Genomic DNA, 72,089 nt, shown 5'->3' with positions numbered 1-72,089 from the left:
TCCCGAAGAACATCCTAGAATTATCAATCACCTCATAAGAATCATAATCGTATGGTAGCGAAACAAGATATTGGGGAATCACAAACGATGAGACGAATATGTTTGTGATTTCTTTTTATGTTGCCCTATCGGAGATATAATCTCATGTCAATTATTCAATTGAACTCGTACGATAGAAAATGGCAAGATCAGATCGCTCAACTACAAGAGAAGTAGTTTCGTCTGGCTTCACAATCCCAATGAAGTCTTTAAGTCGTTAACCTACAGGGTCTCGAGAAGAAACCTAAGGTTAAAGGAGAATCGACTCTTGCAAACCAACTAGTATCACACAGGAGGTGTGGGGATTAGTTTTTCCAGTTACTAGAGTTCTCCCTTATATAGTTTTCAAATTAGGGTTTACAATCTTGTTAGCTTAGATGAAAACCTGATTAGATACAAGCTAATATCTTTCAACCATTAGATCGAAACTTAGCTTGTCACACACAAATGAAATGTATTTCATTTAGGTCTGAGTAACCATAACTAAACGTGTACACTTAGTTGGTTCACAAATAGTTAACCAATGGTTAGCCATATGAGCACTTCCATATTAACCGTATTCATCTTTCTCATAACTAGTTCAAATGACTCATAAGAACTAGTTGAATAGTTGTTCAATTGCTTAGGTCTTTATTCATAGACACAATTGAAACAAAATCGGTTTGATTCATTTGAATCAATTCATGAACAATATACCCACGGTTTGCAAAGATTTCATTCCTTATAATTTATTATTTTTAAGTTCATGAACTACCGATTTGAGAAATAACCAGCTTGGGTACGCGTACGGGTATGCGTACCTTAGCTACCGGATTTGAGTTAGTTTTGGTTTCCAAACTCAGCAGAATTTTTCGGGTAGAAAAGTTCAGCCAGTACACGTACGGGTACGCGTAACTAAGGTGACTGGTTTATGAGTTCGTAAACTCCAATACTCAACAGAATTTTTCGGGAGGAAAAGTTCCGCCAGTACACGTACGGGTACGCGTACCCAACCTGTCTCATTCACCAATACCGTATGCACACACATGCACACACTTGGTTTCTGGTACATGGATTTATACACTAATATGCGAAAACACTATATATGCTTATATCCATAGATGGTAATCTCAACTCTACATTTCAATCATTGAAACATTCTTCTATAGTGTTATAATAGTCGTTATTCACAACTATCGTCATCAAAGCCATTTTAAAGATTGAAACGTCATCATGACTATCGTCACGGGTAAAGATGAAAAATGGTTAAAGCGAAAGCTTACCAACATATATTTCGGGAAAAAGATAGGCGAGTAAACTCGGCTCGAAATAGCAAATGTGTATGTATGAAAACTATCATACTTATACGACTTTTGTCTCAAGAGTAGGAGATACAGTAGATAGACTTTTGAGTGATAGATAAGTTCAAGTCTCCACATACCTTTTAGTCGGATGAAGTTGCACTGGTTCCTTGAGTAGTTCTTCGTCTTCGTAAGATGATCGCATGGATTATGGAGGTAAAATACACTTAACTATCCTAGTCCGAGACTTAGCTATAAGTAGACTAGAATTCAAGACACATAGTTTTGACAACTAAATTTGAGAAACAAGCTTGAGATAGCAACGCTTGCGAGTTCGACGGAGCAATGCTGTAACAGTGGGATTCTAGGGTTTCTGAAAGTGAGTTACGAGAGTTGAGCACGAACAGTCTTCGCCTAAACCACACAAAGTGGTCGTTCAAAAGGATGCTTCAGTCATAGGGAAGAGATTTAGGACTAGTCCTAGGGAGGGAAGCAGATGAAGAGAGGGATCATAGAATTCTAGGGTTTGAAGAAAAATTACTCTGAGAGGTTATGAGAAAGATGATCGTAGCTTGAAAAAATAAAGGACCTATTTATAGCTGAATTCTCTAATCTCAGGTGGGTGAAGATAAGGATTGCTTTCCGTTCCGTGCGGAGCAATTCTCCAATCTTTTCAGGAATATAGATAAACTAGGTTGAGTTTATCTCATTATTCCACCGCCTTTACTCTCTTCTACGGTGAGAAATAAGCTAGGTATTCCTCACACATGACGTAAACCGCCCGACCAAAACCCTAATTGATATCCCCCCATTTGTGTAAAGCTGAGTCCGCCTTTGTGATGATATGTTGAGAGGGAATATTCTCTTTAGAGGAGTTGGCCAAGATAGAAAGATATTCTCTGATTTGTGAGAATGACTAGGATGAGTCACGTGAAAAGGCATGAAATTCCTTAGAATCGTGTGCAGAGTGTGAGAGGAGCTGAGGATGATCTCCCTCTCTCCCTTCCCGGTCAAAAATGTCATGTAAAGACCGTATTATTGTTTGTGGGTCCCTTTGTTGAGCATGCAGAGCTCAAGAGAGCTTATCAACATTTTTGGATAGACATGTATAGTTCAGGCTCAATTTACTAGCCGTGAGTGTGTTTGAGAGGATGAGAAATATGCTTTATCACTAGGTGAGGCATGTGCCTATCATATGAATCTCTCTGAGATTTTGCGGAGAGATTTGAATCTCTCCGAGATTTTGCAGAGAGATTCGAATCTCTCCGACATTTTGCGAAGAGATTTGAATCTCTTCGAAATTTTGCCGACGGAACAAAATCTCCCCGTGATTTTGCAGAGAGATTTGAATCTCTTCGATATTTTGCAGACAGATCAAAATCTCTCTATGATTTTGCAGAGAGATTTAATCTCCCCGAGATTTTGCAGACAGATCAAAATCTCTCTGTGATTTTGCAGAGATATTTGAATCTCTCCGAGATTTTTCAGAGAGATTTTGCGAAAAGATTTGAATTCTCCGAGATTTTGCAGACGGATCAAAATCACTCCGAAGATTTTCTTAACGGATCTGAATCTCTCTATGGTCAGCTGCCTGAGACTCGTCCTGAGAGGAAAAGGCTTTGTACGCCCAATTAATGCCTCTGCGAGACTTTGGCTCACTTGTATTTGACCAGCATAACTTGCAGAGATGTTCTAGGAATCAACTGTGTGCCCATATGTTGGGATAAAAAGACCAGTGTATCCTGAAAGGATGTTTTAGGAGGCTGTTGAAAGGGCCCGAAGGCATAATAACTAGTGTATCTCGCGGGGATGTCCTAGGAGTTATTCAGAAACCTCAGTAAGTCGAGTCAGAGCCTAGAGCATACATGACCAGTGTATCTCGCGATGATGTATTAGGAATCAGTCCTTGATCTCTAATAGGGTGGGTTGTAGTTACAGGAGATATGCAAATCCCCGCTCTGGGTCATAAGTCCGTCGGGGACGTATTTACGCATCTATAAAGCCTACATGACCAGCAACATCTTGTCGAGGATGTATACTAGGAATCATGGCATCACAATCAGCTGCGTCTTGCAAAGACATGCTTGAATTGTGGCTGTTCTGGTTCATAAGTCTGTCGGGGACGTTTTACGCACTACAGAACCTACATGAACAGCAGTATCTCGTCGAGGATGTGCGCTAGGAATCACGACATCACGACCAACAGTGTCTCGCGCGGACGTATACTAGAAATCGTGGCTATGAGTGCCTTGAGGACCAAGGGCTTAATTTCTCCCATGAGAGTTGAATTATGTTTATAGGGTTGAAATGACACTTTTGCCCCTTATTCGAGTTTCACCATCTGCATTAAGTCCCCTACTCAGAGTAGAACCTTAATTGTTCTATGATGAGTATATAGATGGAAACAAATCATTCATACGAAATTACTATTCGTTCGTCCTTTTAGACTTGCAGAATTCTCGAATTGAAGTTTAGCATTTGATTGTTATGACTCTGATTTGGAACCAATTCTAGACTTCAGAACTTCCTCGGATTTTGTGTTGGAAATTTAATGATATGATACTGAAGTCTTGATGAGATAATCCGTCTTGAGCGAATAGAATTTGTTTAATTAGGGTTTACTTGGCCAAAACCCTAATTTGCTCTCTTTGTGCATCCTTGAGCTTCTGAGTTTGTATAGGAGAGTGTGTGGAAAAGAGAGAATTTTGAATGATTTCTGGTTGGCCTTGATGTTGGTGAAGGGCCTTGAGAAAATACATACATTTACTCTTGAAGTTACAGAGTCCCAATCTCATGTAAATTCTGAACTCAGGCTCGTATCATACCTAAACCCTAATTTCTCTTTTGTTAGTGTCGGACTCCTTCAGACACTCTGGAGAGGCTTGACGAGGCTTGGAAGGTGTGCATATATCTTGTGGGGTCAGAACCTTGTGATGAGAGCTTGTTCAATTCCTTGTGCCAATCAGACTCTTCTTTATTAAAGAAAGTACATACCTTTGAAACTAAGAGTATTTTCGTCAAAAACCACTATGAGCCTGATTTTTTCTTTGGCATGAGAGAAACATGGAATCTACCTAGGCATAGTCACGTCTTGAAAGCGGGATTGACGCGTTTCTGGTCTTGGTTTTGGAAACCATGAACCCGAATTTCCTATTTTGAGCCAGATTCCCTTTATTCTCTATGAAGTTCTGCTTTTCTGGATTCCGTTTCGACCTCGTAAGAGAACTCCACATTCACGTGTATGATGCCTTTGGAATGATTAAATGAGAGCTTGGCCGGTCTCTAGCTGTACAAAGGCTTTCTTCCTTGAAAATACTCAAAATTGCAATACAAAGGGTATTTTGGTCAAAATCCCTTATGAGCTCGTTTTTGTTGAAGATAAATAAGCTAAAAGGGAGAGAGGTTTAGAGAAATGTCCAAGAGAATGATAAAGGATCGGTCCCCTCTCTTTTAGAATAAATCCATTTTTTCGTCAAATTCTTGAGATTAGGGTTTTATCCTCAAAACCCTAATTTTCATCGGTTTTGATCCCTCTAAAAAAATTCCGAGGGAATAAATCAAGTCCCACTGGCCTAGGAGAGCATCCCCACGCATGAAAAGTTCTTGGACACGACTTAGAGGAGTTTTGGAAGGAGAAAAGAACTTGGTTTCCTTATTTGACCCAAAATCCTCTAATTTCCTCTTTTAGTTCTAACTCCTTTTCCTTTTGCTTCAAGGCTTACCCTTTTAGATAGGCTTGAAAATAAAACTATTTTCCACCTCTTTTGGGCGTGATATAGTTATGGAGGTCGTTCCATCCTTCTTTCACACGTTTTGTATTAGGACTCTTCGTTTAGGTGTCAGTTAGAAAACTTCAGTTTTGAGAGGCTTGCATAAAATGGCTGTAAAATCTTCATTTGGACTCCGATTTAAGTCCCGGGGCCCAAAATTTAAAGGTAAGAGGATAATATTTCTAATGATAAAATAATAACTTCATTTCGAGTTTGTTTGGTCAATCATGTCCGTGTATACTTTTGACTTCAGAAATCCTGTATAAAAATTTCAGGAGTTTTCAGTTTGCACTTACTTCGGTGTCGGGACCACATATCCTAGCTCGTATGTCCCTTTGAGGCCCACTTTTGGTATGTTTCTGGTAAGACATAGAGGAACATATTTTCTTCAGGAAGTACCCCAAAATTCCTTATGGTTTGGCATCAGTTTTCAAGTCTCTGCGCTGCAATGTACATCAATCCGAATTACCGAAGGAATCCTTGTTTCAGTTGGACTCTTAAAGCGTTCTCCTGCTTCAAGCACAACCCCTTGGAGTATTATAAATTCACTACCCTTCCTTATCTTGGTTTAGGTCGTGAATTTTGTATCCTTAGGTCAGATACATGCCCATCATTTGATTTTATGTTTATACCCTTTGTCGTCAAGAAAATGTATTTCCCTTGATCCTTTATTAAAGTGTGGACCCAAACAAATCCAAGAGTATCAATTGAGATGTGAGATGGATTTCTTGATAAGTACATGACTCTAGGCATGAGGGTATGCTTGAAGGGATTAGGATAAGAAAAGGCATGAAGAGATTATGAGAGGACAAGGCTATAGGGGAAAAGACCGGTCTTCATGTAAATCAAACCACAGTCCTGTATTGTTGCTCCCTTGATTTTAACTTATGCAGTTTGAATTTTTCAGACTTATCTGATCTTCTCTTTGTTTGTAGAGTACTCTTCATGGTGAGAACGAGTTCGACCTTGGTAGAATGCGAATGAGGCGGGCGACAGATTATATCGTGAGAATGATAAATCCGAACGGTATTGCTTCTGATGATCTTGTAAACCAGGGAAACTCGGTGACAACCCGTGAGAATCTTTTCTTTCAATATGAGGTGGTTGTGAGAGTGACTCGATTCTGTCAGGGTTTGCTTGGGTGAATTGAGTTCAGAGGGGTTCTTAATCTGAGTTGCGTATGGTAGATGAAGAGATGGAACATGCAAAGCAGGTGGCTCGAGATGCAGAGGACGAAGTGAAGCAGCTGAACATGAAGAAAAAGATTTTCTCTAGGGGCTTTTGCTGGATGATTTTCTTCAGGATTGATATTTTCTCCCTCTGAACCTTTCCCCGACGTATCTGTTAAAGGAATGAGACCTTCATGAGTTCGAACTTGATGTAAACCCTAGATTGGTTCGTCGGGTATGCGAGTAGCTGAAAACCCTAAGCTAAATTCGTAATAGGTGTTCCTCCTTTGCGCGGCCTTCACTCCAGAAGCTGTAGAAAGTTCGTTTGACATCCGATTTCAGTGGTTGACCCCAACTATCCAACATAAAAGACTTGACTTTCATTTATTAGAGTAAAATTAGGATTTGGAGATTGTTTTTATGGTGATAATCCAACGTGAAGTTAAACCCGGGAATTCAAATATTTAGCAGCAATTCCTTCAAGTGTTTTGATGACATCTCTTGGACCGTATTTTGAAACATCATTCCCTTTTAACACGTGGTAGGAGAGACATGGAAGGATATTTTTATCAATTGCGCGTTTTCGAATTCTCTACCCATTTTTCCCAGATCGTTGAGTTATGTTACTAAAGTACGAGCCGCGTCCGAGTAGACTGGAAACTGTATACTCCTATTCAAACCGATTGCGAACCCTAGTTTGTCTCCTGCATACGTTCATTGTTGAAGAGTGAGTTATTTTGCATTTGGGTCGTGAATTTTGGTATGGTTTAGAGTTTGGGTCCCAGATTTGTCCAATTTTGAGTTTGGGTCGTAGACCGGTTAGTCAACTAGTTTGTTAGGTCAAACTGTCAACAAAGTTAACGTCATCTAGATTCTACCGTCATCTATATTCTACCTTCACTCATTATCATCCTAGATTCACCGTCAGTTGGAGACTGGTTCAATATCTTCATGTCTCACCAAATTACAAACTTAATAATCAATTATTTCCATTTTCAATGAAGGTGCTGGTTGTCGCAAATAAACTTACCATTGTCTCCATTGTTTACAAACTTAACTATCATCATCAGTAAATCACCCAAAAAAAAAGGAGAATATTTTTTTACAATTGATCTTGATCCTGATTCAAAGAAAGAAAATTGGTTCTTTGCTTCATTCATTGTTTACAAAGAACCCCAATTTTCTAATTAATCAAACAGATTTGAACTGGATTAGTTTGGAGTTTTTATTGATATTATCGAATTGGGTAGTATGAGAGATCCGTTTGATTGTGAATTGAAGAACAAGACGATTGGATTAGAAAATGAAATTGAATTGTTGGGGTTTATAAGAGAGCTAGAAAGGACTTGGGGCTGTAGGATAATCTCCCTCAATCTTCCCTTTCTGACACTGTTGCTAATGGTAGAAATACAGTTGATATTTTTGTGTTTGGTTCTTTAAAACATATTATTGTGTTTATAATTCTGGGATTTGATTGAATTTGATGCAATTGGAGTATTGGGTTGAAGAATTTTCGATTGAACTCAAAGTGTTTGATTGTGTACTCAATACACTGGGAGGGAAATTCCAGCATCTGATCATGGAGAAGTTACAACCCATCTTCATCTTTGAAAAATAAGATTTTTGAGCTTAAAAGATCTTTCCCGGAGGGATATTGAAGAACAGTAACAGACGTGATTTTTTGTAACGGTTTCACCAAAAGACCTGGTTGACTAACGGGTCAACGACCCAAACTCAAAATTCGACAAACTTAGGACTCAAACACTAAGCTATACCAAAACTTACGACCCAAATGCAAAATAACTCTTGAAGAATTATTTGAATGCTTCTTTTACTTGATATACTCATGTTGCACACATATAAAACCCTAAAACATCTTATAGGGACGAAACTATCCAGATTTGACATCTTCAGTCAGGATCCGAGACATAGTTGTAATTGTTGAATACAAAGAAGATGCTGACGAAGGAGAATTCGACGATACTGAAGAGAGATGCGAGATTTATCGAGTCACGGATGATTCCCTTTCACGATTTTGAAGTCCGAACTCTAATCTCATAGTCCCCAAGTAATAACGTGTTTTGATGTGGGTTTGAGGAGTTGAATGGTCTCGATGTGTCCCAATCTTTACAGAATCTTGCGTTGATTGTTTCTAAATCTTTATCTGGAAACTGGATGCCATGGTCACCTCTTGTTGGTCATGCAAAGGTGTGTAGCACGTTTTTCTGTTAGTCCTCAGTTTGATATATGACTAGGGATTCTTATCGACCCAAGACGTTTGGAAAAACGAAATAAAACCCTTGTAGCGTAAGAGATTGAGTCTTAAAGTCGAGAAAGCGATATTCTACGGGTTGGAGACGTTTGTGGAGAGTCGTGTAGAGTGTCTGGCCACATGTGTCTTCCTAGACAAGATGAAGTTGTTGTTCCGCCTCTACTAGGTGTCTTGAAAGGGATCCATGTGAACTTGTTTATCCAAATCATCTATCGAGATCTATCTTTCTTCTAGGAGATGGTAAACCAAAATTAAGAGAAATAGACACGTCATAGGACCAGTACAACAATTAACACATTATAGAGCTGGTAATGCAAGAGACGTGCTTTAAGCATAATAAAAATCTGGTTCGCGTTAAGGTTGCTGATGATGGAGTTCTTCGAAAGTCCCTACGGTACATCCAAACTTGAGGAAATGGTTTTCTGATTTGAGGAGATATAAGCGGTCGTCGCATCTTGTTCTTTGGTCTTCACGTCCGAATCTGACACATGGGATATCTTATCGAGCTGTTCTTGTGAACAGAAGATGCTTTGACTGTGGGAATTGTTAGACGCGTCTCTTTCTGACGGGATGGGTCCTGAGATAGCATATCGACCAGCGACTTTACATCTTCAGATAAGTATGAGATTTGGCCGAGCGTCGTCCTGGAATCTAGTCTCGTCTTATACTTTATCGCGTTCTGGTCATGATCCTCTGAAGCAGGAAGAACGACAAGATTTATCTTGGTTGGTGATATATGACCCTATATGGCTCTGCAATGCTTTTTGCTAGGTCACGAATTTTTTGGATCCTTTCCAAGTTTTCCATAAGTTCATCCTGTAGACGACGAAAAGGAAAATCCGACGAAAAAAGAACTACGTCAATCGGATACAAAATGAAAGAGTTATAAGTAAAATAGTAAATTAAGGTAAACTTCCCGAGTCCCATGTGATCAGATTAAGGGTCCTTGACCTAAACGAATTTGGAGCAAATATTCGTCAGAATCTCTGATTTTAGAGCATCATCTGGTCTTTGAAGTACTTGAGACTGATAAGTTCGACTGGATGGTTTCTCCTTTGATCAATAACGTTCATAACGAGCTTCATCTTCTCCGGTGAGGTCGACTGCAGACAGACTAGATTCCGTCCGTGCTATTCTCATCAGTTTTAGTACTCCTTCTTTAGGAACGTGTACTCGATCTTATTTTGTTGGATCAATCCCTACTGGTAACTCTAAAGGCGTTTTCAGATAAGTCTGGATGCCGATCTGAAGTTTTGCAAGATTCTATAGAGTCCCCAAGATCTCTCCTTGGTCCTTACCCAACGTTTTCAAGGATTAGTAGTAGATTTTTGTGTAAATAGGTTACTAGGACGTTTTTCTTCACAGAGGGAAAGTTACGGGTAATCCGGGACGTCACTAAATTATTCACTAAGGCCAAACACTCGTTTGAGAGAGAAAACTACTGGTAGAGATAACTCTCTCGGCCAAATATATAATTGATTTACAGAGACTGGAGCAATGAAACGTTTTTTTTTGGATTGGTGGAATCGGCTTCCTTCCTAATAGTGACCATGATTGACATCTGTAACTGACTGAACAACCTCCCACTATGGTCGCCAAAATGTAGTTACCTAAAATCTGAGAGAGGTTAGAAGTGGGATTCTAGGGTTTCTTAAAGTGAGTTACGGGAGGTTGATCACGAATAGTCTTCGCCTAAACCACGCACAGTGGCCGTTCAAAGTCTGCTTCAATCACAGGTAAAAGATTTAGGGTTGGTCTTAGGGAGGGAAGCAGATGAAGAGAGGGATCGGAGAATTCTAGGGTTTGAAGAAGAATTACTCTGAGAGGTTATGAGAAAGATGATCGTAGATTGGAAAAATAGAGGACCTATTTATAGCTGAATTCTCTAATCTCAGGTCGGTGAAGATAAGGATTGCTTGTCGTGCCGTGCGGAGCAATTCTCCCGTCTCTTCAGGGATATGGATAAACTATCTATATGTTGAGTTTATCTCATTATTCCACCGCCTTTACTCTCTTCTCCGGTGAGAAATAAGCCGGGTATTCCTCACACGTGCCGTAGACCGCCAGACCAAAACCCTAATGGATATCCCCCCATTTGTGTGAAGATGAGTCAGCCTTTGTGATGATGTGTTGAGAGAGAAATATTTTCTTTAGACGAGTTGGCCAAGATAGAGAGATATTCTATGATTTGTGAGAATGACTAGGATGAGTCACGTGAAAAGGCATGGATGTTGTAGTATTTCGATTGCGGTAAATAAAGACTCTTTGCTCGGACTTGAAAAGATTTTTAAAACAAAAATATATACAAAATTTGTCACAGGATCAAGAGATACTAGGACTCAGGATTCCACCAATTCTTATACTCATGCGAATCAACTATTAATTCTAGACAATTATAGCTTATAATGATAACAAATATCGACTCTTTTCTTTGCGAAAAAATAAATTTTGTAAAGTATTAGATGTAAATCATAAGCATGATGCATCAAGAGTCTCATGGACTAAGCATACATCATCAGATAAAATCACAAATAATCAAGAAAAATCATAAATCAAACTCATAATAGTGCAAATAGTCATAAAAGAATTAAATAAAATTACTCATGCATAAAGAATGGTTTCCTCCATCATCCCAGTATTGGGGTTTAGCTACTCATAATAATCATGTTCTCAAAATACATACTTGATGCTCAAAATATGATTAAAAGAGTGAAAAATATAATACAGTGAAACTACGACCCTCTTTAAGCGTCCAGAAAAGAACGATACTTTAGCGCTGCTGTTGATTAACGACGCTGGTCTGCTGCTGTTGAATAACGACGCAAGTCTGCTGCTGATAGCACTGTTGAAGAACGACGGCCCTGGAGGGTCCGTTATTCGTCTTCTTCTTCCTCCTCGAGCAGCAGCAGGAAGCTTTCCTGCAGCTTCCTGTTCTTCGACTTCCAGCCTCTCTGCTGCGTCTCTGTGGTCTCTAAACTTCCCCAAACTTCTTGATCACCTTTCTAAGACTCGAACCAACCTTTTTATACCCAGCAAAACCCACAAATCTGAGTTTATCTATGAATATTCTTTTTATTCTCTTCGGTCAACAGTTGAGAGAAAATCTCACTTCAATCCTCTCTGTACGCGTCTTCTGGCCTATTCTAACTCTCCAAACTTCTCCTCTGACTTGAACAAGACTAGGTACATCTTTATCCAGCGTAAAACTCTCCCTAAATTCTTCACAAAATCTTTGAAAATAAACAGAAAGAATACGTATCCCTGTTGAACTTTGATTCACTTCTCCCGTCCATTCTAGCCCAAGTTGATCGGTCCAATTGCTTCTAATGAACTTGTTAAGTCATATCAAGTCCAGCCCAATCAATTTCCGGTGTTGAATCTCTTTAAAACTGCCCAAAGCTTCACACAAAAATTGATCCTCGTTGCTGCCAGTTTCCCGCCAAAACGAATGTTTGAAAACATGAAGAAATGTGACCTTCCCCTATCCAGTCCCGGTCTCCCTTTAGCAGATGCCTGGAAATGGGTCACCCCTTAGTAATTAGGTTGCCCCTTATCCAAAGTGAGAGTCCGTATAGTAATTTTCTCCCACGAGCGCAAAAACCACTTTTTTAGCCAATTTCGCCGCAAAAGCTTATTTCTCCAAAAACACCTACAAAGAGATAAAATACCGAAATAAGTACAAAAATGGGTACTAACAATATACACAATAGAGATGAAAATAGACACATAAATGCGTCTATCAAATACCCCCAAACTTATTATTTGCTAGTCCCGAGAAAATCAAAACTACAAAATAAAATCCTAACTCACTGTCGCAGGCATCGTCGATTGCATTTAGCGTATGCAATAAGCCTTTAAACCCCTAGGTGGCCCTAGTGGCCGAGTTATAGTCTCGGGAGGGCTTACAAGAGATATACCCACAAAACCTTAATACTCCAGACCCTAGCTATCTACAACGAACCTTGGAAGGCACTAAAGAATCTCCTTGGTTGGCATACTTATTGACTACAAGAGGAAGTACCCTGATGCGAAATTCCAATTGATGTACACGAGTTTGCACTCAAGCATACTAAAATTCATATATAAGTGACAGAGCTCTACTCAGATAGTTGCACTATGGACATCATATTCGGAGTCATAACTAATCACATGGATAGATCAAGAAGATGGATATAGAAAAACATAGATGGTTTTGATGTTTACTAAGTGAACGGCGTTTCCCATATCTGTCTGAAGGCCTCCGCCAAAATGAACCTATCCTAATGGATTGAGATACTAGTCTGACTAATATCAACACACTGGCATATACAAGGGTACCAGTGGTCGATAACCTAACTCTAGGTCAACACAACTGGCATATACAAGGGTACCAGTGGTCGACTTTATTGAATTTATTCCTTTTGGTCAAATGGTCTGGTCTCAATTTTTTTATTTTTTCTCAACTTTTTTTTTCTCAACTGTTTTTTTTCAACTGTTTTTTTTTCAACTGTTTTTTTTTTTCAACTTTTTTTTCAACTTTTTTTTTTTGTAACTCAATCACTCTAATTCATCCTAGCATTGGTAACAACTTGAATCGTGGGCCCCACCTATCACTTAGAGAAACATGGTTTAAAAACAAAATAAAATAAAAATAGAAGTGAAAAGGACTCAACGAGATATGGTGAAACTATCATATTATTTCTAACACCTGAGCTCTATGCTTTTATGAATAGACTCTTTAGATGTTTCCATTTATTCAGATTGGTTCCTCAACTCCTACAACCAAAATGCTTCCATCCACTTAGATTGGTTAGTGCCATCCTAAATACGCATAAATTTCTAGGCTCTGGAGTTTATTTATTCATATTGCAACTAAAAAGTTTCTCCCATACCCCCAAACTTAAATCTAACATTGTCCTCAATGTTCTAAAGATGAAATTAAAAGCATGAACAAGGAGAAACTGTTACCATTTGAAGCAAAATAGATAAGGAAAGATATTACCGTGTTGCATGAGATTGGGTTACCTCCCAAGAAGTGCTAAGTTTAAAGTCTTCAGCCATACATAGAAAAGGTTTAGTCAACTCGAACCGTATAACAGTAGCCGGAATAACTGTGGGTCTTTAAAACCAAAAAGAGCTGACAAAAGGAAACTGTAGTGAACCAAGAAAATGTACAAGACTAGCATGCCCTTACCTAGTTTCTGGATAACTATCGCTAATTGCGGTTCAGGTTCAGGTTCTATGAAGGGGTCTAAATAGACTATTTTCCTCGGATGCATTTCCTCATAGGTAGGACCCAAATTATTAGGTCCTAGAGTCTGGAAAAACTCAGATAAGAACCTGGAATCACAAAATAACCTAAATAATTTAGGATACTCTAAGTCAATTAGGTATGACTTACATAGTTGACCACAGTCAGACTAGTGGTCATTCTGAAGCAAATGTGTCGATTCTAATTTCCTAAAGTACTTAGGCTTAGTCTCAGAACTTAATAAGTGACACATTTGAAATCTATACGTTCCCACAATTGGAAGAAAACTATTTGGTGGGAAAACAAAGTCAATCTGGGTATCATAGCCTGGGCAAACCACATCAACCAGAGGATGGGTTTCTAACGACTGAACTTTTTTCAGGACATCATTAGGTTCGGGAAAACGAGTATGAAGGTAATCTTGCAAAATGGTCGAGGCAGAGATATCAAGTCCTAAGTGTGTGGACTTTCTGAGTTAAAGAAAGGAAACTAGGAAAGTGATAATCACCCCCAAACTTAGAGTTTTCAGTGTCTCTAGATAGACCTCTAATTATTTCTTGAATTTCCGTATCTTCAGAGTCCTTAAAATATTCAAGAGATTCTTCTAAGTTATTATCAGGTAGTGCATCTTTACTCATCTCTACGGGTCTATCTTCTTCTTCCAAGACTATTGTTTCTAAGTCGCTAGACTCTAAAACGTATTTTCGAAATGAACCCGTTCCTCTAAACCACTATCGGCTTCGTAATCAAAAGGAAAAACTACATCGTCTAAAACGGTGGTATCCCTAATCAAATCCTTGTCCTTTTGAATAGGTGAATAATCATAAAAATTATTTGGATTTGAACTAGAAATAATATAATCACTATACAGCTCAATTGGATTACTAGACTCCTGATCACTATGCCTACATATTTCAGATTCTTCATTACTGCTATCCTCATCATCATAGTACGAAGATGATTGAACCTTATCTAAATAAGTAGTGTTTTTATTCTAACCTCGTCCTCTAGATTAGGCAAATATTCACTATTTACATCAAGGGTAAAATTGGAAACACTATTTTGGAAATTTAGATCTTTTAGAGAAGTTCTATTCTGGGTCTCTAACAAAAGCTTTTGGGCCGACTCACATGAATTCCTGACGTAATCTAGGAAATCAGGTAAAGAAAGTTCACTCATTGCATTATTTTCGTCCATAACTAAGTTATTCATTTCAGCGAACTTACGTGTTGTCTCAGCTAACTTACGTGTCGACTCAAGTAAAGAGGAATTACAGAATTTTTCTCGTATGACTGATGGTTGTGAGGATAGTGATTGGGCTCACCATGGTATGAACCATAACCTTGAAAAGTTTGGCGTTCCCAACCACTATTCCCACCATGGTAATAAAACTGATGATGTCCATATTCAAATTCAGGTCGATATTCATTGTATTGGCTTCTATCATACCAGCTCGACATTCTTAATTGCAAGGGAATTCTACACAATCACAAACAAGGCTGACTCGACCAAATCAAACCTATAAAATCTAGCAAACAAAAAGCATGATGGCTCCACTTAGATTGTTTCTAGACCAGCTTCTATCTTTCGAAAGGGAATTCGTTACAATTTAAGCAAACCCCTCTGGAATCAATCCGAGTCAAAGTAAGTTGAATTGAGGCGAGGGAAGCTCAGTGGAGCTTTGATACCCAAGGCCTCACCGCTATCACAAGGCGGCAAAGTCACGCATTCAACTCACAAAAACCATCATGAACTTTGGAGTGTGCTTAAAGAGCAACCAATATTTTTCGAACGAGTTTCCTATTAAGCTCGTTACCCTATCGGTCTCGTTCTATTCCAAATTTTAAGCTTGGGTTCGCGTTAGGTTTCGTTTTTCTAAGGCGGGAAAGAAGGGAGCGGTGATGAAATCCAAACCCTTATCTTGTATTGGCCAGGCCTTGCCCTTTCCTAGGAATTTAAAAACAGTCCAAATTCGTCCTCAATAAATGAATCACCTTAAGGAATACAGTAAACCCGCTGACAGGAGATTCACGAGTGTTTCGATGGACTTACCTCCCGTACCAGACGGGGGATGAACCGTTGAAGTCGACTCGGGCCACGACTCCTATGTCATGTACGAACCCGAGGGGCCTAGACGATATAGTAATCGTCGTCCTTCCCTGCACACAGTTTATATAATTTTTTTTTTGTTTACTAATACCCTTCCGTAGGGTTAAAAAAAAAAGAAATAAAGTCCAATTGTTTAAAGTCCAAAGTCCAAAATAAATAAATAAAAAATTACAGTTTTCCTCACACACTCTAAAAAAATTAAAATTAAAAATTAAATCCTAAAATTGTCCTTTTTTCTTCTCTTTTCGCTTTTCGCTTTAAGTTTTTTCCTCTCCAAGTCCTTAGTGCTCCACTTCGAACCTGTAAATCAAAGAAAAAAAAGACAAAGTAAAAAGGAACAAATAATTAAAAAAAAATAAACCTAAAAAAAATAAAAATAAATGTAAATACAAGTCCGCGTCGGTGGCGCCATTTTGTTGTAGTATTTCGATTGCAGTAAATAAGGACTCGTTGCTCGGACTTGAAAAGATTTTTAAAACAAAAATATATACAAAATTTGTCACAAGATCAAGAGATACTAGGACTCGGGATTCCACCAATTCTTATACTCATGCGAATCAACTATTAATTCTTGACAATTATAGCTTATAATGATAACAAATATCGACTCTTTTCTTTGCGAAAAATAGATTTTGTAAAGTATTAGATGTAAATCATAAGCATGATGCATCAAGAGTCTCATGGACTAAGCATACATCATCAGATAAAATCACAAATAATCAAGAAAAATCATAAATCAAACTCATAATAGTGCAAATAGTCATAAAAGAATTAAATAAAATTACTCATGCATAAAGAATGGTTTCCTCCATCATCCCAGTATTGGGGTTTAGCTACTCATAATAATCATGTTCTCAAAATACATACTTGATGCTCAAAATATGATTAAAAGAGTGAAAAATATAATACAGTGAAACTACGACCCTCTTTAAGCGTCCAGAAAAGAACGATACTTTAGCGCTGCTGTTGATTAACGACGCTGGTCTGCTGCTGTTGAATAACGACGCAAGTCTGCTGCTGCTAGCATTGTTGAAGAACGACGGCCCTGGAGGGTCCGTTCTTCATCTTCTTCTTCCTCCTCGAGCAGCAGCAGGAAGCTTTCCTGCAGCTTCCTGTTCTTCGACTTCCAGCCTCTCTGCTGCGTCTCTGTGGTCTCTAAACTTCCCCAAACTTCTTGATCACCTTTCTAAGACTCGAACCAACCTTTTTATACCCATCAAAACCCACAAATACGAGTTTATCTATGAATATTCTTTTTATTCTCTTCGGTCAACAGTTGAGAGAAAATCTCACTTCAATCCTCTCTGTACGCGTCTTCTGGCCTATTCTAACTCTCCAAACTTCTCCTCTGACTTGAACAAGACTAGGTACATCTTTATCTAGCGTAAAACTCTCCCAAAATTCTTCACAAAATCTTTGAAAATAAACAGAAAGAATAGTATCCCTGTTGAACTTTGATTCACTTCTCCCGGCCATTCTAGCCCAAGTTGATCGGTCCAATTGCTTCTAATGAACTTGTTAAGTCATATCAAGTCCAGCCCAATCAATTTCTGGTGTTGAATCTCTTTAAAACTGCCCAAAGCTTCACACAAAAATTGCTCCTCGCTGCTGCCAGTTTCCCGCCAAAACGAATGTTTGAAAACTTGAAGAAATGTGACCTTCCCCTATCCAGTCCCGGTCTCCCTTTAGCAGATGCCTGGAAATGGGTCACCCCTTAGTAATTAGGTTTCCCCCTATCCAAAGTGAGAGTCCGTATAGTAATTTTCTCCCACGAGCGCAAAAACCACTTTTTTAGCCAATTTCGCCGCAAAAGCTTATTTCTCTAAAAACACCTACAAAGAGATAAAATACCGAAATAAGTACAAAAATGGGTACTAACAATTTACACAATAGAGATGAAAATAGACACATAAATGCGTCTATCAATGGAATTCCTCAAGAATCGTGTGCAGAGTGTGAGAGGAGCTGAGGTTGATCTCCCTATCTCCATAGCCGGTCACATATGTCATGTGAAGACCGTATTATTGTTTGTGGGTCCCTTTGTTGAGCATGAAGAGCTCAAGAGAGCTTATCCACGTTTTTGGATAGACATGTATAGTTCAGGCTCAATTTACTAGCCGAGATTGTGTTTCAGAGGCTAAGCAATAGGCTTGAGAACTAGGTAAGACGTGTGCCTATCATGTGAATCTCTCCGAGATTTTGACGAGAGATTTGAATCTCTCCGAGATTTTTCGAAGAGATTTGAATCTCTTCGAGTTTTTGCAGACGGAACAAAATCTCTCCGTGATTTTGCAGAGAGATTTGAATCTCTCCGAGATTTTGCAGAGAGATTTGAATCTCTCTGAGGTTTTGTAGGCGGATCAAAATCTCTCCGAAGATTTTCTTAACGGATCTGCATCTCTCTATGGTCAGCTGAGATTCGTCCTGAGAGAAAAAGGCTTTTGTATTCCCAATTAATGCCTCTGCGCGACTCTGGCTCACTTGTCTTTGACCAGAGTATCTTTCAGAGATGTGTTAGGAATCAACTGTGTATCCATATGATGGGCCAACAAGACCAGTATATCCTTATAGGATGTTCTAGGAGTCTGTCGAAAAGGCCCGGAGGCAGAATAACTAGTGTATCTTGTGGGGATGTCCTAGGACTTATTCAGAAACCTCAGTAATTCGAGTCAGAGCCTAGAGCATACATGACCAGTGTATCTCGCGATGATGTACTAGGAATCAATCCTTGATCTCAAATAGGGTGAATCGTGCTTACATGAGATATGCAAAACTCCGCTCTGGGTCATAAGTCCGCCGGGGACGTATTTGCGCATCCACAAAGCCTACATGCATCTCGTTGAGGATGTATACTAGGAATCATGAAATCACAATCAGCTGCGTCTCGCGAAGACATGCTGGAATTGTGGTTTTTCTGGTTCATATGTCTGCCGGAGACGTTTTCCGCTCTACAGAACCTACGTGATCAGCAGTATCTCGTCGAGGATGTGCGCTAGGAATCACGGCATCACGACTAGCAGTGTCTCGTGGGGACGTATATTAGAAATCGTGGCTATAAGTTCCTTGAGGACCAATGGCTTAATTTCTCCCGTGAGAGTTCAATTCTGTTTATAAGGTTGAAATGACACTTTTTCCCCTTATCCGAATTTCACCATCTACACTCACATAGATAAAATGGTTCAGTCTTCACATACCTCGTTGTTGATGAGGTTATACAAATGTCTTTGTTTGACCTCCAGACTTCAATCTTCGAGGGTTATTCAGTGATGTTTGATAGTCAACTACCATACGTTAATCCTAGTCCGAGATTGACTGAAGTAGACTAAAAATCAAGATATATTTGTGTATCTAACATTCATAACAAGCTTGAGATAACAAAATTTGCGAGTTCGACCAAACCATGCTCTAACATGAAAATTGTGATAACTGTGAGGAGGATTATGATGAAGTTTATGAAGATGATAGACAAGAAGATGATGATGGTGATGATTTTGATGATACATAGTAATTCTTTTGGTTCTGACCAACTGATAACAACAGTACTGATAAGGATGGTGAAAAAGATGATGATGAAGATGATTGGCCATACAAAAATGTGCTCGCTTTATAAAACCGTCTCTTCAGATGAAGAACTTATAACTAACGTCTGAAATGGGCCGAGAATATTACCATTGCGTCAATTTGGCTATTCTAGTTACTAGTATAAAATATCATAAAAGCTAAATCTAAAAGCTAAATATGACATAACATTTTTAGCTTTTTAATTTGCATGAATTTGGATGCTCTTAAGGGTATCTTAGTCGTTGAGAAAAGATTAAAAGTTATTTGTCCAAAAAAAATTAACTTACTATCCTTATATTACACAAAATTTAGTGGAATTAGCTCCTCGTTCCTACTCGGTTGGGGAGCTGGGAGCAAGGAGCAATGAGTTCGGACTTAAGAATTGCCAAAACTCGACCTGATACAGTGACTATTGCTATTCATGAGTTGTGACTTTTACCTAATTAAAACTAAAATTTTAACACTATCATGTTAAGTGTGTAACATTGTTATAGTGAACCTATTAATCATGTTTTTAGAAGTTTTTACATTTGATAATTCTCATCAGAGGGGTTATCAATTTTTTTTCCTGATTTGGTGCATGCATGGCCAACTCGGAAAAATCACCAACTCGTTTTACTCAAAAATGGGTATAAATCGGTAAAATCTGCCGCTTTAATCGCGAAAAAATCGGAAATATCATGAAATCGAAAATCACATCGGTCATATAGCGAGTAACGGTTACTCGTCGAATAATCGGCCTTGGATAAGGATTCCGACTATTGCACAAAATATAATTTACTTCATTATGGAATAACACTATCCACAAACGTCAAAACCTAGCCTATTTGAGTTCTGAAAATCTTGAATTTTTTTTTCATGTAATTGGCTAGGGTTAAACCTACCAACATAGCAGACTCTAAAAGACATTTTAAAACATATCGGAAAACTAGGAGTTACTTCGTAATAACCATACTTTATCTCATTATATAGCTGCAAGAGGAAAAATAAAGAAAAAATCACCAGCAATATGCCTTGCCTGCATATACACACCGATCCATCTTGATCCTGTAATGATGGAAACTAAAACAGGCCTAATTGTGGATCCCTATCGATACTGTAGTAAAGCCCATTGGGGCGTACTGTAGGAAAAAGGTTGTCACACTACAGAAGTGGCAGTGGCAAAGCAAATGTTGTAGGATTATGCAGCAAGAATCAATCTATTTTCAATTGGGGTTCCATTTGTTTTTGAGGTTAAGTTTCGGTTTTGCGGTGGCCAAAAGATCCTTTACCGGCCTTCAATAAAGATACATACAACAACTTATTCCATGTATCAGGCACACCAGGCAAGCACCAATGAATACAATCTTGATGATTAAGGGCTTCATTCTTCTCTTCAGCAGTTTTCAAATCTTTGCCATACACTGAAGGGTGTGCATCGGCTCGATAGTAAGATAGCTTACTAATATTCAGAAATAAAACAGGAGTCGTCATTTGTCTTAGAGCATCATTTAGTATTTTCACTTGCGACGGGTACATCTCTTTGTATTTTTCATTACTCATGATTGGCTCCGTCTCTCTGTTGCATTTTCCACCTGTGTTCCATTTCCCGCCTCTGCATTACACATAATGACCAACTATACATAAGTTATTCAACAACAAGACGGTGAGCTGAGAGAGTGATATTGAAGGTTGGATTAGCACACTTACACATAATGGGGAATCGAATATCCTCTAAAAACGATTTGGGTTCTATTAGAATCAATGTTCTTGTCAATCCATCTCCTCCATGTTGTAAGACCTTTCTTATATGCTTCAAATATACTAAGTTTAGGGTACACGTAATTACCATCCTGAAAGTAGTTTATTCTGCAGCAATCGGTGTTTTTGTAAGGCACGACATTTTCATCATCATCACATATATATACAAAAATTAAAGTATGTTATTTTTGCATGTTGCTTACCCGTTATTGGTTTTAGAACCAGTCCACCAATGCATCGAATCAAAAACTATAACATCAGCATCATGATACATTAATGATGCAACCTCGTCAATCAAATCCAACCTTAGAGTTTCAGTCCCTGGTGTTACCATTTTGTTTTTACGAGTATTTCTTTTTGTCTCATCCACAAGAAACGCAGACCAGACAAATGCTACTGTACAGTTGTAGTCCTAAAGTTTAAAATTCAAGCATATGGTTAGTTTTTCTTAATCAACAAATGTGCATAGTTAGGATATCATATCCTCATCACAATGCTAAAAAAAAAACACAGTACGAGTACTTACTTCAAATCTCATAGCGTATCCATCAGTCTTAGGGATCCTGAAAACTCTGCTCTTATCTGGAATGACAGTCCAAAGTATGCACAACATAGACACGAACATATTCCTGTTCAATGAATCACCAACATATACCAATTTTTTCCCTCTCAGTCTCTCCAGAAAATCAGTTGCATTAAGGATGCTGCGCACACACAAAAAGCCATCCGTTAGAAGTCAAATATGCCCTTCTTCAAAATATAAACAGGTAGCTCACTGTTTACTAGTATTGGCTAGCACTGACTTTTACCTGGGTATATTGTTACACCTTGCATTTGTTTGCTTAGATTGCCATTGCCATTGCCACTGGAGGAACTGATCATCAGGTCTTCCATTGTGGTAACAAGCAAAGGTTTGGTCGACAAAAGGACAAGAACCAGGAGGATAATATGGTTGGCTTTCGACGTCCCTAACCCATTCACCTTCAAAAATATCGCAATCGCCATCAGAAGAATCACAACTCTTTTCTTGTTTCTTGGCATCATTTAGTCTACTAGTACTACTACTACTACTACCAGAAAAGTTGCTTGCCCTTGCAATAGAATTATCATTTGTATTGACAGATTCTCCACCAGGTAGATCAGCCAAAACAAGACTTGATTTATTAAAACTCTTTTTACTGCGCTTCGTTTTACTTTGATGATTACTAGGGGAGTTTTTGAGCACCTCGAGAGGAGAAGAGGAAGCAGAATTAGTAGTAGTAGCAGCTACACTAGTAGTCGTGGTACCATTACTTGAAGTATTAGAATGCCTATGCCCAAAAGAAGGTATATGAAAATATATGTTAGCACTGTTCTGAAGCATGGGATTCATTAACGATAGGGAAATTGAAGGGAACATGAATATGATAGTTGTAAGAAGAAGTATTGAAGCTCCAAGAACGAAACCAAAGCCAAAAAGCGTTAATGATCCTTGTATTTTCAGGCGATTGTGAGAGGATACCCCTAACAAGCGACATAACTTCTCCAAACTCCTAAGCTTTCTCATGAATGGTTTTTAAGCTGCAGCTGGTAATATAAAGATGGATTGCCTATATTTGGTAAGAGTACAGAGAATTAATTGTATTTGTTCGCAGTACTCTTAATCACTTGATATATGAAAAATCAAATGCTCAGGAAGACACCAAGAAAGAGGCCTCATTCATCAATGAATACTTGGTCTCTTATCGGTATACTAACACATTATTGGTCGAATCAAAATGATTAATCAAGCAAATGATTTTTCTAACCCAAGTTGAAATTAGTCATAAATGGATAATTATAAATCATCGGTACTAATACCACCACTACGCTGCATTTATTGTGATTATAATTATGGATCACTTCTGTTATTAGTAAAATTAAGCTGGAATTCAAATAATAGAGAGAATCAAATGTCAGACAGGACCGCATAAAACCAAAAATATGTTCAAGAGGCCAATTTTGAATATTCAGCTGCCAGTCATTTTACCGTGTTATAATCGAAAACTAGAAAAACTAACTAAATCGAATCTTCCAGCGTTGAATTATGTATCCTCGGTGTGATAGGGTGTCTGTTCTTAATTAGTTATTACATTTTGTCTATTCGTGAATGAAGTTTTTTCGATTAAAATATAAATGGTAGGTAAAGTGTCTCAGAAGTAGACCTCATGATTTCTACATTATAAAAACACCAAAAATGCATATTTTATTTATGTATATTAGTGAGAAAATTGCATTCTTTTCGTTTTCAATTGTTGTGACTTAACTAGCGAGTAGCAGCAGCCTCAGACCAAAAATAATTTAGGGTCTTTTGGTGATTGTTACTTATCAACTAACTAATAATTAAAGAGAATAACATTGTGCATTTGTAATGTTTGCAAATTGGGATGCACTTAATTTTACGACTAACAGGAGTCTCAATCTCAGTGGCGGAGTCAGATATTATGAACGAGGGGTTTAAATTTTCTTTTATAAAACATTAGTCTTTTGTAGTATAAAAGATATGGAAAAATAACGAGAAGGATTCTATATTGATCAGAGTTCTATTGGTTACATGGATATAATGCATATATATATACACGGAGAGGGGAAACCAAAAGACATCCGTTTTTGGACCGCACATCTATGGGCATGGGCCCTGTAACACTCTCCCTTGTGCGGTTCAATAACAAAACTTTATACATACTGCTTCACGTATAGTGTCTTGAATGTAGTTCTTCATATGTCGTTCTCTCCTTGATGACTTGTGATGAAATCAGTTGCCTTACTAAAACTTTGACAAGGAAAAACCCAGTGGGATAAAACCTTGGTACAACTCTTCACATGTAGTACTTCACATATTGTCTCGTATTTTACATGTAGTTCATCACATGCAATGCGATCTTCAAAGATCGATGAGTCTAAGTTAATTGCCTCATTAAAACTTCGTCAGGAAAACCCAGAGGGACAAAACCTGAACTAAAGAAAAAGATTACAATATTAAGAAAACTTAGAACATAGTTGGACTCGAATATGTTGCCTCATCAAAACCTTGACAAGGAAAAACCCAGTGGGATAAAACCTTGACGAAGGGAAAAAAAAGTACAACGTGACAGATGTAAGTAAAGGTGATCGACTGCAGATGATCACTTTGCTCCGTTGAAGTTGACTACTTGCTTCACAACTCTTAAGGAAGAAAATCCTCGTGGGAAAGACAATAACCTTAGATGGGAAATTACATTCCCGGTGTTTGTTGTTGTCTCATTAAAAATATTCCAAAAATGCATATTTTATTTATGTATATTAGTGAGAAAATTGCATTCTTTTCGTTTTCAATTGTTGTAACTTAACTAGCGAGTAGCAGTAGCCTCAGACCAAAAATAATTTAGGATCTTTTGGTGATTGTTACTTATCGACTAACTAATAATTAAAGAGAATAACGTTCTGCATTTGTAATGTATGCGATTTGCGATGGACTTAATTGGACGACTAAAAGAAGTCCCTATCTCAGTGCCGGAGCCGGATATTATGAATGAGGGGTTTAAATTTTCTTTTATAAAACATTAGTGTTTTGTAGTATAAAAGATGGGAAAGAGAACGAGAAGGATTCTATATTGATCAGAGTTATATTGGTTACATGGATATAATGCATATATATACACGAAGAGGGGAAACCAAAAGTCATCCGTTTTTTGACCACACATCTATGGGCATGGGCCCTGTAACACTCCCCCTTGTGCGGTTCAATAACAAAACTTTATACATACTGCTTCACGTATAGTGCCTTGAATGTAGTTCTTCATATGTCGTTCTCTCCTTGATGACTTGTGATGAAATCAGTTGCCTTACTAAAACTTTGACAAGGAAAAACCCAGTGGGATAAAACCTTGGTACAACTCTTCACATGTAGTACTTCACATATTTTCTCGTACTTTACATGTATTTCATCACATGCAATTCGATCTTCAAAGATCAATGAGTCTAAGTTAATTGCCTCATTAAAACTTTGTCAGGAAAACCAAGAGGGACAAAACCTGAACTAAAGAAAAAGAGTACAATTAAGAAAACTTGGAACATAGTTGGACTCGAATATGTTGCCTCATCAAAATCTTGACAAAGAAAAACCCAGTGGGATAAAACCTTGACGAAAGGAAAAGAGTACAACGTGACAGATGTAAGTAAAGGTGATCCGCTGCAGATGATCACTTTGCTCCGTTGAAGTTGACTAGTTGCTTCACAACTCTTAAGGCAGAAAATCCTCGTGGGAAAGACAATAGCCTTAGATGGGAAATTACAATCCCGGTATTTGTTGTTGTCTCATTAAAAATATTCCAAAAATGCATATTTTATTTATCTATATTAGTGAGAAATCGTTTTCAATTGTTGTAACTTAACTAGCGAGTAGCAGCAGCCTTATACCAAAAATAATTTAGGGTCTTTTAGTGATTGTTACTTATAGACTAACTAATAATTAAAGAGAATAACGTTCTGCATTTGTAATGTTTGCGAATTGCGATGGACTTAATTGGACGACTAAAAGAAGTCCCTATCTCAGTGGCGGAGCCAGATATTATGGATGAGGGGGTTTAAATTTTCTTTTATAAAACATTAGTGGACTAAATATAAGAATTGTGCGGACTAAATGTAAAATATATGATAAAAATAAGGGTGTTTATATGGTTTTAATGTTTTTTTTTTTGGGTGGAGGTTAAAGCCAGGGTTAGTCATTCACACCAAATATAAAGAATTAAAGATCATTTTTATGCCAATTTCCATTCATTATGCCTTAAGAAAATTTCTAAAAGTTTAATTGATTTTTAAATATTTTTGAGTTTACCGTTTGATCTGGAAAACGACCCAAAATCGATTAAACATGGAAAAGAAGAAAGCACATCGGGTCAAGCACGAGTCAACCCATCTCATAACTGAGATTTAGTCGTAGCTAATTCATCAAAATTGATCCCCTATGAGGATCATTCAATCCTCCTGTAACTCTTTATTCTTCTCCAGCCAACTCTTTCTTTCTTCTCTGAAACCGATAAGAGGAACCTACAAATCCTAAAGGCTAGATGCTCAGATTTGTTCTCATTCACTCATCTTAGTCCTATCTACCTCTTATTGTGTTGATTTTTATTTTTAATTTGATAGATTTAGAGCTTTCTACCTTTGTCTGTTCTTCCATCCTCGTTCCTAGTTCCTGCTGGTTTTCTTTTGGATTCGATTTATCTCTTGTTATTTCAAATCTTCGATTACATCAAAATTTATAATTTTTAATCTTTTTTTAATTAATTTCTCAGTCATTTTACTTTTTGGGTTTGTTATTTGGGGATCTTGTTTCAAAACTTTGTTGTTTGATCTTATTTTGCTTTGTAAACTCATGATGGGGTTTAATTTCACTGGAATGCTTGTTTCCAAATGAACACCGACTTCAGCAAGAAAAAAATAAGCATCAAACTCTCCAATATCAGCACCAGTGAGAACAAAAACAACATAAACAGTAGCAATAGCAGCAACAAAAACAACAACAACATTAACAGTGGCCACACCAATTACTAAGACTCGGGCACCGTTTCAGATCGTTTTATACTGGTTCATTTTATTTTAGATTGTCAGAAACCGATTCAAACCGAGTTTCTTATTACCTCTACTTTAATTTTATTTTATTTTGTTATTGTAGCTATTTTAGCATGGAAAAACTTAATGGATCGATGGATTAGCTGCTAATCCTAACTTCTCTGCCTTGTGCAGTGTTGTTCAACTGTTTGATGTTGTCTTCTACAACCCGAACATGACTATTTTACTTAGTTACGAAAAACCTTAAGAAATGGATATCTCACTTATTGAACCTAACATCTCTTTCTTGTTATGTTAAATTATTTGGTATTGCCTTTCACAATCCAAAGATATGGCCATTTAACCCAGTTTCAATTGCCAATTTTTGGCATTTGATGGTTTTGATGATTTTAACAGTTGAATTCTCTGATCTGTGCAGAGTCTTGAGTGTTTAAAATGGTACTTTAAGTCTTGAATATGTTGTCTTTGAATACGTTGTAATGGTTTTAATCTCAAAAATCATTCATGTAACAATTTTAATGCAAGAGGTATGCCTCTTATTCGACTAAAATAAAATTCTTATTTAATTATCTTTCAAGCACTTCTTCACGTAAAGTAGTGCTTGGTAATCTTTATTGCACATCATATGGTCCTCGTTTAAGAAAAAAACAGCATACACAACAGAATAATAGCCGTTTGGAATGAAAATCTAAAGTATATGACTAGACAATCAGTTGTCCAACCAAATTTACAAGAATTTATTTGATAACTTCTAAACATTAGTTTTCTTTCATCGTTCATTTCATTTTATATAATTTAAAATTGTTCACCATACGACACATTGTCAGCAGTTTAATGTCACTCTTTCACTTTGTCCATAATAGCAAAACACACTACCATTTACTTTTCTTCATCCATTTTGAATAAGATATTGCAAAAAACACACGACCCATACCCATTGCTCTTAACGTGACCTTAACTTGGTCTTACAACCCCCACCTAATCCTAAAAGTGGAATTTTAAGGTAAATCACGCTGGACTATGTATTGCCTGCCACTTTTATTTAGGGGAGAGACTTGGGTTGGGGCAACCCACCCAATCCATGACCAATCCAAACGTTGACCGATATGTATAATGTAAATGCTTTGGGAAAGCTTGGGACATGATGATAGGTACAATTTTTTTCCATCTATACCCTAGATGAAAGTCTTGATACATTAATTATTATTGCTACATCCAAAATAAAAACTTATAGTTCCAAGATAATATGTAAGAGTGTTGTACGAAGTTCTACGGAAAAATATAAAAACCCTCAAATATTATGGAGCTAATAAAATTCCAAACATTCATCTAAAATGGAACAGAAGGAGTATAAAACTATTCTTGTAATTGTCATTATCATTTATTTATAATAATTTTAATTAAGCACTATCTTCAAATCAAATCTAAAAGAAAATCTTAATTATACTAAATAAATATGAAAAATAAATTATATTAGTGTAAACAATCAAATTATTTGGGAATTTAGAGTAAATGGAGTAATTTAATCTAGTTATTAAAAAATCTAATTATCACAATAGATTGAAATAATGGGATTTTATAGACGGAAAAGTAATTCATAGACCTCAATTCAGTTATAATATTATAATGCCCAACATTATTAAGTTAGCTACGACCACGCCCAAAATATGATACCCCTATAACCGAAAAACCTGAGGTTGCACGAGTTCGATGGAAAATCTGTGCAAAATACCTCTAACTCGAATCTGACTAGGCCGAGCCGTTTAGCCCACCAACCAACCCAAATTCCATCCCTAGTTGTACTCATATTTGCATGTGCACCACTCGTGCTATATGCTCTAATAGCGATAAAAGAAAAAAAAATTGTCCCTTAGGGTTACATTTTTTTTTTTTGCTAATCTTGGCTTCAAGCTAAGCTGATGATGAAGCTTTGTGGCATCTCTCTAGCCTTAGCTATACGGTCTATGTTATTAAAGGCGATAGGCGCCTTAGGCAGAAAGTAGGCGCCTTTACGGTGTATGTTTTTAAAGGCGGTAGGCGCCCTAGGCGAAAAGCGAGAGCCTCACTAGTAAGGCGCCCAAAACGCGAAAGGCGGGGAGCCACTATCCTGGATTTTTTTTTTCTCTTTTGGTCACCTTGGGCGCTTTAGGTGCGTCTAGCTAGCTAGCTAGGCGAGGCAAAGCGAGGTGCTTGGTGCCTCGCCTAGCATATCACACAACATAGCTTACATAATACACAGTATGTATATTCAGCATCTCAGTCAAAAAGATAAGTTCCATATCCTTTAAGCGCTAATTACTTACCATCTCTAATAGTTACAATTTTTTTTAGTTAATAATAGCAGTGAAATACTCCTTCGTTACTTTTTAATAGGCCAGTTTATATATATAAATATTTCAAAAAAATAGGCCAGTTTCTTAATTGGGAAAGTCAAATGTTACTTTAATTTTCTGGGACCACTTTTCTTTTAACTTCTTTTGATGACAAGTGTTATGTGGACCATTTCACTTATTTTTTTGGCTGACAAGTGTCATTGGGGACCATTTCACTTCACTTCTTTTATTGACAAGTGTCTAGAGGACCACTTTCAATAATTAGTTCTCTTAATTTTCTTAATTTTTTTAAAAAAAGAAACTGGCCTATTAAAAAGTAAGAGAGGAATAGTTCTTAGAAATATTGTGTGCCAAAAGACCCTTTACCAGCTTTCAAGAGAGAAGCATACAACAACTCATTCCATGTATCAGGCACACCAGGCAAGCACCAATGAACACAATCTTGATGATCAAGAGCTATAATCCTCTCTTGAGCCGTAAAATTCTTTCCATACACCGAAGGGTGTGCATCGGTTCGGTAATATGTTAGTTTACTGACATTCAGATATAAAACAGGTGTCTTCATTCGTCTAAGAGCCTTTTCTAATACTTTCACCTGTGCAGGTGATCTCTCTATGTATGTCTCGTCACTCATGATCGGCTCTGTTTCCTTATTGCATTTCCCCCAGTGTTCCATCTCACTCCTCTACAAAATTAACAAAAATTATTGATACATTTAAAGAGTGAGATTAGGCTTTGTGCACATTTCAATAATAATAGGAAATCTATAAGTACTAGAAATAAAAGAAAACTAAAATATAAATATAATTAACTGTTCTCATACCTGTAATGAGAAACTGAATACCCTCTGAATACAATCTGGGTTTTGTTAGGATCAATGTTGTTGTCAATCCATTTGCCCCAAGTAGTAACACCTTTCTTGTATGCTTTTATCATATCTAGTTTTGGGTACAAGTAATTACCTTCATGAAAATAGTTTTTCCTACAATTTTAAAACTAGCATTGGTAAGGCACATTATATATTCACGTTACAATCTAGAAGTGTTATTACATATTACTGACCCATTATTAGTTTTAGGACCAGTCCACCAATGCCATGAATCGAAAACAACAACATCAGAATCACGATATACCGAAGACGCCAGTTGGTCAACCAAATCCAATCTTAATGTCTCGGGCCTGAGATCTATCTTGCTTCTCCGGTTTATCCGAAGGGGAACTTAGGCGCAGGCCCAAAAAAAAAAAAATTCTTACCGCCAGGCCCACAATTAATTTCTGATACAGTCGCACCCATAATTATTTAAAAATATTTAAAATGTACTGAAAGACTCTATTACCCTTCATCGTTTTTGGGCATAATTTTTTTTCTTCTCCGCCGGTTTCTTTCCCTATTCCTCCATTAATCTCTGTAACGGATCTGCAAAGATTTTTTCTCCATCATTTAAAGAAATAAATCATTTAAAATCGATGATTCAAAGAAGTAAATCATTTTTGACTAAACCCTAGAATACATTTCAACAAAAATGGATGAAACAGACGAAGAAGAAAAAATCAAGTAGAAGAAACAGAAAAAAAGTTATGCAGCTAAATTTTCCTTTATATTGTCTTATGCACTAAACAAAATGATGCAGAAGACATTATGCACGTGCATAAAAATCCATAAATCAGAAAAGTGAAAAAAGTAATGCATAAGACAATATGCAGCTAAAACAAAATAATGCATAATGTCTTATGCATCTAAAAAAACTGATGCATAACCAGAAAAAGTGAGAAAAGTAATGCATAAGACATTATGCAGCTAAAACAAAATAATGCATAATGTCTTATGCATCTAAAAAAAACTGATGCATAACCAGAAAAGTGAAAAAAAGTAATGCATAAGACATTATGCAGCTAAAACAAAAATAATGCATAATGTATCATGCATCTAAAAAAAACTGATGCATAACCAGAAAAGTGAAAAAGTAATGCATAAGACATTATGCAGCTAAAACAAAATAATGCATAATGTCTTATGCATCTAAACAAAACTGATGCATAACCAGAAAAGTGAAAGAGTAATGCATAAGACATTATGCAGCTAAAACAAAATAATGCATAATGTTTTATGCATCTAAACAAAACTGATGTTATGCATAAGACATTATGCATAACATCTTTAATTCAAATCTAATCATAAATTTCCGATTGAGATCAAAAACATGGAGACAAATAAGGTATGAAAATTTCCAATTCAGTTGATATCGAAATACTGCAACACACTTCTTACCCTTTTCAACTTCAATTTTAATTTCTTTTTACTTCTCGAATAATCAAAGACAACAGAAACCCAAAATCCCCAGATTTAAACCGCAGATTTTGAAACAAAAACCCTAGTTTTATTGAGAAGATTATTCAGAAAAGGATTTGGGAAAAGATTTGACAAAGGGAAAAATCCAAATGTTAAAAACGAAGAATCGGAGTTCACCATTGTTTTCTTCTTGCTTCTCTCTGTTCGTCGCTCGAAGAAAAGGGTAGTTTGGCCTTTTAAAAACTGAGAAGCAGAATTTCATAAATTATGGGTCTGCTACGAATTTTTGACGGGAAAATGGGTGCGTGCCTGAACTTTTCTGTCCGTGGGTTTGACAGTGAAAAAATCTGGGAGAATAGGTCTCCCTGTAATTTTCACTTATCGGATTCGTTTCATTAACCAGAAACGGAGACCACACAAACACTACGGTGCAGTTATAATCCTGAGTTAAAATTCAAGCATAAATAAGCAATTTTATCAGCTGCAAATGGCCAAGATTGAAAAAAATACATACAACGAAAAGGAAGCATGCAAAACTTACATCATATCTTATTGAAAAATCCCCTCTTGACTTAAATTCCCCAGAGGGCCTAAAAACTTTCGTCTTATCTGGAATGACATTCCAAAGGATGCACAGCAGAGAGATAAACATATTTCTATTCAAAGAATCCCCAGCAAATACCAATTTTTTCCCTCTCAATCTCTCAAGAAAATCAGTCGCATTAAGGAAACTGCACCAAAAAAAAAAGAAGCTATAATATATTGTCACGGACATGGCACAGAATGTACGAATTTTTCAATGAGTTTGAAGTTTTAGAAAAAATAGTTGTGGATAGATCACCTGGGGATATTCTTACTATCACATCGTGCATTTGTCTGTTGAGACTGCCATTGCCACTTGAGGAACTGGTCATCCCGTCTTCCATTATTGTAACAAGCAGAATTTTGACCCTCGACAAATGGACAAGAACCAGGAGGATAGTATGGTTGCTTATCGTTGTCCCTTACCCATTCCCCGTCAAAAATATCACAGCTGCCAATGCCATCAGAAGAACCATCGCCATTAGTTTGTACTGTCTCCACTAATACACTATTACTTGTTGGGGGTTTTGTAACCACCATTTCTCTAATTCTCGGAAGATTAACAAAAACACACTCGAGTTCTTTAAACCGCTTTCCATATGATATGTTTCGGTTTCATTATTCCCGGTTTTCGAAAAATTCCGAGCAGAAGAAAAAGAAGTAGAAGCAGTAGCTGTAGCAATAATTGTTGTATTACTAGTAGTAATGGTACTACTTGGGATAGCTGCCAGTATGGAAAAGAAAATTTGAGATTAAGATTATTTTGGAGCATGGGATTCATTAGGCATGGAGATATCCATGGAAACGTGAAGATAATAGTTGTTAGCATAAAGATAGAAGCTCCGACAGCACAACCAAACACAAAGAGGACTACTGATAATCCATTTTTCCTTGGTGAGTGATACGACGGTATCCCGGGTAAGGAACATAATTTCTCTCGAATCTTAAGAGTTCTCATGAATATAAATTTTCTTGTTTGAAAACTAAAAGGATACTATATGCATATAGTGAATTTCTACTTTTCTTGAAAATACTTGGTCTTGATATATGCACATTGAACTGACAGGTTTCAAGAGTGTCATTGATTAGTTGAGAGTAGTTTACCTTAAACATGAATATTATACTCCAAGTTGAAATGCAATAATCCTATAAAATGATATGCATATTAATATCCTTAATTATGGATTACTTTTGATTAGTTAATCAAGCAATGTACGGATCGTGCGTCATGATCATGAAAAGAAAAACAAACATTTGCAGTGAAACATTTTTAAATCCCCCCCGACAGTTTTGCTGCGGTGTAATATTGGATAACTGAAAAATTGCCTCTTCTAATTTAAGCTCAAGTATTCCACTCCCGATGCATTTGGATGCTTCTTTTTCTGTTGATCAACGTCGGTTTACCAATTAATGAAGCGCAACTTGTAGACGTTGATTTATGCGAGAGTTCATAATGACTGCGTATTTTGCGCTGAACAATCTTCGATACTGAAACTGCAGTTTGCAGCAGCTGTATCCAAGTTGGTTTTGTTGGATTAACTTCAACATAGAAGTCACTAACAAGCTGGTTAGGACAAGATTAGGAAATTGATGTAATCCTAAGAGAATTAGAAGTCATGTAGTTCTAAGAAAAGGAAAGACATGTAATAAGGTAATAGGACTAGGAAAAGGAATTCATAGTTCTATATATATGATCACCAAAGTTGTGGTTGATCATATGAGCAAGATTAGAGCTTGTGTTTAGTTTTGAGAGATTTTCTAAACATCAATAAAGAGAGTTATCTTTATATAAGCTAAGTTTCATCTTGCAGTTGCCATTAATTGGTATCAGAGCTTGTTTCTGAGCCATGGAAAGCGAAACCACCATTGTGGGTGCAAAACAGTTCACGCCACCATCAATACAAGTTCCAATCCTCAACGCCACAAACTACACAGTATGGGCCATGAGAATGAAGGTACTGATGAAAATCTACAAGGTGTGGGATACAATTGAACCAGGAACAGATGATGCAGATAAGAACAACATCGTTATAGGTTTACTCTTTCAAGCAATACCAGAATGTCTTGTTCTACAAGTTGGTGAACAGGAAACTTCAAAGAAAATTTGGGATGCAATAAAGGCACGTAATCTCGGAGCTGATCGAGTTAAAGAAGCCCGTCTGCAAACCTTAATGTCTGAATTTGAAAGAGTGAAGATGAAAGACACTGATACTATTGATAGCTTTGCAGGAAAGCTATCAGAGATAGCCTCAAAATCTGCGTCACTTGGACAATCCATTGATGAAGATAAACTGGTAAAGAAGTTTCTGAATAGTTTACCAAGATCCAAGTATATTCATATCATAGATTCTCTCGAACAAGTCTTAAATTTAAAGAAGACTAGCTATGAAGATATAATTGGAAGATTGAAAGCATATGAAGAGAGAATCCTCGATGAAGAAAACAATGGAGAAACTCAAGGAAAACTCTAGTACACAAACTCTTACCAACAAAACTCTGCGAAAGAGGAAGAGGTCGTGGAAGAGGTGGTAGAGTAAACAGAGGCCGAGGAAGGGGAGGAAGGTTTAACTCACAAGATAGAACAACAAGTCAGAATGATCAAAACCAATGGAAAGAAAAGAAGGATAGATCAAAAATTATTTGTTACAGATGTGATAAACCAGGACACTTCTCCTCTGTATGCCCTGAAAGAATACAAAAGATGGAAGAAGCAAACAAGAATGAAACAAGGGAAGCAGATACAGCTCTTTTCATGCACGAAGTTGTATTCTTAAACGAAGGGAAACTAATACCAAAGAACTACGAATCAAAGGATGGAGAATAAGGAATCTGGTATTTAGATAATGGAGCCAGCAATCACATGACTGGTAAGAGACACTACTTTTCTGAACTCAATGAGAAAATCAAAGGACAAGTGAAGTTTGGGGATGGATCTTCTGTAGAAATTGAAGGGAAATGATCAATTCTATTTCAGAGCAAGACCGGAGAACAGAAGCTCGTCACAAACATCTACTTCATCCCAAACTTACAAAGCAACATTCTAAGTTTAGGACTAGCTACAGAAGTTGGATGTGATGTTAGAATGCGACAAGATTATCTAACAGTTCATGACCCAAGTGGAAGACTTTTAGTTAGAGTCTCACACTCACAGAATAGACTCTACAAGATAAGTCTCATGATTGGAAGGCCATTGTGTCTGAATATGAGACTGGAAGATCAGACATGGAAGTGGCACGCAAGGTTAGGACACATAAGCTTTAGAACTTTAAAGGCAATATCTCAGAACAAGATGGTTCGAGGGCTACCACGGATAAACGATGAATCAAGGATCTGTGAATCATGTTTAGTTGGGAAACAAACGCGTCAAGGTTTTCCAAAAGCAACAACATTCAGAGCCTCAAAGCCATTAGAGCTTCTTCATGCTGATTTATGTGGTCCTATTACACTATATACACCACAACAAAACGGAGTGGTGGAGAGGAGAAACAAGACTCTAATGGAGATGACAAGAAGTTCTTTAAAGGATATGCAGGTACCTAATTATCTATGGGGAGAATCTGTACGACACTCCACATACCTAATAAACAGGATACCTACGAAAGCTCTGAAAGACATGACTCCATATGAAAGTTTGCGAAAGAGAAATCCAAACATAGATCATTTAAGAGTGTTTGGTTGCAAAGCATACGCAAAAGTTGATTCTGCAACTCTTAAGAAACTGGATGATCGATCTCAGACGCTTGTGCATCTAGGAATTGAGCCTGGATCCAAAGCTTACAGATTATTCAATCCAACAACGAAAAGAGTAATAGTGAGTCGAGATGTGGTATTCGATGAAAAAGCAAACTGGAACTGGAAAGAAACTAATGATGGATCAAGTAGGGATCCAAGAATGTTTCACATGAGATGGGGTCAAGTAATTGATGAAGGCGAAGGACCCATAATCATCAATACCAATGGAAACAATGATGTTAATCAAGAAGAAGAAGAGAATAATGAAAACACTGAGAATAACGAAGAAGTAGAAGAACAAGAAGAAGAAGAAGAAGAGGAGATCGATGAAATAACTCAACCCATTCCACTGCGAAAATCAACAAGACATATAAAAAAGCCACAATATCTGGAGGATTATGTTCTTCAAGCTGCAGAAGAATGTGAGATTATGCTACTTTCTGTTAATGATGAACCAAGGAATTTTCAGGAAGCAAAGGTCTCGACTAAATGGACACAAACATGTAGAGAAGAAATTATTTCAATCAATAGAAACAAGACTTGGTTTCTAGTTGATAATCCAGGTGGGGTAAAAGTGATTGGTCTTAAGTGGATCTTCAAAATAAAACGGAATGTTGATGGTACTGTCAACAAATATAAGGCAAGACTTGTATCTAAGGGATACGTTCAAGAATCAGGCATAGACTTTGATGAAGTTTTCGCACCAGTTGCTAGACTAGAGACAATTCGTCTCTTAATAGCAGAAGCAGCATCAAACTCATGGGAAATTCACCACTTAGACGTTAAGACAACATTCTTACATGGTGAATTGCGAGAAGATGTGTATGTTGAACAAACAGAAGGTTTTGAAGTAAAAGGACAAGAGCATAAGGTTTATAAGTTATCAAAAGCTCTATATGGTCTAAGACAAGCTTCTTGAGCCAGAAATACAAAGTTAGATCAAATCTTAAAGGGAATGAGATTCATAAAGTGTTCTAAAGAAACTTCTGTATACAGAAGATAAGAAAAGGGAACGATTCTTGTAATTGCAGTCTATGTAGATGATCTATTTTTGACTGGCAACTCCCTTAAGGTGATCAATGAGTTCAAGAGAGAAATGTCATCAAAGTTTGAGATGTCAGACCTCGGAAAACTCACTTATTACCTTGGCATAAAAGTCCATCAAGGAGTAGATGGGATCCAGATTAAACAAGAAGCTTATGCAAGGAGAATTCTGAAAGAAGCAGGACTTGAAACTTGTAATCCAACTAAGATACAAATGGAGTTTGGACTTAAAGTTTCAAAGGCACAAGAAGAAGCAGAGATTGATTCAACGAGTTATAGAAGAAATGTTGGATGCCTAAGATACTTATTACACACAAGACCAGATTTGGCTTTCTCTGTGGGAGTAGCAAGCCGTTATATGCAGAGTCCATGCAAGTCTCATGGTGATGTAATAAAGCAGATATTGAGATATCTTAGAGGAACAATCAGCTGTGAATTGAAGTATGGTCGAGGAGGATTAAAAGGAATTGTTGGGTATAATGACATCAGTCATAATATTGACCAAGATGATGGAAAAGGTACAACTGGTCATATATTTTATCTAGGAGAAGCACCTATTACATGGTGTTCACAGAAGCAAGACACTGTTTCCCTCTCATCCTGTGAAGCTGAGTTTATGGCTGCAACAGAAGCAGCTAAACAATCAATATGGATTCAAGAATTATTGGGTGAAATCAAAGGAAGAGAACCTGAAAAAGTTCTCATCAAGATTGATAATAAGTCTGCAATTGCACTCGCTAAAAATCCAGTGTTTCATGGGAAGACGAAACACATTCACAAAAGGTATCATTTCATACGAGAATGCATCGAGAAGGAGGTCATTAACGTAGAACATATACCTGGAACTGAGCAGAAGGCAGATATATTGACAAAGGCATTAGTTCGGATCAAGTTTGAAGAAATGAGGAAATTAATAGGAGTACAAGATTTCTCACAAGCACAGTTGAAGCTTAAGGGGGAGAATGTTGGATTAACTTCAACATAGAAGTCACTAACAAGCTGGTTAGGACAAGATTAGGAAATTGATGTAATCCTAAGGGAATTAGAAGTCATCTAGTTCTAAGAAAAAGAAAGACATGTAATAAGGTAATAGGACTAGGAAAAGAAATTCATAGTTCTATATATATATGATCACCAAAGTTGTGATTGATCATATGAGCAAGATTAGAACTTGTGTTTAGTTTTGAGAGATTTTCTAAACATCAATAAAAAGAGTTGTCTTTATATAAGCTAAGTTTCATCTTGCAGTTGCCATTAAGTTTCTCTCGATTTAATCTTTCAAGCTGGGTTTAGCAATGACAGGAACACCACATACTGATCCTAAATAATGATTACTTTAGTTAGTTACCTTATCATATCTCATAGTAGTATATTATTAGCTTATAGAATCAAAAGCATGTTACATAAAGGCATACAACAATTTTAAATTTCCCACTGACAGTTTTTCTGCGGTGTTGTATTCGATAATTATTAACTAAGAACTCTGTCATGAAGGAAAAACAGAACTATGGAGTCCAACAACTTGTTTCATGTGAAGATTAGCTAATCCAATCCCAATGTTTCTAGATAAATCTTCTCCGTAAGTCAACGGGGTTTTGGATTTAATGAAGAAGCTCAGCTGGTAAAGTAGCCCAAACGTGGATGTTTATTTCAATGGAAAGTGTAGTGGTAAAAAATGACCGTGGGAAAATAATATTTTCGTACTGCAGTTAGTAAGAAACTTCGTCGAACCAAGCCTTTAACACCGGCCGGAATTCAAACTGGGTATTGTAGAGCTCAACTTGAATATCAAGGTAGTCCCATCGGGGTTGCTCTGTGCTTCCTAAAACTACAAATTAAAACTGACGTATGTTAACCATGAATTGTCTGTACCTCAAATATCAGTAACCAACCAAAAGAAAAATGTTTGATATAATAAGGAATTTAATGCACACAGGGATGGAAGTATACACTGACGGTCGAGCAGGAATAGAGACAAATATTCAAATTCGTAATATCACTTGCAAGGGGAACGATTACCAAATTTATATACCAATGGTTCTGAAGTGCGTCCAGTACAATGTTGCTGGAATAGTGAGTATTACTTCACACTCTATTTCAACTTAATCCAGAGATCACTCTTTTGCTATCGGAGACCGTAAGAGCCTTTACCAGCCTTCACTAGAGAAATATACAACAACTCATTCCACGTATCAGGTACACCTGGTAAACACCAATGACTACAATCCTGAATAGCTGCAACTCTCTCTTGAGCAGTGTAATTTCTTCCATACAGTGAAGGATGTCCATCAGAGCGATAATAAGTGAGTTTACTGACATTCATATATATTACAGGAGTCTTCATTTGTCCGAAGAGTGTCTTCTAGTATTGTCAGTTGTGATTGATCTGGGTTTACGTATTTTTCTTTACTCGTTATAGGCTCTGTTTCTAAATTGCATTTTCCACCGGTATTCCATTTCCCTCCTCTGCATATTAAAAAAAAAAAGTATGTCTTCAGATGAAGTTAATTCACACACTAGACCGTAAAATAGGATTAGGCTGTGGTACTAACACGTATTGAGAAAGTGAAAATCCTCGGAAAACAACTTGGGTTTTGGCAGAATCAATGTTGTTGTCAATCCATTTCCTCCAAGTAGTAAGAGCTTTTTTGAATGCTTTATTTATCTCCAGTTTCGGGTACAAGTAATCCCCTTCTTGAAAATAGTTAATTCTGCAATTCGAAGGCATCAAAAATGGGCAATTTAGGAAGATTTTTTTTACACGAGTTCTTTGGTTTTTCAAGCTACTTTACCCATTATTAGTTTTGCCCTCAACCCACCAATGATATGAGTCGAAAACTACAATATCAGCATCTTGATAGACGGATGCTGCGAGCCCATCAATCTGGTCCAGCCTTAGAGTCTCCACTTCTTGTTTTAATTCACTTCCCCGGCTTCTACGGGTCTTTGAATTCGTTTCATTTACTAGAAACACAGACCATACATATGCTACGGTACAGTTGTAGTCCTGTATTTGAAATTCAATTGTTCACACATTTTCATCAGCATCAGCAGTAGCCAAGATGTTTAAATAGAACATGAATCAAACAAATTAGATGTCGATATACATATGAGAGAAATAAATAGTCTTTAAACCCCTGTCTAACTCAATCAAGTACAGTATGTTTTACTGCTTGATCCGAACTAAGGAGTGGATTTTGATGCATGCGGAGTAAATTAAGAAAATAAACACAACTTGCCTTGAAAATTAAAGACATATCTCCTCTTGTCTTGTATTCTGATTGCATAGATGGCCTAACAACTTTGGTCTTATCTGGAACGGCATTCCAAAGCATACAAACGAGAGACTCGTACATATTTCTATTCAAGGAATCCCCAGAAAGTACCAACTTTTTCCCTCTCAGCCTCTCTAAGAAATCTGTTCCATTGAAAAGGCTACAAAGATAAAACAAAAATGAGTGAAGGACATTATAGTAGTTTCTCAGCATTTTTTTCCTTAGATAATAATAATAGCTTACCTGGGGATATTCTTCTTGCACCCTGTATTTCTTGGATGAGATTTCCACTGCCACTGCCAATTTAGGTACTCGTTATCACGTTTCCCATTCAAGTAACAATCGAAAGGTTGTTTTTCGATGTATGGGCAAGAACCAGGAGGGTAATATGGTTCCTGATTGACGTTTCTAACCCATTCGCCATCATAAATATCACAATCTGCATCCGAAGAATCATCATCATCACCACCATATGCGGTATCACTATAACTTGATGAAGAGTTACTTGGGGAAGTGCTTAAAATATTTTCTTTTGCATCCACTAGTTCTCCTTCTTTTGGAAGATCAATGGAAACATTACTACTTGAGTTGTCGTCACTGTTTTCGGTGTAATTTATGCCGGTTCGACTGTTTTCAGTCGAGATGTCGAACAACTTTGGAGATTGAGGAGGAGGTGGAGGAGATGAAGATGAAGATGAAGGAGGAGGAGGCGGTGGTGGAGGAGAACTAGTAGTGGTACCACTAGGTAAAGATTGTGAATTATGGGGAGAAGAAATTTTGTGGTAGTACTTATTAAGATTGTTTTGAAGCATCGGATTCATTAGTGATGGAGAAATATATGGGAACATGAAGATGATAGCTGTTAGAATGAGTACTGAAACTCCAATGATGCAACCAAAACCGAAGATTAACGCTGATCCTATTCTCTTTGAACGATTAGGAGATGGTACTATCCCTAATAACTGACATAACTTCTCTGAAATCCTAAGCTTTATCATTGTATCAAAACGAATATCGAAGTGAGCTTTGTTCCAAAGTATCACTAATGGATGAAAACATAAGCTATATTGAAGAATATAAAAACTAGTCATAAAACACCAAGGTGACCAAACCTGTGGTACACAAAATCCAGCCATATTATTTTTAATAAATAAAAACCATTCGATTAAAAAGTGACACAAAAACCGCGTATCAAAATGTAATGAGTAAATTTAGTATTTGTTAAAAAAAAGCCAAAAATACCCTTTTAACATTCTCTTCTTCTTCTCTCTCGTTTCTTTCTTCGTCTCCTTCTTCGCACCACAATCACCACCAGCAGCAACAATAGATCTCCACGAACACCAGCAACAACTTTATTCTCCCCCGACCACACTACTGCACCTTCGTATTTCACCACTACCACCACCCTCCTCTGCCTCGTTCAATTCCTTCACCGCCAACACCATTACCACCACCGTAAACACCACTATCCCCAACTCCTCTCCACCCCACAGCAACTATAATCAAAACCCTACTAGTTTCATCTTCAAATTCAGAAAGAAACACAGGTGGATCTGGTGATGTTGCGATGTTTCTGTAAGATTAGATGAAGAAGTTGTTGAAATTAGGGTTGCGACTGTAACTGCAATTGAACAACAAGAAGAACACAGATAGGTTGGTGACGAATTGATGATTGAGATCAATTTTCAAGGAAGGGATGATGAAGTGGTGATGTTCCTAACAAGGGTCCGAGGAATTGGATCAATCATATCCCACCTAAAAATACCTTTACAGACACAAATCGTCTCAAGATTTCCAATTAAGACTTTGGCTTGGATTGAATCGAATTGAATTTGATTGTGTACCATCATTTATTCTAAGTTGCTGGCATGATTTTGATTAAGGTAAGATTTTTATTCCATTAGGTTCATCCTAATTTCATTTTTGAGTTTGTAGAAATGAATAAAAGGAATAGTTTTTGTACTGTTCAATTTGCTTAGAGAGGGAGACAGATAGAGGATTTGAGCTAGGTTTGGTGTCTGTTTGATTTGGTTTTTTGGATTTTGATTTTCATTTCACATAGTGGTGGTAAATTTTTAAGCTTTAGAGTTTCTAGATTTACCAAATTCCACACAGCAATTGATATACCAGTTAGAGCTTGGTGACTACTTATTCAATTTGAACTAGTCTTATTACCCTCTAGGATCACAACATCTTGAATCAGTTACTTTGTTGCTCTTTTCAATCATAGTAGGCGGCTCCCGATGAAACATTATCGTCAGGATGGTTCAGTTTTTGATTTCATTGTTTTAGTTTGGAGCTTATAATATGGTTGCTGGTATATTTTCTGTGTTCTTGGCAGGAGTTTTGCCACATAGGGCTTGGAGAAAAGACATATTTTAATTGAGTAGTCCCCCGAAAGAAGAAAAATTTGGTGAGTTCAAATTAAAATGGTCTTCGGCAACCACCCGAAACGCTAGTGATGACAGTAGCTGGGATTTTCATTCTGTGTTTCAGTATGATTTTTCCATGGTGGTTTACGAAAAAGAAGGATATATCTGAAGTTAACCTTGCCATGGAGCACAGTGCCAGTGAGTCAAAACTGTTTTTTTCCTTTTATAGTGTTACTTTCGTCTTGTATGCATGAGTTGTTGTCGCTGATTCAACCTGTGGTGTAGGACATTTTATAGGCCAAACATGCTTTCATTGTGAAATGAGCTTCCGACTAGGATTCAAAAATTACAAGTAAAAATGTGCAAATGGATATGGTTCCACTGTGAACACTCGTGACAAATTTTCAGAGTTTGGGTTGGTTGGGTCACATGCAAAACACATTTTGTGTCATCTTGTTTATTATACTCCGCCGAAAACCTTGAATCTATCATGATGAAATTCCAATAATAGGATTGTTAATTACACTAGGTTACACTTCTGTTGCGTTGATATTTTGGTTGGTTTTTACTATTCAACTCAACTTACGTCAATTCAGACTCTTTAAATCCTCTAACCAATACTTCACTTTTTTTTTTTTTGCATTAGATTCAGCACCTTACCAGAAGCAAGTACTGCTTATGAAAAACTCCCGGGAAGCCCAGTTCGTGTGCCAGCCAGCCCATTTCGAGTGCCACCTAGTCCTTCTCGATTCTCACAGTCATCCAGAACGACTGCAATTGGATCTGTACATCTAAATATGAGTCAGGTTATAAAAACCAACCAAAATTTACTTTAACTTTTTCTTCAATTTCATGCCCTAAATTTACTTTAACTTCTCCTTCTTCAATTTTTACCACCACCCTCCTTCTTCACCACCACTAATAACAAGCAACGCCGTTACAAACAACTGAAAATGAAATTGAAAATTGGTATGAATTGAAACTGGATTTGTCAAAATTGGTCTTCACACCAAATTTCAAGTTATTCTTTTTATAAGCCAACACAGGTTATTGTTATTGGTGTGGTCAAACAGAATGAACCATGGTTTGTAATTTTTCTTGCAGTTGAATTCTGACGAAATCAATTATGGTTTCATCTTCATCAAAAATTGGTTCCATCGTATTTATGATGAAACCAAAAATTGGTTCCATCTAATCTTATCCTTACTTAAATTGAATTTTGTTTATGAGTTTGAATTTTTGTTTTGTTTGATAATGGATTAGATGTATGCTAGGATTTGTTACATAAAATTGAAGAAAAGACCTGAAAATGGTTAGTTTTTGTATGTGTATATAGGCTCAGGAGTGGGATACTTGCTCTGTTGGATGTCAATTTTGGACATAAAAGTGGAGATGATAAGATGCCGGATGCTGCGTTTGGTCAACCTGGTAATGGAGTGCCTGGGATTCTTCGGACAATTGAGTCGTCGCATTATTATTTAGAGAATAACGTTGCTCCGGCACGAGAGTGGGTAAGCACAATCCAAAATGTCTTTTTAGAAATAAAATTGATGCACTAGCTAGTCTTGTTAGTTTGATAGTTCAGACTTTAGACGATGAATTTGCAAGATTGTGGATATATGTGAGGCGCTGAATTAGAAGTACTCCCCTTTGTGACTTGATAACCGTTCCAGTAAGCATTAAATGAACACTTCTAAATTGAAAATATCTATTTAGCGTTCACAGGCATCCCTACAAGTCTGAATTTTAGGCTACAAAAGTTAACCTTAGCACATCAGAATGAAACTACTGGCGAGTAACCATCTTTGACATCAGCTGTGTCTTATTGTTGTTACCACTCCAGAACTATCAAGAGTTTCTAAAGAGTAAAGTTTGCTATAATTTCTTTTGTATTAGGAAATGGTTTAAAGTTGTAATGACAACTAGTCTCTCATCAGATGTTCCTTTTGGTTATTTTTCGTGGGCTAAGTATGACATTATGGCACCCTTACAACCACAGACAGAAAAGGCCCTTGCGGCTGCCTTCATTTCCGACTGTGGTGCCCGAAACTTCCTTTTGTAGGCCCTTGAGATGCTTGAGGAGTCAAATATTCCAATAGATTCCTATGGTGGTTGTCATCGGAACCGTAATGGAGGTAGAAATCATACATATTACTATGTATATCGTATCCCATTTTGGTGCCTTATTTTGAAATTTTTGTCCAGCTCCTATATGGGGTTTATAAAATCATGCTAGAATTATATGCTTAGTGTTGTCTGGTTGTCTTGTGAAGAGATTTTTAATTCTATTAGAGACATAGACCACAAAAGTTTAATTTAGCAACTCCGTAAGTGCATGCTACAGTTACAACATTTATATTATTATCCGACAGCCTAGCATGTATCTTATGTTGCCTGTTGTTGCTAATAGATACTAGTTTGTTGAGGTTCTTGACGACTAAAATAAGATACCTGTTTTTAGCAATAAACTTTGCACCTGCAATGTCAAATCTCCTTTTCATGAAGAATGGTACTGGTGTTGGCTTTGAGTTGGTTCTCTATGAAGAATGGTTTGAGCTGATGCTTGAGAATGGTTTTTAAGTACAGTTGCAGGTTGAGAGTGTAGAGAATAACTGAGATGTCTATGTTGGTGGTGATTATGAACTGCAGCTGGTGATAATCAGAATCCATGGAGGAACTGGTGTTGCTCTGGTTGAATTAATATGGATATTGCAGGTCCAGTTGAAGATCAAACTGAGCCTGAGATGGAGCATTTGTGGTGTTCAGGTATGAGCTTGAACTGAAATGGAAGGCAGTAATGCAGTGGGTATGGGATTTGAAGTGAATTTGTAGTTGCAGGTGCAATGAAGTGCTGTAATACAATGAGGAATTGCTTGTAAACCTAGATGGAAAGATATACCAGGTGAAGCTGAGTAATGGGTCTTGAGACATAACTGGTGGTATTGCTGTTGAAGCGCAGAAACCAATTATGGTTTCATCTTATTTATGATGAAACCAAAATCGGTTTCATCGTATTTCAACAATGTATTTCTATCCATAAAGATGTATAATACCTCTTAAAAAATTTCTTGCAGGTGATTTCTCATGAAACCAAGATGAAACCAAAATCGGTTTCATCGTATTTATGATGAAACCAAAATCGGTTTCATCGCATTTATGATGAAACCAAAATTGGTTTCATCGTATTTTTGGGAGGTGGTGGTGGTGGGCGGTCGTGGTGCTGGTTTTGGTCGGCGGTGGTCGACAGTGGTGGTGCTGGATGGTAGGGTGGATGGTATTGGTGGTGCAATTACGTAGTATCGGTGGTGGTGGTGGTGGTCGGAGGTGGTGGGGTTGGTGGTGACAATGGTGGTGCTGGATGGTAGGGTGGTGGCGGTGGTGGTGCGGTGGCGGAAGTGGGTGGTCGGTGGCGGAGGGTGGTGGTGGTGGTGGTGGTCGGTGGCGGGGTGGTGGTCGTGGTGGCGGCGGAGGGCGGAGGTGGGGGGGGTGTGCGGGTGGGGGGGGGTCAGTGGCGGCGGCGGTGGAGGCGGTGGCGGGTGGCGGTGGCGGGGGGCGGTGGGGCGGTGGCGGAAGGTGGCGTTGGCGGTGGTCGGAGGTGGTGGCGGTGGCGGCAGTGGTCGGAAATGGTGGCGGTGGTTATCGGTGACGGCGGTGCTTATTGGTGGTTGTTTATTTCTTGTTGGGGGTGACAATATAATAAGAATAAAGTGTGGTTGATTTTTGTTTTTGTTGGGGTGATTTAAACTAGAAGGGTAATATAGACAGTTTATATTAAATGGGGTTTTTGTGAACAATTTGTTTTGTTGAAGTTTTTGTATATGGATAGTGACATCATTGGGGTTATAACTCGCAGACCGGAAGAATATATCAACAACTGCTTCTTGATTATCTTAATGATGTATATATGGTACATGTTCAAATAACTAGCATCTATCTACCAGGCCATAGATTGCCGTTTGAAGTTGCAAGGCTTCATGAAGTCAAGTCCATGTGCCAAAAATGTCTTCCAATACTTGTTTTTTTTTTTTTTTTTTAATTACTTAACTTGATAGTGTCGATATACACTAACTAAGGGTTGTTTGTAAAAGACAGGAAACAGCTGATCACCGACAAGTATATCGCATTCAATGATAGTTAAGCTTGTGTAAATTTGAAATGGCAGTGAAGAGAGATTCTTATAAATTGAAATTGAATGATGTATATTAATTGATTGATTAGATAACAAAAACAATACAGGTATATTTAGATATGCAAGTAAAATTCCAAATTGCACTTATTAGTTACACGTCTCTAAAATGATAAATACTCCCCCTACCTACCATATAATTGCTATTAATAATTGATAACACGATTCCAAAAATTATAATAATAAATTGATTTTTTTTCTTTTTTATTTTATGATCAATCAACAAATTTTAATTCATTCAAATCAAAATAGTGATTACATGTTCGCTTACAAGATCCACCAAAACATCAAAATACATAACAAATATCAAGATAATCAAAACCCTAATACAAGTAAGAATATCAACTACAAGTAGATCGCGAAGAGAAAGAGCAATAAACCGTAAAGATACTCAATTTTTGATTATGTATAAGGGAGAGATGATGGTATATTTCGGAAGTAATTCCGACCGTTTGATTTGATTGTATTCATCTTTGAAAAGAGATGCTCCTGGAAGGAAGGAGTATTTTGCCCATAAACTTGTAGATTAAATCGTTGATGTTTTTGAATTAAGAGTAGCAAGCCACGAACCAACCATCAAAGATCGAAGAACTCGCCCCCCAACGACGAAGAAAAATCGCCCCGAAACGGCGAAGAAACGTGTCAAAAGACACAAAAAATGATGTAGAAACATCTTATTCAATAAACAATTACTTAAAACTAGAAAAGAAAATAAAATCCTTGCTCAAATCTGATCCAAATGGACCAAATCTGAACAAGAAAGATGAAAAGACTCTTTGGATTTTTTTTTTTAATTTTTGAATGGAAGAGAAAAAAATACCAAAAACAATCACTAACATAATTTAACATTAGTTGACACTTTAAGAGTGACTCATAATAATAAATTGTTGATTAATTCAGTTAGTAGTTCAGCCAAGACCTGATAGCAACCCTTGCTTCGTGCCCAGAAGTGACAATTTTTTGTTTGTTTGTGCATTTTCATTGCAGAAAACAAAATAAATAAAATTACAGTAAAGACATATCATAATATAATGATAATATAAATCTTTTACTGTTACGAAAAGCAAAAATAAAAAAAGTAGAGATTGAAAATTAACATGTTGCACTAATAAAATTAATGTATTTAAAAAGTAAAAGATAAATAAAATATTATGTCCAGTAAGTACAAAGCTATTGTCATATTTGCGTTTTGGTAGTGGAATATTCAAGAAAAAAAGTAATTTAACATAATCACATCGAGATATTCCATAACAAAACATACTGACAGAACTTTATACTAAATTACTTATTGCGAATTCCATTTATCACAAATTAAATTGTGAATTCTCACTATCGATATCTTAATATTAACTATTCAAATTAGACAACGTTTTCTTTCTTCTAGTTATGATATATAAAGATCAAACAGATACAAAGCCCGTGTCAAGTATCGTAATTGAATCAACAGTATATATCCCAATATGAAGTGTGTGTCCGCAAATTGAGGACCTAGAATGCTGCCTCAAATACCAACGGTTACAACTTCTTTCGGTGCTTTCCTCGCGGCTTCAATCATTCCAGCATTCTTATTGGTATCTATAAGCATAAGAATTAAAAGATATTTTAACAAAGGGTTGTATGTTTTTGATCGTATTAGGGTCTCGATCGCAGAACATGTGATTGATACGTTTAGGTCATTCACTTGACTAAATCCCTTTTCTGGCCTCTTGATTATACATATCCAGAAATATTCATTCCGAATCAAAACTAGTGCAAAATAAGTATCAAGGTCTCCTCACAAAAATATGACCTCAGCAATGTCCCTAAACATATCAAAGGCATGAGAGAAACTCACCAAAATATGAGTACAACCAAATAGAAAAATTCCAATCAAAACTAAATTTAAAGAAACCAAACCCAGGTATGAATTGAAGATTCTTCTTTCAAGAATGAAATGATCCAGTTAGAAGATGTTGAGCAGCACTGGAGATAAGGTCAATTTTGATGGGTGCTTTTCTTTCTTGTTTACATATGAAGTGGTCAAAATAGTGGGGGTTAGTTTTGTTTGAAGTTCAGAAGTAGGCTAAAGTTTGGAAGAATAAATATAGTGTAAATATATGCTAAATTTTACATGTGTGGCGCTAGAATAATTGAGAATTTTTTTTCCAATAGTCTCACCATAAATATCCACATCATCAAAAGGTGGAGTTATAATGAATGTAGTGAGGATATTTTTTTTAATTTCAATTAGTATAAAGATGTAAATATATACTAAGTTTTACTTGGATGGGTACAAAACTAATGAGAAAGCTGACCATATTATAAGTTCTTAATTTATACATACATAATTTAGGATATTGAACAACATGATAATCACTAGTATGTATGGTGGTATTAGAGATGTACCTTTTCCATTGATGTTGATTGCAAGTAATCCTCCAAGAACACCCATATCACAGAATACCTTGTAGAGCTTCTTAGTTTCTCCTTCTTGACCTTTTGTGTAATGAATCAATAAAATTCATGAACCAATACTGATGGTTATTGAGTTCCTTTTATAGGTAGAAGGGGGACCAAGGCTCTTAGATTTAGAATTAACATTCAATCTCGACCGTCCATCAAGGAAGAGGGAATATGAAAGGATCCCAAAATTGTAACCAACATATTTAGCAATATTCATAATTAACCAAGTTATCACATGGCCCAAGAGGATATTTCTATGTGTAGAAATATTCTTACATTCTCCCACTGGTCCATGTGATAATTTGCATAATGGTTAATCGTAGAAAACATAAGGCGCGCATAATTGCAAAACAAAATTTAATGGTTAACATAATACCTTGATCAAGCAAACTACTCATGCGAGTCATAGCGGTGGCACATTGTCCTGTTATCAACATGTTCCCTTCCATGTACCACAACACAAACAACTTACTTAATCAGGCCTTAAATAGGGATATCTTAATGGTCCAGTGATGTCTTCAAAAGAAAGACAATTTATGTTAACATTCATCCGTTCACATAAGTGTATACTAAACATGGATACAAAAATAATTCAGAACGACATTAATAAGATCTCAAGAAGTGTTCATAAATAGGCACATAAATTAGCTGAATTCAATAATCAATTACTCCCACAGACCCAAGATTTTAATCTTTTCTTAAAAGGTCTGAAAAGGTAATTGTTCAATAAGTGCATCTCCGATGCAATTGTGCTTAAGTAATACATGAACAACTATTGTTTCTGAATTGCTTGATTCACGCATATATACTCAAGGTTCATGTGTTTTGTTTCTTTTGTATCATATCGTGCTTTAATGCTGTGAAGCTAAGACAGTAAATTTCAGCAATGTGGAGACGAAACTTAAGTCCCCAAGTCTCGCAGACATATATAAATATTCAAACTTAATTTTGGGGCTAGTAGTAATGGATTCTTTCTTTATAGAATCCGTAAATCCACCAAAATTGAGGTTTGAAAATTCAATCAACTCTAATTGGATAGGCTAAATAATTCAATCAACTCTAATTGGATAGGCTAAATAATTGTAAGACATAATTCAAGATTAGTATCTCAAGACTCTTGATAATTTTCCCATAATTTATTCTTCATTTCTGGCATTTAGTTAGCATATCAACATCTTCTTATATGTTCCATATTAGAATTATAAGACATAATGAAAATTAAATTTATATCTTGTATCCAACATGAAACAAAATTTGTTAAATATGTTATTATCTCTAAATTCTTTAAATATTTGATACGTGCTTTATATGAGAGCTTTAGTAATCCATATGATATGTATTATCACATGGTAAGCTCCACGATATCTTTTATTTCCAAAAAAAATATAGAAATATGCATAAATTCAAGATCAGTACTCGTAAGTAGTATGTCTTAACATACAAGACCAAGAGTATGAATTTCTCCCACTGATCTTGAGGTATATGCATAAATCTGTAATAATTTCATCCAAAACTAGAAACATTTATAGTTTTGTTGAATTTCATATACCATTAAACGGAAGCTGCTTAAATTTCATACTTATATTTCTAAAATTTGTAGACTAAAATTTATCATTAATAAAGACCATTTTCACATTTAGTTAATGCAACTCTTAGGTACTGAGCTACAAATAACACTATGACAATTCTGAATAAATCTTTCCTTAACATGAGAGAAAAACTTATTTATAATCAATGAATCATTTCAGAGTAAAACTTTGGCTACAAGTCTTGCTTTATACCGTTTAACATTGCTATTACAGTCGTGTTAGGTCAGAAAGACCCACTTTCATACAATTGATTTGTCCTTCGAGCAATTAAACAATATCCGAGACTTAACTTTCAACCATTGGTTTTCGCTCATATAACATCAATCCATTAATCAAAATTATTACACATAATATTTGTGAACCGGAAACCGAGTCTTTTCCGTTCCATATCAAAATGAAATAATTCTTGTAAGAAAATTACTGAAACAACATGAATAACTTCCTTTCAATCTCTTTTGAGACCTTCTTGATGCCGGTTAATATTGTTATCAAAAAATTTCTTTATTGGCAGTAGTTATATTATGGAATATTGGATCAGTAATTTGTGGCCTTTCATTATCTATCATTTCGACAATGAGAAGATTCACAACATCTGTAAAAGACTTAGATAAAGGGATTATTATCGTGGCTTCTCAAACAGATATATCCATGTACTCCCACATATTAATGCCACCACTAATGAATTTACATTTTCGGTTTCAATAAATCTCATCATACTATGGATAAAACATTAAAATATACCCTTGGGTTATTTAGGAAAACCAGTGAACCAGTAATAGTTTTCAAATCCATTCTTGAGAATGTAAGCCCTCAACTCCAACCGAACAACCATAACTTACAGGTAGTTTGAACTAGGTTTCCATCCTTTCACAGTCCAAAGTGTGTCTTTGAAACTGCTTTACTGGAAATTTATCTAAACTACACAGTTGTCGAAAGAACAAACATTCACAAATGTATAGCCATTATGCATGGCTCATCATGCTTCTAACCATTTTCATAAAAGTATGATTTAGCCTGTTGATATACACCATTATGCCAAGGATATGTTGGCCGTGTGTATTGAGCAACAATTCCAAACTTTTGGAGATACTATGCAAAAGATTTAGGATATTATCCTGTTTTGGCATACCTTTCACAATATTCACCACCTTTGTCAGACTTTATGATTTTAACTTTATCTATAATTTCCTCTCAATTTCAATAATGAATTTTCGAGAAAACATCCATGGATTGAGATTCATAATGCAATCGATAGATTTACACAGTAACGCGAAAAATCATCAGGTGATAAATTAACAATTTTATCTTCCAAAATTTGGACCATTAAAAGTCTACAAAATAATTATAATAAACAATTAATAAGAACAAAAGATGAAATGTATAATAGAGATAAATGACAATTAAGCTTACAACAGTTTCGTACCTTCAATAAGATTCTCCTGTGGGTAAAACCTTATCAAGGAACAATGTGAGACATGAGAAAACATCAGTATATATTTTACCTTCTCATCCACACAACATTATGTTTGTTTAATACCAAAACTAGAGTCACTTGTGGGTGAATCACGTTCTAAAATGTATTAACAAACTCAAATAATTATAAATATATTCATCCTAATATAATGTGAATTGTAGTCACCAAACATTTAGATAACTTTAATGTTTAATGAAATGTGTGAACCAAGACCACTTGTGAGAAGCATTGTTCTAATCGTTAATTCAAACTAAAAGGACTTAAAATACACACACTTACATGATAAAAGTTTAGTATCACTGTGGTGATAACTAAACAATCCAGCAAAGATATACAATTGCATATACCACACTAACTTTTCTTGTGATATTGCACAGTCCCACTCAATGTATGTACATACTTGATTTGATCATAAATTTAGTCGATCATAGACAATTATGAGTATCCCTAAAACATTAATCACAACCATTTATTCAAAGAGTCATTTTGTAAAAGGGTCTTAAGTTTAACACTTAATTAGGGTCTGGGTCGTGGAAGATGCAGTTGATGCGTTTGGGTCGCAGACTGCCGAAAGACTGTTATAGCCGTTAACTGACCTTTTCAGTTTAGCTAAACACCCTGACCTTTTAGTTGATCAATGTAGACTGTTTGAAATTGTAAAAGGAGAGGACTAATCTGATTCTCGCTCCCAATTTGAAGCTTTTCAGGCATCAATTGTGATTCTACGGAAACTTTCTCTAGCAATAAACCTTCGGAAACCAATCATAAAACACTATTGTTTTCTCCAGTATTTCTTTTAATGTTATGGACAAGTTGAGTTTTTCAGGATGTGAAGGTTTTTAGTTTGCCCCCTTTTTGAATTTGATAAAATTGGTATGAGTTTGTGTTCAGATTTGAGTTGATTTCATTGTTTTTAAGGTCTCTGGGAATGATTTTGGCTGCTGTGTATGTGTTCGACTTGAATATGGATAATGCACTGTATGTGTTTGATAAAATTTCTGAACAAACCTAGTTAAGTTTCAAACAGTCAAATTAGTTTTTGGTTAGTCTCCGACCCAAATGCATCAACTGCATCTTTCACGACCCAGACCCTAATTAGGCTCTAAACATACGACCCTTTTACAAAATATCTCTTATTCAAAAGCATGTCATATATAAATTATGAAAACATCAACACCCCTTAATTGAAAAAATCCAAACATATCGAACCTTTCTTAACCCAAAATCAAGTATTAAGTAAGTTTATAAGTATGTTTCAATAATGAAATCTCATTGAAGAAAAAGAAATTCTTTAATGGATCACTAGTTCAAATGCAAGTTTGAAAAAAAAATCGTGATGAATATGGGATGTAGTGTGGATTAAAATGCAATGAACATCATATAGTTTCACAAATATGAAGGAATTTATCCAAAAATAAAACCTCAATTTTTTATAGAGGATGCAATAAGTTTTAGATAAAACGACATAATAAAATATTCATGAAAATATGAAAAATACATAATGGGTTACTCAACTCGAGAATGAGTTAGTAAATTTTCTTTTATGCATTTTAAAAGAAATAATAAAGAATTATGCAATATTTACTTAATCTTGATCTTTACTTTTATCTCTAGTATATGCAATCAACACTATAACATTCAAGTTAGAAAATGATGAGAAATGACACTAGATGCTCATTAAGGCATAAAATGATTCAGATCCATAATGTATAACTAAAAATCATATCATTTAGTGTCTTCTTAAACATGTGAACTCGAATCACCTGTGGGCAATTTTTGTTCTAATATATTTAAGCAAAGCAATATTATAAGCACTTAGGATATGGGTATTTGAAATCACTGTGGTGATTGCCAAATTACTTAAAAATAATTCCATTAATATAATAATTCAATGATCGCTAAACCTTACCTTTATAGTTCGGCGAATTCGTGCTTACAATAACATTATGATTATTGCTAAGATAAAAATACTCAAGCATCATTGTGGTGATATCTAAAGAGTGTCGACATAATAATCTTAAGCACAATAATTTTATAATCAAACAACCAACATCGAGGAAGAATAATGAAATATGCGAACAAATAAACCATTTCATAATGCACACACAAATTTAGTGGTGTAAAAAAAAATTGATCATAAATTTTCTCATTAAATCATTAAATAAAAAATCGTCTTAGGTTGCACATTAGTATTTTCAATAAGTCGGAAGCATATTAATTATTGGTTTCACTTGTGATAATGTGATTTTATAATAAAAAAATTCAATAAAAAACCGATTTAGAGTTTCGATAAAACGGAAGCATTATGGTCAATTTGAACCAAGGAAATTTTTTTATTTTTTTTAACCCATTCAGATCACATTTAAACCAAAAATCAAGCCAACAGTCAAACAATGGAAGTCAAGTGGACAGTCAAAGTCAACAGTTAAACAATCATCAACATAAGTCAAACAGTCAAGAATTTTGAGAGTTTTGAAGTTTTCCACTTCATGTCAAACAGATGTTAAGCCTGAATTTTGAAAAATGTCTGAAACATAATTATTTGGTCTGCATTCAGTTAATCCAAAGATCCATAAGACAACAAAACTTTATGTAAGCCGTACCGAATACAATTGAAGATCAAGAAATGAAACTTGCATATTTTTACTTGCATGAATCAAATAAAAAAAGTTATATTGATCATGAAACACTCACATCATATGACCATGTTAAGAATCAAATCATAACAAGTCATGTTATTTATTTATTTTAAGATCATGAATCATTCACGCATGTCATCAAAATTTAATACAAAAATGGGTTTTTTTTTTCATCATTTCTTAATAATTCATGGTATATAAACATAAACATGATTATTAGAAATTAAAAACAGACATGGTGATGGATCCGAATCAACAAAACAATTCCATATAACCATCATGGAAGATCATGGAGTTCTAAACCAAGCTCTGATACCAAATATAAGTTTTTAATTTGTACATACATAATTTAGGATCTTGAACAACATGATAATCACTAGTATGTATGGTGGTATTAGAGATGTACCTTTGCCATTGATGTTGATTGCAAGTAATCCTCCAAGAACACTCGTATCACAGAATACCTTGTAGAGCTTCTTAGTTTCTCCTTCTTGACCTTTTGTGTAATGAATCAATAAAATTCATGAACCAATACTGATGGTTATTGAGTTCATTTTATAGGTAGAAGGGGGACCAAGGCTCATAGATTTAGAATTAATATCAATCTCAACCGTCCATCAAGGAAGAGGGAATATGAAAGGATCCCAAAATTCTAACCAACATATTTAGCAATATTCATAATTAACCAAGTTATCACATGGCCCAAGAGGATATTTCTATGTGTAGAAATATTCTTACACATATTTCCGAATAAGCTCATTACCACTATCCACATCATCAAGAAAATAAGGTCAAAATGAATTTGGTGAGAATCAGTTTCGATTAGTATAAAGATGTAAATAGTTTTACTTGTGCGGGGCCAGACTTAAAGAGAGAGCTTTATTTTGAGACACCCTCACAACAACTATCCAGGTCGTAAAAAAGTATTGTCAGAATAAATGTAGTGAGAATATTTTGATTCAATTATCTATAATACAAAATAAAAAGTATTTTTGAGCCTTGGATGGTCGGATAACATTTTCAGAGATAAACGTTGCATCTGACCATCCAAGTATCATCCTAGCCATTTACATCCGACAGATGTAAGATTCGTAACATCTTTTCATCATGAATATATTAATTTTTTTGAATATGATGCTTATATCAAAAGAAAAAGTGTATTTACAAGCCTAGGAAACAATTTACAACATCTACAGATGCAAGATTGTCTCCCACTGAAAAAAATTTGACTTACAGTATAATCCTTAAACACATCTGTATCCAAAAACCAAAGAGAAATAGATTGTTTAATCAACAAACAAAGCTCATACACACTCATTTCCATTTCTCCAGATTCTCTACTGCTTATTTCTTTCCAAATATGCCAAGAAACAACATAAAATAGTCTTCGTCTAGATCTCCCTACATTTACCAGTCAGACCATTATGACTCCAAACTTCAAACAGTTGCTTCACTGTATTAGGAGAACCCTACTTAACTTTCATAGCATCAATGAAATAACCCCAAACCTCAAAAGCATACTGACACCCAACAAACATATGATCAGTTATTTCAATCTCTTTCTGACATAGAACACACTCATCAGATTGCACATACACATTCCTCCTCCTCAGCATATCCCTTGTAGGCAATGAATCATGGAAGTTAGACCATAACATAAATCTTACTTTTGAAGGAATATTTTTCTTCCACAAATATTTAACAAAATCACAGTTCTCCTCTTCCTGCATTCACTTGCAATTAACACCCCATCAAGAATTTGCTTATTTTTTATTAATGCCCCTAAAATTCAGACACCAGTTTATGCATAACACCTTTAAGTCTATTAGCTAAGACTTTAGACAGAATTTTATAAGCACTTCCAAGAAGACTCAAAGTCCTATAATGTTTAGCAGCACATGAATCTTCCTTCTTAGGAATCAAAGACAAGAATGAGCAGTTCAATCTCCAGTCCCAAGATCCAAATAGATAGAATTCCTCCATAAGTTTCATAAAATCATCCTTTATTATATGCCAACATATTTTATAAAACTCCATAGAAAAGCCATCTGGCCCTGGAGATTTATTTTCCCAAATGTTTGATAACACTCCAAACCTCATCCTCAGTAAATTCCTTCTCCATCTCCATACTTTACCCATATTCAATTCTAGGAAAATAAAAATTATCCATACTGAAAGATACCTCATTTTGTTCAGAAAACAAATTAGAGTGGTAACTCCTCATCTCCATCTTAATGCTCTCTTGATCAAAGCACTCCACCCCCTCAATCTCCAGCTTTGCTATTGTATTTCTCTTTTTTCTTGCATTAGAATCCTGCAAAGAAGAGGATTAGTCTGCATGTCGGACCAATTTAAAGAACTCCCCACCAAAGGCAAATCCACCATATGTTGACTATAAATAAAATTATTCAAAAAAAATTGTTCATGTTGTCCCCTTCACCTCTATTCCTTTCCTCATCACACCTAACTGCATTAACATCACCACCAAAGCATATACGACCCTCCACCATTGTCTTACCTCCTCTAAGTCCTTCCAAAAAACCTTCCTTTCATTATAGTCACATGGAGAATACAGATTAAAAACAACCCATTTTGCACGGTTTGATTTAGAAGAGAAAACAAAAGTAATATTATTCATCCCCATCCTCACATCCTCCTGATGAATCTTATTCGTATTCCAAATAGAAAGTACGTAGCCCACCACTACTTCCTACAGATGGCATGTATTCCCAACCGAAATCAGAATCATACCAAATTTGTTTTACAAACCACTGTTTCATCTTCATTATTTTTGTTTCCTGCAACAAGCAAACATCACATTCTTATCCCTCACCAAATTTTTTAGAGTCGTCATTTTATCAAACGCATTCAACCCACGAACATTCCATCTTATTATTTTAAAATACATTAATAAACTGATCTTGAGTTTGAACATATCCAAGCACATTTAAAGGAGTCACATCAACCATCCCCAATTCCTTCACCCAATCTTCATCAAGCTTCTCAACTGCTTCTCTATTCTTCTCCGCATTTGACTTTCTGAATCTTTCTTTATATTTTAAAACCTTCTTCAATACGATATCCTTTAGAGCTTGTTTCTCACCTTCACGAACACCCCCATAAGCACAACAATGGATTAGCATCAACTCCGCTGCTTCCATCACCCTCTCCAAGCTCTCAGTATGAGATAATTGTATATCCCCCAGCTTCATAACAACCTTATTCTCAATATCCGAAAGTAAATTTATTTCCGCCACCTCCTCATTTCCTCTTTCTATTACACTAACATCTCTATCCATTTGAGAATTCTCCAAATCCCTAGAATTTGAAAACCCTCTACCAACGGTCGAATTTTGACCATGTATGACCATTTGACCTTGACTGTTATTTGAATTTTCTCTACTTTTAGGAATATACGCCCATTTACTCGACCCGACATCCGTTTCCATACCCACAACTCCTTCTAATTCCACTGTTTTCTCACTACCTGGCTCAGTTAACATCTGACTCCTTTTATCTGACTCAACCTCCACTGAACTTTCTGAAAGTAGTTCCTGATTGCGCGCCACCAACTCATGGTCAACAACATTACAAAATTTGAATTTTTTATCCACAGAAAAATCAAACTCCCATAACTCCCGCCCATAATTTTGCTCATCTAGCAAATTTTTCTCCGTGTAATTAGCATCCCATTCCACTGTCATCACAACCTTCTGATTTTCCACCTCATTCACCAGCACCGCCGGAATTTGATTGATGTTTCCTGTTACTGCAATTCTGAAGAAAAGAACACATTCCAATCTTAAAGTTTCTGTGGATATTTTAACAAGTCCACCCAAGAACATCTCATTTCCTATCTTTGCAAAAATCTCCGAACCCCATTTTTCTTTAGACAGTCCCCTGATTTTAAACTATTTCAGATGCTTTGATAATTTGTTTATTGGAAATATTGGACTTTGTTTCCTTCTCTCCACCACTTTCTTCACTTCCTTAACAGTCTCTTCATTTTCTCCCGTCCACATTGAAAGAGAAATTATAACATCCTTACACTTCCATTGTAATGGATTCCACACCTTCAAATATTCATCCTCCTCCATATGAATCCGACCTTCCGTTGTAGACTTCTATTCAATTTTCAAAAACCTTTTAATACTTAAATCTTTTTTAATCAGAACTGCTACCTGATTCCACCCCATTTTCCTGCAAACCTTCACCACACAAATTCTTGAAATCCTGGTAATAACAACTCTTCTTGGTTTAGGAAAATCCACTTCCCTTGGTATCTCCTGCACCTTATCTTTCAACCATTCCTTCTCCAAATACAAATCTAATACTTCTGCAAGTATCGACCAACAACTTCTATTATCACCACTCTGTACACAAATACTGACAGTCCTCTCCTCATCTCCTTCTTTAGTCAGTACAATTCTAACATAGTCCCCTTGATGATTTGATTATACCTTAATAATGAAAATACTATCTCCATCCTTCTCCTCAAATTTAGATTCCTTGTTCTTTCCCTTATAGATTATCTTCAAATGTTCAATCAACCACTCCACCAACTTCTTAGGTAAATCAATCCAATTCCTAGCTCCACCCCAACCCCTCTCCAAAATCTTGATCAGTTCTCGATTTCCAAAAAATTTCATCGAGATCTCAAAACTCTTTTGCTCAATCTGAATGAGTTTTCTCCTCCCATCACTCTCTCGCTCCTTCTCTTTCATCATGAATATGTTTCGAGTGGGTTCCCTCATAATTAGGTTCATAAATAAAATTATATTAAATGTAAAAAAAATAGGACCACTAACATTAATTATCTCATTATTTGATTTTGTAATTAAATTATCCATCTAAAAATAATTAAATAAAACACCAAAAAAAAATTCAAAATCAAGAATCACAAAAAAAAAAAAAATTATATTGACAAACTTAAATGAAAATTAAGTTACTTAGTTATGATCCATGATAACCAATTATAGAGAAATTCCATGAAAATCAATTGTATTTTTATTTAGTCATGCATCAAGAAGTAAATTTAATAATAAAATAGCAAAATAATAAACAAATCATTTACAAGAACAAAAATTCTGTAGCAAGCCCAGATAAGAAACAAATCAAAGAACAAAATTGTTTGGAAATTATCTTGCTGATATGAAGACGTTTGGTGCAAAGAATCATAGCCACCATTTTATTGCCATGAATCAACTCCTTCAATTGATAAACATGTGCAAAGAATCACAATTACATAATGGGTTTGCATGTTTTCTCCTGAACCACTCATCACAAATCTGATATATAATATCGATGAATCGCCCTCTCTAAAATTTTGAGTAGACATAAGATGCAAATTCAAGAATTAGTTCAAAATCTATTCAGTTGATTTGCATCACTAGAAAATTTGAACGGTTTCATTAACTAATTCAAATTTAGGGTTGAAACATCGTCAAAATGTTTATATGTTTGAATAACTTCTTCACAAGGCAAATGTTGATCTTCTTTCTTTCTAATTTTTCATATTTAATGCGGATGCATGGGTAATGGAATACACATATACATACCATCTAAATTACTCCTAAAAAGATTATTAAGAACTAATAACAAGTACGTGGGATTCAGCCTAACCAAAGGATAATTAGTAGCCAACTATATTGCCATTTAAAAGAATAATTAAATTAGATAACTACATGTATATTGCCCATTTTCTCTTTTTTGTTAAACATTATCAGATCACGATGCTATAGGTGGTTTTGGTTGCGTTCAGGCTTCATCATGTTATAAATATTGTAACGAGTTCCCTTATGACAAGGATTATCTCTACTTATATATGATAAAGATAAACATAATGACTTTTTTAGAGGTTTTTTTTTTTTATCTAAGATAACTAATCTAAGGTACAACTCATCACAAATGTGCAGTATACAAAAAATCTGATAACAGTCGGGCCATGCACATAGTTTACTCGATGACTAGTCCATCCAGGGATTCACCAAGCGAGAACAATATCGATTTTTACTGATCAAGTCTTAACCTAATACTAAAATACCGTGTGGGTTCATATTTTGATCGTCCCGTTGATAGACACATTTTCGTGTCAGATTTGATCTCATTTCTCTATTATGGTAGTACTGATTTTATACTTATTATGGTGTTTTTATGTGTGTATATGTGTTTCTAAAGAAATAAAATCTTGTGGAAAAATTGGCTCGAAAAGTAAAATTTGCACCCCTATGGAAAAAATACCAAAGACACCTATACAAAGTGCTAAAAGCACCCCGATGACAAGCGCTAAAGGGATCCTCAGCTTGGATAGGGCACTGCGGTGCTAAAAGGACACCTAGTGTGGAAGATTTTGGCTAAATTTTCGGAAAATTTGTTCATAGTTTTGGATTTGGACAAGCCTAACATGGTAAAACGGGGCTGGTAATTGGTTGGAATTGATAAAAAAAAAGAAGAAGAAAAAGCATCATTTGTTGTCTCGGCAAACATGACAGTAAGAGTTATCGGGTATTATTTTTTTATTTGGAGGATATATATTGAATGAGAGAAGATATTATTGGAAAATTTTATTCTATAAGATTGGAGAGACTGTTGACATCCTGTTTACGCGTACGTAGCAGATAAGGAAAGCAGAACAATAGCTCCATAACTTTGCAGAGAAAAAGAAAGAAGACAATGGGAATTAAATCGCGTGATTTGAGGCCTTGTGGTGTATAAATAGTTTGTTTGGGATTCGAAGAGGGGGAGGAGAGTTTGGGAGAAAAATCATCTGCAGAGAAGAGAGGAAGAAGACGCACATACTACACTTCAAGTCCGTTGTTTAGAATCTGTCATCTATTCTCACCTTTGTGACTGTTGCTTCTGCGACAGTTCTGAGCGATAGTTTTCTGTAATAGGGGCTCTGCAACACCTAATTTGAATTTAAGACATTTGCATTATAACTGTGAGTTTGTAACGCCCAGTAAACGCCAGAAACTCGCTGCTTTATTATTTTTTTCTCCATTTTCATCTTTGTAACACTTTGTTTGAGCAATGAATCAATATTTGAGAGTATATACGATGATGAGCTAATTCTTGCATAACCAAGGTAATGGAGGAGTCTATTTAAGCATGATTGATGAGTAACTATTTTATTTTCTCAAGTTTTAATTTATAATTCACTCAATCACTGCTTTTGCAGAGTTTTAAATTGTTTGCATAATTTTCTTAATTACTTGTGATTTAATAATTTAATAGGTTATACTTTGTTTAATGAATTTATAATCTATGCTTAGGTAGTAATACAATTAATATTTGAGAATATGCCTGATTATTTGTGAATTAAGAAATATAAGGACTTGGAAGGTAACTAGGATTTTGAAATATTTGTAGCATCATTCAATCATGTCTATTAATTGAATCCAGTGTTTTAGTTGTTTTAAAATCTTGAAATCAATTTTTGAATTAAGTATTTATTTACTTTTAGTTTTAGAAATTTAGGTCTAAAACCAAACCTTTACAGGTCTGAGTATCAAACACTTTTCTTATCACTTTCTATAATACATTACCCATAGCAGCAAATAGTTCTAGATCAGTTAGATCGACATTGAGGATTCTGGACTAAGATGGGCATTTAAGGTGACCTTCAATACCCAAAACATTTTAATCCATGTCTCACTCCACGTCGTGAGTTGTGTTTACACTCTTTCCCATTGGGCAGCCAACGAAACTGCGACTTATGATTGATTTTAAAACTGTTTATATCATTTACTTATTGTGTTCGTTGATTTGTTATAATATTAATTCCATCTCTGGCTCCACATTAAAAGGTAGGCTCACCCTCCTTTACATTGGATGGTCAACAAAACCCTTAGCCCTGATTGATTGAGATTTTATTTCATATTCTTACACCATATTTGCGATTTTTTTAAAATCTCGGACCGTTGCATTTTTGGTTCATAGATCATCTATTTTCATTCTATATAATTTAAAGAAATTAAACAATAAGATATGTATCTTAAAAAAAATCTATCATAGCCTACAAATATACAATAAAACTGGTAAAAAAAATCTTTATATTTAATTATGAGAGGGTATCAAATTTTTCTACTCATTAAATAATCATAGTACTCAAGAATATTTTTAAAGCATCGCGTCGCTCCACCACTTCAATTCAAAAGCTCTTATCATACCCGGTGCATAGCACAGGTTGCATGCTAGTGGTAATTAAATTTCACACTTGGTATTCATTCGTTTGTTTCGATTAATGTGTTTAGAGTACTAAATATAAACCAATGTAGGCGGAATTTATTTAAATCAAAAAAATCACTGGATTATTAATGCAATTATTGCCATTTTATCCATGGCAAGGACCTTTTTTTTTTAACAATTTGAAAGCCAACTTCATTTGTAGCTCATTTGTAGCGAGTCGATGAGCAACTTCATTTGCTTCTCGTAGAACATAAGAAAAGTCAACTTGATCGAGCCGACTAACCACCTGATTAATCCGATCAATAAGATGAATTAGTCTCCAAGAACGTTAGACAATACACCATTTAAAGCCAACACCATTTAAATCCAACACCACTTCCTGAGCATCCCCTTCAATGATAACCTTGTTGTAATTCATGTCAGCTGCAAGGGAAATTGCTAAAACAAAACTTGATGCTTATGCAGTTATTGGGCTCATAGAATCAACAACATCTTTTTGAGCACACATAAACTTTCCAAGGCTATTTCTAGCCACCATAACAGAAGTAGAACCAAAATTCTACCAAGCGGCATCTACGTTAACTTAATTACTCCTTCCGTCCCTAATAAGATGACCTATTTGGTTTTAAACTTTGTCCCATAAATAGATGACATATTTCACTAATCAAGGGATATTTCTAAAACTGTCCTTTTAATTGATTATTTTTTCTATAAGAAATATGTATAATTTGATAGTCATGTTTATATTCGTTGCATAGGTGTTTTAAAACGCTTTTCAACGGTATAAAGTTTATAAAAAACCGTGGTATAGTTTAAGAGATAAATCGTTTCTAAATTTTACTAATTATTGCCCATAAGGGTATAATTGTAAAAAATAGTTAAATATACTCCACTTTCCTCCTTGTCTTAAAATTTGTGCAAACTATAACTATGTTATCTTATTAGGGACGGAGGGAGTATATCATATGAAGGGGAACATCACTGTTGATTTCTATTTACCACGACATACTCATGTCTATGAAATTGACTCGGAAGCTAAGAATCTTCCTGATAATAAAACATGTTAAACAATTTTAGTCGATATGTGATAACCGATTGAATACTAATTGGTTTATGCTCAAAACCCATGTCATTTGTGCCTCTCCATATAGCCCACAACATATACACCCCCATATTGAATGTATAATTATTATCCAGTACCAGCAGCCACCAAGTCTTTGATAATAATTGTTGTTCTTCCCTGTAATCTCAAACTAAGAGGACAGGAGAATAAAACTTCCTGAGTTATAGAACACTGCACAAACAGGTGACTTGTAGGCATTGACGGGCATTAGCGGCGTGAAACATTTCTTTGTCTTGTCTAAGATTTTGAAGAATTGGGTCAATCATCCTCCAAGTTTTATTACTAGAGTAATATTGCAGGATGCAAATTTTGCCGGTCGTTTGCTTGAGTAAAAATATTTCTTCTTTGCATCCAAGAAAAAAAATTGTTGATTGAGGTCAAACCAAGTTGACCATAGAATGGTGAAGCTCTTAGATGTAGCCCATGCTTTTATTAACCATAGCCCATTTAAAATAAGTGTTTTATCTAACCAAACAGACCTTTAAAATCATTACACATAGCCCAAAAAATTATACATAACCCAAAATAATAAGATGATCATTAAATCCCTGAATTAATGAAAAAAAATTAATTATCTAATTTTTCATAATTAAGTTTATGTAAGATATTTGACATGATTAATGTTTTTTAAAAATAATCAATACCCTCAATCAAATTTGGTACAATCATGATTGAGAAAAGAATCATCGTAGAGAATTTCTTTTATTGATTATGTTTATGGAGTTTGGGAAAATGGTCCTAGGAAAATAATCAAAATGCTCTGATTCGATTGATGTTGTTGTGGAATTTTTTAATGGAACAATTAAAATATGCATTCCAATTAAATTTAATATTATCTTGATTAAGGAAAAAAAATCATTTTAGAGAGAATTAATAATTAGGATTTATTTTGTTTTTGGGAAAAGTAAGAATTAGGGTTTTTAATTGTATACGAGAATTCATAAAAAGATTAGCAAGTTGGAAAAAAATCTTTGTTGAGCAGAGCAGGTAAAATCACTATAATTAAGAGTGTTCTTGCAAGTTTACCTGTTTATTACATGTCATTATTTGTCATGCCTATCTTTGTAGCTAAAAGATTAGAAAGTATCATGAGAAACTTTCTTTTGAATGATAACAAAAGAAAACTTCATCTAGTTAAGTGGGATAAACTTTATAGAAAAAGAAGAGCTGGAGGTTTAGAAATCAAATGTTTAAAGATGAATAAAGCATTATTAACAAAATGGTTGTGGAGATATGTAACTGAAAAAGATGCTCTTTGGAGAGAAATTATAGAAGAAAAATATGGTGCTGAGTTGAATGGATGGTTCTCTAAAATTCCAAAAAATGCTCATGACATATCACTTTGGAAAGGTATTATGAAATGTGAAGATACCTTCAAGAGTGATATTCACTTTACAGTTAACTCTGGAAGTGATGTTAGATTTTGGAAGGATGTGTGGTTGTCTGACATTTCTTTGCAAGAAAAGTTTCCTAATCTTTTTGCAGTCTCTAGAAGCAAGGATAAAAATGTAGCAGAATTTTTTGTTGAGGATACTAATAGCTGGAATTTGTTTGTGCCAAGAAGAATGATCAGTTAGAAAAGTTTGATGATTTACAAAATTTTTTAACAACTTTTACCATCAACAAGGAGGCTGCAGATGAAATTCAGTGGTCTCTTAACAGCAAGTGAGATTTCTCAGTAACATCCACTTATGACAATATTTCTCATGAAGATGTTGATCAAAATTGAAGGCACTTGTTTACTTATATATGGAAGCAGAAGATACCTCCTAAAATAGGCTTTTTTCTATGGACTAGGCTCATAGTAGTCTGCCGACAAAATATTTGTTAAATAGAAGAGGTATGGCTGTTTCTCAAACCTGCAGTTTTTATGATGAAAATGAAACAGTCAATCATTTGTTTCTTGACTGTCAGTTTGCAAGAAAAATTTGGGCTTATTTTCAAGCAAATTGGGTTGGAACTGCATTATGCCTGATGATCTGTTCACTATGATTTTCTCTTGGAATTTGTCTCTCAATTCTTCTCAAGAATCTCAGATATAGGGGATGATTTCAGTAGCCATAATTTGGTGTATTTGGCTGGAAAGGAACTCTAGAACTATGGATAACAAGGAGTGCACTGAAGTTATGGTGCAGCATTAAATTAAGTATACTCTTTTTTTTTGGTGCCTGGTCTTCAAGAATTTAGAAACTCCTACTTATAGTACTGCAATGCTGAATTGGCCAAGTTTGTACTTGAACTAGGAAGTTTTTTCTCTTTCCTAGTTTTCTTTTCTTTCTTTCCTATTCTTTGTAACCTTTGATGGTGGTACAAGCCTTTTTGTGCCCTCTTTTTTTTTTATCAATAAACTTCTTTACCGGTAAAAAAAAAAATTGTATACGAGAATTATAAAAGAACGATTATAACTAATTTGAAATATGATGAAGTATGATTAAATGAGAAGTTGGGATTTATTTTGATTTTGAGTAAGAAGAAGAATTTAAGTTTATTTGTTAGTAAAAATTAAAACGTGTTTGAATTTCCATCGTAACTTCTACTTTTTGGGTTACGGATAATAAATGTGTGGGTAATATTTAAGAGAAGCCAAAAAAAAAAAGTTTTGCTTTCCATCCATATCAATTAGAAGTCATTTGACCATGTATTTTTGTATTATTGTGCAGTCATCCCTCAACAGTGAACTTGTATTATTTCCAATTTGGAACCCAATGGTGATATGATACACGTCGGATGAATCATGATATGCCATATGCAGTTCACCTGCAAGGCTACTAATAGGGGGTACCAAATTGCTTGGGGTGTACCAATCCCTTAACAATATGTATTTTGTCTTATATGCATATTGGTACACCCCCAAGTAATTTGGTACCCCTATTAGAAATCTTGGTATACCTGCTGGCATTTAAAATGAGAAGCATGTTCCAACTGTTAGAGCATAGATCGGTCAACCTCGCATGCGTTGCTATCTCAAGCATGTTTGTCAATGTTAGTGATCAAAACTATAAGTCTTGATTTCTAGCCTACATAGCTAAGTCTCGGACTAGGATAGAAAAGTGTAGTTGAGCTCAAAGACTTCATGGCGATTCATCATACAATGACGAAGATCTATACAAGGAACCGTGGAACTTCATCAACAAAAAGGTATGTGGAGACTTGAACTTATCTATCACTCAAAAGTTCATCTCTTCTATCTCCTACTTCTTATGAGACAAAAGTCGTATGCTATATAGACTAGATCATACACATTTGATATTTCGAGATGAGCATTCATTGCTTATCTTTTATCTCGAAATCGTGTGTTGGTAAAGCGTTTCGCTTTGATCAAGTTTATCTTCACCTAGTGACGAAAGTCATGAAAAGTTTCAATCACTTTGAGAATTGCTCTGACGTGAATCGGTCTGTGAATAACAGCTACATAGCGTCATCTGAGAATGTCTCAATGATTGAAATGAGAGTTTAGATTACATAACCATGTATCCCTTGAACCGAAGTTTTCGAACTTTGTTGATCAAGAGAAATCGGGAGGATTGTGGAATTGGTTTTCCAAGTCCGCGAACCTAGTTCGTAGACTCAGTCCGCGAACTGTCGGAAGTTCTCGACCGAGAATTTCTGCTGGGATTTTCCAAAACTCAGTAGCCGTGTGGTTTCCCTTCCTTACGGGAGATCAGATATGATCCTCCACGTAGGGATCCCTGTGAATAGCCCTACACATATAGGGATATGGGAGACCATAGCACATGATTTTTGTGCTGTTTAAGGGATACAAAGGGATAGGGAGGGGATGAACCCCTCCATAGTGGTAGCTCTTATAGATATATCATTGCTTATCATATCAATAATCAATCAAGTGCAAACACATCATGGAATCTGATAGCAACATAGCAATGATTTGGAAAAAACATGGCAATCATGGCAGACAAGAAAAGTAAAAGTTATAAAAAAAAATATATATATTTAGGTGTACCTTGAAACGTTTGTGGCTGGAGAGAAAAAATATAAGTACCGAGCCAAGATGGAGAGTTCCGAGATAGTACTGTGCATCAGCCGCATGCGAGATTGTTTTTCTAAACCCTTTTGCATAATCCTATATAATTGAGGTACAGAACTAACAGAGACGGGAATTCACGGTTCGTTGATGGCAAAGTGACGAAAATTCCGGGTTTGATGATGACAATTTTTTTGCGGCAACTGTTGATACGATGTTTTTAATCGCTAAGAAAAAAAAAATCACCGATTCCAACTTTAGCTTCATGGTAAAACTCGTGCTTGATAATGTATTGCAGTAGAATAAGACAAATGCTATCCAACACGACTTTGCGGGATGCATTCTCGTAAAAGCGGCTTCTTTACCGTTAGATGATCAAATCAACGGTTAGATTCACATTCAGAAAATGACCCATCACTTTCAGAAAATGACCCATCATTTTCAGAAAATGACCCACCACCTCCCCTTAAGGGTTCAAGGCTGTTAGATCTGGGTTTTAGCATGATCTAACGGTAAAGAAGCCGCTTTTGCGGGAAGCCATCCCGCAAAGTCGTGTGGGATAGCACTGCTCGTAGAATAATAGGGGAAAAAGTAAGAGGCAAAGAAGCCTGGCTAAATTGGGGTCTATGGTGATTAATTGGGGCCTATGGATTTTTTCATCCACCCAATAAAGAATGATAAGGGGTGTCTAAGTTTGATGAAACTACCATTTTACCCTCTATAAAATTTTAACACTACCAATTTATCCTCATTAATCCTAATAACAAAAAAAAAAAAAAAAAACTAAAATCAAAGCAAAGCAAAATCATTTCCGTTTCCATCAAAATTAAGAATTCCAAATCAAACGAAAATATTGTCGATAATCACCCAATCCACTAAAATAGGTAATTTTTCATTTTAGCTCGAATTAGGTACTTTTAAATTAACCCAATCCCCTAGAGTAGGTTTCAATAACATGCAACCACTCAAAAATCCAGTTTTTTGAAATCAAAGTTTTCTGGGTTTATAAGAATCGGTCTATGTCAATGCACTTGTAGAGTGATTGCATTTAGAAACGGTTGTTGTTCATGCCCACAAAGACCGATTGTCCTGGATGGGCATTCTGGTTGGAGGAAATTGAACCAAAATCGGTTTACGTTAATGCCCACATAGCCCGACTCTGATATGGAAGAGATAATTATTTTTTCTGTGTTTTTTTTGGTTAGAATCGGATTACATGAGCACTTTTATAAACCGATTCCTGTTGTGCAATGTCAGGAATCAGTTTTTATATATGCATCGTAAGGGTGCACACGGTACGGTTCGGCTCGGTTCTTGCCGAGACCGAGTACCTGTACCTCCCTAACCTCGGTTCCTATTTTTTGGACCGGTATCTGTACCATGTACCTCGGTTCCGGTACTATTCGGGACCAATACGGTAACATGTACTGTTCCGGTACTAGTCTCGGTTCCAGAAAACTTTTTTAGTTCCTCAGTCATGGCCAAGCAAAGACAGTAAGTCGAACATTCCCTAACCTTTCTTCCTAGAGACTTTTCTCCCCATATTCAAACCAAACTGTGATGAAAATGAGATTTATACGCACACGCATTATTGACTTGTTCTGTTGTATCATCCCCATATACATGTACATAATGATCGAAAATTTGAAGAAATATTATTTGAAGTAGTGAAAAGTATGCATTTGATTTCTCACAAATCTGAGAACTTGTTGGAAATTTTGGGTTAAATAAGAGGATGAAAACAGAAACAGAAAATGGTGTACTCCTGACTTCAAGGCTCTTTCGATTCTTTTAGACAATAATTCGACCTTTCCCAATAAATTTAGCGAGTACAAACGGTCTCTCGAATTATGCCTTCAGGATTCAATGAAGCCCTAACACCGTAATCGAATTCAAGGATTGTACTTCCTTGACCCGACCAAGAATCACACTGTATAAGGTTCTGATGATGCTTTTTAGAGAAGAAGAAAACAGATTGTTTTTGATGTATTGGAATGGGAGAACATCTTCGCTACTTATAGTGATATTCATGCCTGTTGGTAGTGTCGTTTTATCACCAACAGACGCTTCCAAAAGCCATTAATGGTGACTTATGGGAAGAGACGCGTCTGTTCAATTTTGAATGGAAACTTCTAGGTTTTACAAAATAAAACCAGAAAAAAATTCCATGAGACGTTGTCTCGGACTCTGCTAGGGGTGTTGCCCCCTAGACCCCCCACAACCTGACCGGTCAGGTCGATCACCGTATAACTCTGCGTAGCGGCAAACCTTGAAAATATCCAACAGAACTTAGTTCTTCTTAGCCATACCCAGTTGGTACAGTTTATTGCCAACGTAACCATAGGTTCTAAAGCACAGCTTACGCTGCTCTTAGGCAAAACCTGACAATAGTACCTTATTCAGTTCCCTGCATTACAGAAGAGTAGAATATTTCAATCCCAATGAATAATAATGAACAAAGTAACTGTATATATCATGGTACACCAGCAAGAAAGAAGGCAACACAAGAAACCTGAATCTGGAAATCTTAGTATAGTACTTGGTCAGTGTAAGGAAAACAAAGTGCAATAGACTACACAGAGAGGGTTCATTTGTATGCACTGACTTGTCATGACGCTATCAAAAGAGAAGAGAATAAAACTTTCGTGTAACTCTAATGGAGTTCTTCTCTTTCTCAGAGAGAGAGAAGACGGGAAAAAAAGAGAAGAAAATGAGAAACCCTAGCCAAATTTTCTATATATACCACCCCTAAATCTAATGGCTATCATTAGTCTACTACCCCTAAATCCAATGGTTATAATTTTTCGGTATATTCGGTCCGGGACGGTACGGGACTAGGACAGGACCGTGTACCTGTACCTGCTTAGCCTCGGTTCCTATTTTTTGGACCGGTACCTGTACCCCCTTTCTCGGTTCGGTACAAAAACAGGTACGGTTCCACCGGTTCCGGGATGGTCCGTCGGTCCGGCTCGGTTCCTGTGCACCCTTAGTGTAAACCACATCTGGTTAACCCATTTTTTTTCAGTTAATACTCGATCATAAAATGTGTATGAAATCATACTCAATTTCATTTCGATTACAAATGAAAATGAAAATAGTTCTGTTTGATTTTACCCAGTTTGAAAACGAGTATAACTTTATACTTGAATTGAAAACGAGTATAACTTCTTAAACGATCTAAAATTGAGTATGATTTCATACTCATTCTTAACTCGGGTATATAATTAATTTTAATTTCATTTGATGTTTAACAACACATAATTCACAGATATTTTCTTTTTACCCACAATCGGTTTATGTTCATACCCATATAAGCCGATTATGGATAATCGGTTGATTTTCATGTCCTTATAAACCGATTCTGGGTAGAAGCAAGTTTCAAAAAATCTCTGTATGTTTTTGAGGTTACAATCGGTTGATACTTGATACCAATGACAACATAAACCGATTCTGAGTTGGTGTTCTTCAAAAAATTTCAAAATTTTAATTTTTTTCAAGTTCAGATGATTCATTAACACAAATTAATTTCAGATCTAACACGATATTTTACCACTAATCACCCGAATTAACACTAATTAATCAGGGGTAAACTAGCCATTAAAAAAATAGTTGGTTAAGGGGTTTCTAGAAATTACTTCTTAATGACCATTTTTTTTTGTCATGTAGCTATAGGCCCAAATTAAGTGCCATAGGCCCCAATTTAGCCGGGCAAAGAAGAGAAGGATTTCTACTGATTAGCCTATTACGTAGGTAAAGTATCATTTAAATACATGTAAAGAGAAACCCTTAGGCTTTTAGTTGGGCCTCACACCATGGGCCGTAGGCCCTACAACATGAATTACCTATAGGTACTAATAAAGTGATACTAATTAGTGGAAGGTCTACCCACTAAAGCCCAGTAATCGGAGGTCCATAATTAAAAGAAAACATAAAAATGGACCCAATTTTTTAAGCCCAGGTCCTGTACACGTGCGGAACCTATTAAGTAGATATTTAGATTTCCCGAAATAGCCTTCTACTATAACACAAATATAATCTAGGTTTTTTCATTTTTCTTTCCATGCTCAGATCCGTTTTTCTCTCTCTCTCTCATCTTCT

General features: G+C 35.9%; 3 protein-coding genes across 4 annotated transcripts; all 3 read right to left on the bottom strand.

Annotated features, from left to right (window-relative positions):
• Positions 1–20,348: 20,348 nt before the first annotated feature.
• Positions 20,349–22,946, bottom strand: LOC113277388 (protein trichome birefringence-like 2). The gene is made up of 5 exons (XM_026526502.1): positions 21,980–22,946; positions 21,697–21,874; positions 21,374–21,582; positions 21,120–21,278; positions 20,349–21,024 (listed from the first exon to the last, which is right to left on the bottom strand). Exons 1-5 carry the CDS (start codon positions 22,714–22,716, stop codon positions 20,664–20,666), a joined length of 1,644 nt encoding a protein of 547 aa, XP_026382287.1. The 5' UTR covers positions 22,717–22,946; the 3' UTR covers positions 20,349–20,663.
• Positions 22,947–29,334: 6,388 nt separating this feature from the next.
• LOC113277386 (protein trichome birefringence-like 2) lies at positions 29,335–32,894 on the bottom strand. 2 transcript variants are annotated; one of them, XM_026526500.1, is made up of 6 exons: positions 32,206–32,894; positions 31,906–32,095; positions 31,743–31,806; positions 30,137–30,278; positions 29,898–30,056; positions 29,335–29,759 (listed from the first exon to the last, which is right to left on the bottom strand). In XM_026526500.1, the coding sequence occupies exons 1-6, from the start codon at positions 32,484–32,486 to the stop codon at positions 29,705–29,707; spliced, it is 891 nt and encodes a 296-aa protein (XP_026382285.1). In that variant the 5' UTR covers positions 32,487–32,894; the 3' UTR covers positions 29,335–29,704. The 2 variants fall into 2 exon arrangements, with proteins under 2 accessions (XP_026382285.1, XP_026382286.1); XM_026526501.1 differs by lacking the exon at positions 29,335–29,759 and having other exon boundaries at positions 29,942–30,012.
• A 5,715-nt stretch (positions 32,895–38,609) lies between these two features.
• Positions 38,610–41,023, bottom strand: LOC113281466 (protein trichome birefringence-like 2). The gene is made up of 5 exons (XM_026530208.1): positions 40,241–41,023; positions 39,962–40,157; positions 39,515–39,729; positions 39,275–39,433; positions 38,610–39,188 (listed from the first exon to the last, which is right to left on the bottom strand). Exons 1-5 carry the CDS (start codon positions 40,993–40,995, stop codon positions 39,032–39,034), a joined length of 1,482 nt encoding a protein of 493 aa, XP_026385993.1. The 5' UTR covers positions 40,996–41,023; the 3' UTR covers positions 38,610–39,031.
• Between the last annotated feature and the right edge of the window lie 31,066 nt (positions 41,024–72,089).

This window comes from Papaver somniferum, chromosome 5 (genome assembly GCF_003573695.1).
Source record: "Papaver somniferum cultivar HN1 chromosome 5, ASM357369v1, whole genome shotgun sequence".
Taxonomy (NCBI): Eukaryota; Viridiplantae; Streptophyta; class Magnoliopsida; order Ranunculales; family Papaveraceae; genus Papaver; species Papaver somniferum.
Note: the sequence above shows the minus strand (reverse complement) of the source record. Positions and strands in the feature narration are given on the sequence as shown.

Excerpts from the sequence above, each read along its gene's own strand:
- LOC113281466 (XM_026530208.1), bottom strand. The coding sequence starts at position 40,995 with ATGATAAAGCTTAGGATTTCAGAGAAGTTATGTCAGTTATTAGGGATA. Across the intron at positions 40,158-40,240 it reads TGCAAGAAGAATATCCCCAG|CCTTTTCAATGGAACAGATT; the intron begins GTAAGCTATTAT and ends TTATCTTTGTAG. Across the intron at positions 39,189-39,274 it reads TTTTCACTTTCTCAATACGT|AGGAGGGAAATGGAATACCG; the intron begins GTTAGTACCACA and ends TTTAATATGCAG.
- LOC113277388 (XM_026526502.1), bottom strand. The coding sequence starts at position 22,716 with ATGAGAAAGCTTAGGAGTTTGGAGAAGTTATGTCGCTTGTTAGGGGTA. Across the intron at positions 21,583-21,696 it reads GATACGCTATGAGATTTGAA|GACTACAACTGTACAGTAGC; the intron begins GTAAGTACTCGT and ends TTTAAACTTTAG. Across the intron at positions 21,025-21,119 it reads TATTCGATTCCCCATTATGT|AGGCGGGAAATGGAACACAG; the intron begins GTAAGTGTGCTA and ends TGTGTAATGCAG.
- LOC113277386 (XM_026526500.1), bottom strand. The coding sequence starts at position 32,486 with ATGGTGGTTACAAAACCCCCAACAAGTAATAGTGTATTAGTGGAGACA. Across the intron at positions 32,096-32,205 it reads GATAGTAAGAATATCCCCAG|TTTCCTTAATGCGACTGATT; the intron begins GTGATCTATCCA and ends TTTTTGGTGCAG. Across the intron at positions 31,807-31,905 it reads ATTTTTCAATAAGATATGAT|GATTATAACTGCACCGTAGT; the intron begins GTAAGTTTTGCA and ends ATTTTAACTCAG.